Source organism: Aegilops tauschii, chromosome 7 (assembly GCF_002575655.3).
Source record: "Aegilops tauschii subsp. strangulata cultivar AL8/78 chromosome 7, Aet v6.0, whole genome shotgun sequence".
Classification (NCBI taxonomy): domain Eukaryota; kingdom Viridiplantae; phylum Streptophyta; class Magnoliopsida; order Poales; family Poaceae; genus Aegilops; species Aegilops tauschii.
In genome coordinates, this window is record NC_053041.3 from 253,008,434 (window position 1) to 253,068,067 (window position 59,634).

General features: G+C 46.9%; 1 protein-coding gene and 2 long non-coding RNA genes across 3 annotated transcripts; all 3 read right to left on the reverse strand.

Moving 5' to 3' along the window:
* Positions 1 to 29,494: 29,494 nt before the first annotated feature.
* Positions 29,495 to 30,545, reverse strand: LOC120968055 (uncharacterized). Its single transcript, XR_005762126.3, has 2 exons — positions 30,479 to 30,545; positions 29,495 to 30,301 (listed from the first exon to the last, which is right to left on the reverse strand). It is a non-coding gene; the product is annotated as an uncharacterized lncRNA (long non-coding RNA).
* Positions 30,546 to 43,741: 13,196 nt separating this feature from the next.
* On the reverse strand, positions 43,742 to 45,961 carry LOC109774345 (basic helix-loop-helix protein 80). The gene is made up of 8 exons (XM_020333063.3): positions 45,525 to 45,961; positions 45,288 to 45,425; positions 45,137 to 45,202; positions 44,961 to 45,029; positions 44,745 to 44,828; positions 44,494 to 44,646; positions 44,245 to 44,376; positions 43,742 to 44,061 (listed from the first exon to the last, which is right to left on the reverse strand). Exons 1-7 carry the CDS (start codon positions 45,810 to 45,812, stop codon positions 44,284 to 44,286), a joined length of 891 nt encoding a protein of 296 aa, XP_020188652.1. The 5' UTR covers positions 45,813 to 45,961; the 3' UTR covers positions 43,742 to 44,061; positions 44,245 to 44,283.
* A 1,247-nt stretch (positions 45,962 to 47,208) lies between these two features.
* LOC141027961 (uncharacterized) lies at positions 47,209 to 50,378 on the reverse strand. The gene is made up of 4 exons (XR_012190020.1): positions 50,259 to 50,378; positions 49,924 to 49,990; positions 49,775 to 49,830; positions 47,209 to 49,678 (listed from the first exon to the last, which is right to left on the reverse strand). It is a non-coding gene; the product is annotated as an uncharacterized lncRNA (long non-coding RNA).
* Positions 50,379 to 59,634: the final 9,256 nt, after the last annotated feature.

The following is a 59,634-nucleotide window of genomic DNA, read 5'->3' on the forward strand; positions in this document are numbered from 1 at the left end:
AGATCCATTTAATCTCAATGGCTCGCCGATCATTGGGCAAGTCAATCAAAGTCCATACTTTGTTCTCATACATGGATCTCATCTCAGATTTCATGGCCTTAAGCCATTTTGCCGAATCTGGGCTCATCATCGCTTCCTCATAGTTCGTAGGTTCGTCATGGTCAAGTAACATGACCTCCAGAACAGGAGTACCGTACCACTCTGGTGCGGATCTTACTCTGGTTGACCTACGAGGTTCGGTAATAACTTGATCTGAAGTTCCATGATCATCATCATTAACTTCCTCACTAATTGGTATAGGCGTCACAGAAACTGGTTTCTGCAATGAACTACTTTCCAATAAGGGAGCAGGTACAATTACCTCATCAAGTTCTACTTTCCTTCCACTCACTTCTTTCGAGAGAAACTCCTTCTCTAGAAAGGATCCATACTTAGCAACGAATGTCTTGCCTTCGGATCTGTGATAGAAGGTGTACCCAACTGTTTCCTTTGGGTATCCTATGAAGACACATTTCTCCGATTTGGGTTTGATTCTATCCAGGATGAAACTTTTTCATATAAGCATCGCAACCCCAAACTTTAAGAAACGACAACTTTGGTTTCTTGCCAAACCACAGTTCATAAGATGTCGTCTCAAACGGATTTAGATGGTGCCCTTTTTTCGTGAATGCAGCTGTCTCTAATGCATAACCCCAAAACTATAGTGGTAAATCGGTAAGAAACATCATAGATTGCACTATATCCAATAAAGTACGGTTATGACGTTCGGACACACCATTATGCTGTGGTGTTCCAGGTGGCACGAATTTGTGAAACTATTCCACATTGTCTTAATTGAAGACCAAACTCGTAACTCAAATATTTGTCTCCGCGATCAGATCGTAGAAACCTTATTTTCTTGTCACGATGATTTTCCACTTCACTCTGAAATTCTTTGAACCTTTCAAATGTTTCAGACTTATGTTTCATCAAGTAGATATACCCATATCTTCTCAAATCATCTGTGAAGGTCAGAAAATAATGATACCCGCCGCGAGCCTCAACACTCATCGGATCGCATACATCAGTATGTATTATTTCCGAATAAGTCAGTTGCTCGCTCCATTGTTCCGGAGAACGGAGTCTTAGTCATCTTGCCCATAAGGCATGGTTCGCAAGCATCAAGTGATTCATAATCAAGTGATTCCAAAATCCCATCAGTATGGAGTTTCTTCATGCGCTTTACACCAATATGAAATAAACGGCAGTGCCACAAATAAGTTGCACTATCATTATTAACTTTGCATCTTTTGGCTTCATTATTATGAATATGTGTATCACTACGATCGAGGTCCAACAAACCATTTTATTGGGTGTATGACCATAGAAGGTTTTATTCATGTAAACAGAACAACAATTATTCTCTAATTTAAATGAATAACCGTATTGCAACAAACATGATCAAATCATATTCATGCTCAACGCAAACACCAAATAACACTTATTTAGTTTCAACAATAATCCCAAAAGTATAGGGAGTGTGCGATGATGATCATATCAGTCTTGGAACTACTTCCAACACACATCGTCACCTCGCCTTTTACTAGTCTCTGTTTATTCTGTAACTCCCGTTTCGAGTTACTACTCTTAGCAACTGAACCAGTATCAAATGCTGAGGGGTTGCTATAAACACTAGTAAGTACACATCAATAACATGTATATCCAATATACCTTTGTTCACTTTGCCATCCTTCTTATCCACCAAATACTTGGGGCAGTTCCGCTTCCAGTGACCAGTCCCTTTGCAGTAGAAGCACTTAGTCTCAGGCTTAGGTACAGACTTGGGCTTCTTCACTTGAGTAGAAACTTGCTTGCCGTTCTTCTTGAAGTTCCCCTTCTTCCCTTTGCCCTTTTCTTGAAACTAGTGGTCTCGTCAACCATCAACACTTGATGTTTTTCTTGATTTCTACCTTCGTCAATTTCAGCATCACGAAGAGCTCGGGAATTACTTTCGTCATCCCTTGCATACTGTAGTTCATCACGAAGTTCTACTAACTTGGTGATGGTGACTAGAGAATTCTGTCAATCACTATTTTATCTGGAAGATTAACTCCCACTTGATTCAAGCGATTGTAGTACCCAGACAATCTGAGCACATGCTCACTGCTTGAGCTATTCTCCTCCATCTTTTAGCTATAGAACTTGTTGGAGACTTCATATCTTTCAACTCGGGTATTTGCTTGAAATATTAACTTCAACTCTTGGAACATCTCATATGGTCCATGACGTTCAAAACGTCTTTGAAGTCCTGATTCTAAGCAGTTAAGCATGGTGCACTAAACTATTAAGTAGTCATCATATTGAGCTAGCCAAACGTTCATAACGTCTGCATCTGCTTCTGTAATAGGTCTGTCACCTAGCGGTGCATTAAGGACATAATTCTTCTGTGCAGCAATGAGGATAATCCTCAGATCACGGATCCAATCCGCATCTTTGCTACTAACATCTTTCAACATAATTTTCTCTAGGAACATATCAAAAATAAACACAGGGAAGCAACAACGCGAGCTATTGATCTACAACATAATTTGCAAAAAATATTATCAGGACTAAGTTCATGATAAATTTAAGTTCAATTAATCATATTACTTAAGAACTCCCACTTAGATAGACATCCCTCTAATCATCTAAGTGATTACGTGATCCAAATCAACTAAACCATGTCCGATCATCACGTGAGATGGAGTAGTTTCAATGGTGAACATCACTATGTTGATCATATCTACTATATGATTCACGCTCGACCTTTTGGTCTCCGTGTTCCGAGGCCATATCTGCATATGCTAGGCTCGTCAAGTTTAACCTGAGTATTCCGCGTGTGCAACTGTTTTGCACCCGTTGTATTTGAACGTAGAGCCTGTCACACCCGATCATCACGTGGTGTCTCAGCACGAAGAACTTTCGCAACGGTGCATACTCAGGGAGAACACTTTTATCTTGAAATTTTAGTGAGAGATCATCTTATAATGCTACCGTCAATCAAAGCAAGATAAGATGCATAAAAGATAAACATCACATGCAATCAATATAAGTGATATGATATGGCCATCATCATCTTGTGCTTGTGATCTCCATCTCCGAAGCACCGTCATGATCACCATCGTCACCGGTGCGACACCTTGATCTCCATCGTAGCATCGTTGTCATCTCGCCAACTATTGCTTTTACGACTATCGCTACCGCTTAGTGATAAAGTAAAACAATTACATGGCGATTGCATTTCATACAATAAAGCGACAACCATATGGCTCCTGCCAGTTGCCGATAATTCGGTTACAAAACATGATCATCTCATACAATAAAATATAGCATCATGTCTTGACCATATCACATCACAACATGCCCTGCAAAAACAAGTTAGACGTCCTCTACTTTGTTGTTGCAAGTTTTACGTGGCTGCTACGGGCTTAGCAAGAACCGTTCTTACCTACGCATCAAAACCACAACGATAGTTTGTCAAGTTGGTGCTGTTTTAACCTTCGCAAGGACCGAGCGTAGCCACACTCGGTTCAACTAAAGTGAGAGAGACAGACACCCGCCAGTCACCTTTAAGAAACGAGTGCTCGCAACGGTGAAACCAGTCTCGCGTAAGCGTACGCGTAATGTCGGTCCGGGCCGCTTCATCTCACAATACCGTCGAACCAAAGTATGACATGCTGGTAAGCAGTATGACTTATATTGCCCACAACTCACTTGTGTTCTACTCGTGCATAGCATCAACGCATAAAACCAGGCTCGGATGCCACTGTTGGGGAACGTAGTAATTTCAAAAAAAATCCTACGCACACGCAAGATCATGGTGATGCATAGCAACGAGAGGGGAGAGTGTTGTCCGCGTACCCTCGTAGACCGAAAGCGGAAGCGTTAACACAACACGGTTGATGTAGTCGTACGTCTTCACGATCCGACCGATCAAGTACCAAACGTACGGCACCTCCAAGTTCAGCACACGTTCAGCTCGATGACGTCCCTCGAACTCCGATCCAGCCGAGTGTTGAGGGAGAGTTTCGTCAGCACGACGGCGTGGTGACGATGATGATGTTCTACCGACGCAGGGCTTCGCCTAAGCTCCGCAACGATATTATCGAGGTGTAATATGGTGGAGGGGGCACCGCACACGGCTAAAAGATCGTAGATCAATTGTTGTGTCTATGGGGTGCCCCCTGCCCCCGTATATAAAGGAGCAAGGGGGAGGCGGCCGGCCAAGGGGAGAGGCGCGCCAAGGGGGGAGTCCTACTCCGACCGGGAGTAGGACTCCTCCTTTCCTTGTTGGAGTAGGAAAAGGGAAGGGAGAAGGAGAAGAAGGAAGGGGGCGCCCCCCTCCCTAGTCCAATTCGGACTATGTCCATGGGGAGGGGTGCGGCCTCCCTTTGGGGCCTTTCTCTCCTTTCCCGTATGGCCCATTAAGGCCCAATACGAATTCCGTAACTCTCCGGTACTCCGAAAAATAACCGAATCACTCGGAACCTTTCCGAAGTCCGAATATAGTCGTCCAATATATCGATCTTTACGTCTCGGCCATTTCGAGACTCCTCGTCATGTCCCCGATCTCATCCGGGACTCAGAACTCCTTCGGTACATCAACATTCATAAACTCATAATAAAACTGTCATCATAACGTTAAGCGTGCGGACCCTACGGGTTCGAGAACTATGTAGACATGACCGAGACACCTCTCCGGTCAATAACCAATAGCGGAACCTGGATGCTCATATTGGCTCCCACATATTCTACGAAGATCTTTATCGGTGAAACCGCATAACAACATACGTTGTTCCCTTTGTCATCGGTATGTTACTTGCCCGAGATTCGATCATCGGTATCTCAATACCTAGTTCAATCTCGTTACCGGCAAGTCTCTTTACTCGTTCCGTAATACATCATCCCGCAACTAACTCATTAGTTACAATGCTTGCAAGGCTTATAGTGATGTGCATTACCGAGTGGGCCCAGAGATACCTCTCCGACAATCGGAGTGACAAATCCTAATCTCGAAATACGCTAACCCAACAAGTACCTTCGGAGACACCTGTAGAGCACCTTTATAATCACCCAGTTACGTTGTGACGTTTGGTAGCACACAAAGTGTTCCTCCGGTAAACGGGAGTTGCATAATCTCATAGTCATAGGAACATGTATAAGTCATGAAGAAAGCAATAGCAACATACTAAACGATCGAGTGATAAGCTAACGGAATGGGTCAAGTCAATCACATCATTCTCCTAATGATGTGATCCCGTTAATCAAATGACAACTCATGTCTATGGCTAGGAAACATGACCATCTTTGATCAACGAGCTAGTCAAGTAGAGGCATACTAGTGACACTCTGTTTGTCTATGTATTCACACATGTATCAAGTTTCCGGTTGATACAGTTCTAGCATGAATAATAAACATTTATCATGATATAAGGAAATAAATAATAACTTTATTATTGCCTCTAGGGCATATTTCCTTCACCAAGTGCCCCCAAGGACAAGTTCTTCGAGAAGGTCACCAACCCTTACCTCGCGGAGGTGCTGCGACACCCTCAAACCATTGAGATGCGTGATGGGTTGCTGCACATCCGCGATGTTGAGGGACCGAAGGGGACCGGAAGCGTGGAGACAAGGCTCGAAGCAATGGAGCAACAAGTTTTCAAGTGCCAAGGGATGGTGGAACGTGGACTCAACTCCAACCACATGATGATCGCGGAGTTCACCAACAACCACAAGCTGGATGCCGACAACATCGGGGAGACCATCTTCAAGCTTCACGAGAAGATCGAGCACCTTCAAGCCCAAATCTATGACCTGCAAAACCAAAACTGTGAGTATGAATATAGATTCAAAAGGATGAGTTTGGCTGCAGATTTGAGGATCCCGGAGACTCGATCATCCTTCTATGATGGTGAGCCTATGCCTTGGGAGATGGATGATAAGCCCGCATCATCAACAACACCGCCACCTTCTTCACCAGCAAAGGAGACATAATCACATGGGTATGGGCACTCCCCTTGGCAACTGCCAAGCTTGGGGGAGGTGCACCGGTATCGTATGACCATCACACTCCTATCTTTACCGTTTTTTCTTAGTTTGATCCTATTAGTAGTATCTTGATTTAGTAGAATAAAGTTTATGGCATGATCTAGTTTTGAGTTTTGCTTTATGATCCCTCTTTGTAATCGAGTCCGTGAGCTATATAATAAAGATTAGTGTTGAGTCAAGGGCTTGATTATCTTGCTATGATCTCTAGTGAATAAAAGAAAAGAGAAAAGAATAAAAAGAAACAAAGAGATCATATTGATCTTATTGAGAGTAATGACTTCACATAGAAAGAGTATGATGATTAAAAGTTGTTGGGAGTTGGCAAACATAGCTTTGGTCATTGTTGCAATTAATAGGAAGTAATAAGGAAAGAGAGGTTTCACATGTAAATATACTATCGTAGACATCTTTTATGATTGGGAGCACTCATTAAAATATGACATGCTAAAGAGTTGATGTTGGACAAGGAAGACAACGTAATGGGTTATGTTTTCTTATATCTGAGATAAAGTATATTGTCATGGATCATCCAACATGTTGAGCTTGCCTTTCCCCCTCATGCTAGCCAAATTCTTAGCACCAAGTAGAGATACTACTTGTGCTTCCAAAACCCCTTAAACCAGTTTTGCCATGAGAGTCCACCATACCTACCTATGGATTGAGCAAGATCCTTCAAGTAAGTTGTCATCGGTGCAAGCAATAAAAATTGCTCTCTAAATATGTGTGATTGATTGGTGTGGAGGAAATAATCTTTATACGATCTTGTGATGTGGAAGAAATAAAAGCGACGGACTGCATAATAAAGGTTCATATCACAAGGGGCAATATAAAGTGACGTTCTTTCGCATTAAGATTTTGTGCATCCAACCCTGAAAGCGCATGGCAACCTCTGCTTCCCTCTGCGAAGGGCCTATCTGTTACTATTATCTTCTACCTTATACAAGAGTCATGGTGATCTTCACCTTTCCCTTTTTATATTTTATCCTTTGGCAAGCACAGGGTGTTGGAAAGATCATGATAGATATATCTAATTGGATGTAAGTCAGCATGAGTTATTATTGTTGACATTACCCTTGAGGTAAAAGGTTGGGAGGCGAAACTATAAGCCCCTATCTTTCTCTGTGTCCGATCAAAACTCCGTAACCACAAGTATTGCGTGAGTGTTAGCAATTATGAAAGACTAAATGATAGTTGAGTATGTGGACTTGCTAGAAAGCTCTGACATAGACTCTTTCTGATGTTATGATAAATTGCAATTGCCTCAATGACTGAGATTATAGTTTGTTAGTTCTCAATAAAGTTTCTGATTCGTACTTTTGCATTGTGAATAGATTATTACTTGAGCATAAGAAATCATATGACAATATCCATATATGTTGCTGTTATGAGAATAATCATGATGCCCTCATGTCCGTATTTTATTTTATCGACACCTCTACCTCTAAACATGTGGACATATTTATCGTTATCGGCTTCCGCTTGAGGACAAGCGAGGTCTAAGCTTGGGGGAGTTGATACGTCCATTTTGCATCATGCTTTTATATCAATATTTATTGCATTATGGGCTGTTATTACACGTTATGTCACAATACTTATGTCTATTCTCTCTTATTTTACAAGGTTTACATAAGGGGGGAGAATGCCGGCAGCTGGAATTCTGGGCTGGAAAAGGAGCAAATATTAGAGACCTATTCTGCCCAACTCAAAAAGTCCTGAATCTCCACGAAAGTTATTTTTGGAAATAATAAAAAATATTGAGCGGAAGAAGTACGTCAGAGGGGCCCCCACCTGGCCACGAGGGTGGGGGCGCCCTACCCCCCAGGGCGCGCCCCCTGCCTCGTGGGCCCCCTGTTGGCTCTCCGGTGGCCATCTTCTGCTATATGAAGTCTTTCGTCCAAGGAAAAATCATAAGCAACCTTTCGGGACGAGACTCCGCCGCCACGAGGCGGAACCTTGGCGGAACCAATCTAGGGCTCCGGCAGAGCTGTTCTGCCGGGGACACTTCCCTCCGGGAGGGGGAAATCATCGCCATCGTCATCACCAACACTCCTCTCATCGGGAAAGGGCAATCTCCATCAACATCTTCACCAGCACCATCTCCTCTCAAAACCCTGGTTCATCTCTTGTATCCAATTCTTGTCTCCAAGTCCGGGATTGGTACTAGTAGGTTGCTAGTAGTGTTGATTACTCCTTGTAGTTGATGCTAGTTGGTTTATTTGGTGGAAGATCATATGTTCAGATCCTATATGCATATTAACACTCCTCTGATTATGAACATGAATATGCTTTGTGAGTAGTTACGTTTGTTCCTGAGGACATGGGAGAAGTCTTGCTATTAGTAGTCATGTGAATTTGGTATTCGTTTGATATTTTGATGAGATGTATGTTGTCTAGCCTCTAGTGGTGTTATGTGAACGTCGACTACATAACACTTCACCATTATTTGGGCCTAGAGGAAGGCATTGGGAAGTAATAAGTAGATGATGGGTTGCTAGAGTGACAGAAGCTTAAACCCTAGTTTATGCATTGCTTCGTAAGGGGCTGATTTGGATCCATATGTTTCATGCTATGGTTAGGTTTGCCTTAATACTTTTGTTGTAGTTGCGGATGCTTGCAATAGAGGTTAATCATAAGTGGGATGCTTGTTCAAGTAAGAACAGCACCCAAGCACCGGTCCACCCACATATCAAATTATCAAAGTACCGAACGCGAATCATATGAATGTGATGAAAACTAGCTTGACGATAATTCCCCTGTGTCCTCGGGAGCGCTTTTCTCTATATAAGAGTTTGTCCAGGCTTGTCCTTTGCTACAAAAAGGATTGGGCCACCTTGCTGCACTTTATTTACTTTTGTTACTTGTTGCTTGTTACAAATTATCCTATCACAAAACTATATGTTACCACTTATTTTAGTACTTGCAGAGAATACCTTGCTGAAAACCGCTTATCATTTCCTTCTGCTCCTCGTTGGGTTCGACACTCTTACTTATCGAAAGGACTACGATAGATCCCCTATACTTGTGGGTCATCAATCAGCCGCTTCATCATTCGGCTGGGCAAGAACGCTCTTCTCCTATACCAGCTCATGAAGAAGACCACTCATTTTGAGTGGAAAGACAAGGCGGATGAAGCTTTTCTCCAGCTGAAAAAGATGTTGACCACGCCGCCTGTCATGGCGGCTCCGGCTGCTAAAGAACCTATGTACCTTTACATCACCGCCACCAGCCGGGTGATCAGCACTGTTATGGTGGTAGAGCGCCCGGAAGGCGGCAGAGCACAACCGGTCCAGAGGCCCATGTACTATTTGAGTGATGTATTGTCAACCTCGAAGCAGAACTACCCTCACTACCAGAAGATGTGCTACGACGTGCACTTTGCCGCCAAGAAGCTGAAGCCATACTTTCAAGAGCACCCAATCACAGTTGTCTGCACTGCCCCACTTGCCGAGATCATTGGCAACAGAGATGCATCGGGCCGGGTGGCCAAATGGGCCATTGATTTGGCCCCATACACCATCTTTTACCAGCCACACACCGCCATCAAGTCCCAAGCACTGGCCAACTTCCTTGTTGACTGGGTCGAGACCCAATACCTGCCGCCAGCTCCAGACTCCACTCATTGGCGGATGCACTTCGATGGCTCCAAGATGCGCACCGGCTTGGGAGTCAGCATTGTTCTCACTTCTCCCAAAGGAGACAAGCTCAGATACACATTGCAAATCCATTTCGCCGCCTCCAACAATGTAGCCGAATATGAAGCACTAATACACGGCCTCCGGCTAGCCAAGGAGATCGGCATCCGCCGGATCCTGTGCTACGGCGACTCCGACTTGGTGGTCCAACAGTCGGATCTCATTTTTGCTACCGCTCTCCCTCTTATGAGTCTCTGTCAGCCGTTGTTTAGTAGCTTTCAGCGCGAGTTCAGTCATTCTCTTATATACTGAAAAGTACGAACTGACTTAAAGCACGAACATGAAGGAAAGGCTGAATTCAAAACATCTTGAATCGTATTCTCTCTTCTCAGAGAGCTTGAGAGTGAAATGAGTGGTTCTGGTGACTGAGATGCTAAGGATGCAAACATGGCGAGCTACTATTTCCTCGTCCAGCAACTCAGCGGATATTTTGAAGGGTGTGAGTTCCTTCACGTGCCACGAAACGACAACGAGCAGGCAGATGCCTTGGCACGGATCGGCTCCACCCGTCAAGCAATAACAGCCGGCGTTTCCCTTCAGTGCCTCCGCAAGCCGTCGATCAAGCCTTCTCTAGAATCTGAGTCCATCTTCGTGCCGGCTCCTCCTGAAGCAATCAGATCCGACTCGGGGGCTACAGCAGCCGGCCCGAGGACTTCAGCAGGCGGCGCGGGTACTACAGAAGTCGCACCCGGCCCGGGGACTTCACAACCCGGCCCGGGGGCTGCTGCAGTCGGCCTGGGGACTTCACAACCCGGCCCGGGAGCTACAGCAGTCGGCCCGGGGACTTCAGCAACACAGCAAGCGGCAATCGATTCCAACCCGCCGCCTCCCAACCCAACCACCCTCGTACAAGTGGTCGTAGTGGCAGTAGAAGAAATTCAAGCACCGTCATGGGCAGAGCCCATCCTCAAGTTTCTGGTGAATAGAGAGCTGCCGGCCGATGAGATCTCGGCCCGGCAGGTGCAGCGCCGAGCAGGAGCCTACACGATAGTAAACAGAGAGCTCGTCAGGCGCAGTGTGACTGGAGTCTTCCAGCGCTGCGTAGAATCGGAGAAAGGCCAAGCAATCCTCAAAGATATCCACCAAGGCGAGTGCGGCCACCACACGGCCTCCAGATCCCTTGTTGCCAAGGCTTTCCGCCACGGTTTCTTTTGGCCAACTGCGTTGGAAGACGCCAAGGAATTGGTCAAGCATTGCAAAGGGTGTCAGTAGTTCAGCTCCCAGCAGCATCTACCGGCTTCTGCACTCAAAACCATCCCCCTGGCTTGGCCCTTTGCGGTCTGGGGTTTGGATAAGGTGGGACCATTCAAGACAGCACGCGGCAGCATGACCCATCTGAAGCTCGTTGTCGTGGACAAGTTCACCAAGTGGATTGAAGCAAAGCCAATCAAGAAGTTGAATGGTCCGACTGCTGTGACCTTCATTGTAGACATCACCACCCGGTATGGAGTACCACACAGCATCATCGCCGACAATGGCACAAATTTTGCCAAAGGAGCCTTGGCCCGTTTCTGCGCGATGCAGGGCATCCGATTGGACTTAGCGTCCGTTGCCCATCCGCAGTCAAACGGCCAAGTCGAGCGAGCAAACGGCCTCATCCTCTCCGACATCAAGCCCCGACTGGTCGAGCCTCTAGAGCGGTCGGGCGGCTGCTGGATCGCCGAGCTGCCGACCGTCCTTTGGAGCCTCCGCACCACTCCGAATAAATCAACTGGTTTCACTCCATTCTTTCTCGTGTACGGTGCCGAGGATGTCATCCCAACTGACATTGAGTTTGACTCACCTCGCGTCACCATGTACACGGAGGCGGAGGCGAAAGAGGCACGAGAAGACGGCGTTGATCTGCTGGAAGAAGGTCGGCTGTTGGCACTCAGCCGGTCCGCCATCTACCAGCAGAGTTTACGCTGCTACCACAGCCGGAAAGTCAAGCCAAGATCCTTCCAAGAAGGAGACCTTGTGCTCTGGTTGATCCAGTGAACAGCCGGCCAGCACAAGCTCTCAGACCCTTGGGAAGGCCCCTTCATCATCAGCAAGGCATTGGGCAACGACTCCAACTACCTCATCGACGCGCAGAAGCCCAGAGCACGCAAGAGAGATGATTCGGGCAAGGAATCGGAGCGCCCATGGAACGCAAATCTTCTCCAAAGATTTTACAGTTGATTCAATATGTACCACGCTACCTTTTGTATTAAGTACAAGACATCAGGGCCCTCGAGGAGCACTCGGGGGGCTACCCCTTTTATCTATATGATAAGTTTTATGCCTATGAGTGTGTTATTTCATTATTCTGCCTGGCACCGGGTTCGACCAGTCGGCCCGGGGGCTTGCCGCCTTGTACTATGACAATGCTACCTGCAGTCGGACAAGTAGTGTGCCGGCACCTAAGCCCTCTCTTGCCACAAGCCGCAGCTCGCAGAGCGACTGTCTGGCCGGCAAGAGATAAAGCCAGGAAACGGTGCCCACACGAAAAATGGCTAAGGACTACAGCATCTGCATAGGCCAAGTCGGCTCTTCCCTCCGCCGACCGGCTGCTGAGCAGCCGGCCGGCCGGTTTCTAACTTAATTTTGCTACACTCTACCAAACGGCTAAAGTACTTGCCTTCCCAAAACGGCTAAAGTACTTGCCTTCCCAAAACGGCCAAGTACTTGACCCAGCCACAGACCGCAGAGCGGCTGTCTGGCTGGCAAGGCGGCAGCCAAGGGAAGGCGGCAAAGGAAAAAGCCAAAGGAGTAGAAAAGCAAGACAAGTCGGAAATCGGAAAAAGACAATTTTTTACAGCAAAAGGCCCTTGGCCGGCATTCAACAGAGTTTGAATACACCCCAGCGGGTGGAACAACGCAAGTCTAACCAATTTGTTCGAAGAGATTACAAAACATGAAAGAAAGATAACTTGGCCGCCTAGGCCAGAGGAGCAGCAGCCGGATCAGAAGGGTCGGCGGAGGTCGAGGCTCCGGGTGGTGGAACGGCCATCTGGTTGGTCTCATCTTGGTCGGCATCAGTGGCAGTTGGCTCGCCGGCGTGCCGTCCATTGGCGAAACCTGGTTAGGATGAGGCCAGCTGTCGTCTCCACCGTCTGGCGCATCGTCTTCGCCGTCCTCGTCCTCATCCTCGTCCTCCTCGCCTTCATCACTGGAGGCGATCTCCTCCACCAAGTCCTCACCGCCTTCTGGGTTCAGCCCGAACCAGTTAGGCGGCACCTCGGCGCCCGCTTCGTCCAGCTCGGGGAGGAAGACGCTGGTGTCCGTGTACTCGGCGATCGCCACAGCGTGGTGATAGAGCTGGGGCGCCACCGCCTCTAACTCCTCGCCAGCTTCGGCACGGAGAGTGGCCAGCTGGTCCAAGTTCAGCCCAGGGTACCACCCCTTGACGAACTCCAGGGCTCGCCATGCACCTGCCCGGGCGGAAGAGCCTTTCCACGCCTCGAAGCGGCCAATGGCCACCTCCAACTAGTCGGAGGTCCGGCTGGCGGTGCGCAGAATGGGAGTACCAGGCCAGAGGGCAGAGACCACCTGGGTTCCAGCGCTCCAAAGACAGCGGAGAGCCCGATGCGCCGGCTGGAGACGAGCCTGAATGGCAAGCATCTGCTCGGCAAGAGGCCGAGGGGCGTTGGGCGCGATTGTCGCGCCAGCCAGCCTCCGCTCGTTACAATGAGCCTCGACGGCTTGACTGGCGGCAACGGAGTAGCCAGGGAAATATTCTGCTCAAAGGAAGAAGAAAAAAGTGAGAAGTCAGAGTCCGGCTTGCAGGACAAACCGGCAGGAAGAAGAAGGGAAAAAGCAACTTACCATCGAGCATGTCCTCGACCTTGCCATAGTCGGCCGACAGGGCCTTCTCCTTGTCAACCCAGTTCGAGCGATGAGTCTCGAACTCGGCCTGGAGAGTCTCCTCCATATCTTTGAGCTTCTGCAGCTCCGCCTGGTGCTTGTCCGCCTGGTCAGCCAGCTGCTTGGCCAGGCGGTCTCGCTCCTGCTCCACCTTGAGGTGCTCCTTCTCCTTGGCATGCAGCGTGGTCTGAGCTTCACCCATTTGCTTCCGCAAGGTGGCATTGGCTCCTGCAGAAGACAAGAGAGAGAAGAGGTCAGCAAATCAACAAGGAAAGAAGTAGTTGCCAGAAGATCCGACCCGACTGCTCAACAATCGGCCCGAATCTCGGGGGCTACACCCCGCGGGTGCGCTGGCGCGCCCCTGCGAGACTAAGGATTGAGAAATTCAATGAAAGAAACAAGAAAAGATAGTTGCCGAAAGATCCGACCCGACTGCTTAGCAGTCGGCCCGAATCTCGGGGGCTATACCCCGCGGGTGGGCTGGCGCGCCCCCGCGATAATAAAAAATAGAGTGCTCACTCCGGCTGTCTGTCAGCTCGGCGGTCCGCTTAGCCAGCTCCTAGACTTGAGAGTTGTAGGCGGCCGCTCGAATGTTGTGGTAATCCTGCAACAGGATCAACAGAAGAAAAGAAAGGGTCATCACTCGGAACTTACCTTTAAGTTCCGAGCCGCCTGCTCAGCAGCTGGCCCGAAACTCGGGGGCTACACCCAGTGGGTGTGCTGGCGCCCCCCCACAGAAGATTGCAAAGATTGAAAGAAAAAGCATAAGGAGCATACCCGGACGGCGGCTCGCGACGCCAAGAACTTCTTCGTGTAGTCCTGGAGGGCGTCGCCCTGGGCCTGAAGCAGGGAGTGGACTTCCTATGCAGCCTTGTTCAGGACGCCCGTCCGGCCCCCAGACGTCCATTCCCGCGGGACAGCACTAGTGGCCTCCGCTTCTGGGTCCGACGAGCTCGAGGCTCCGGCTTCCTGAGGCCGCGGCGCCAAAGTCGCCATCGTCACACACCGGCGCATCGGAGTGCGGACGACGGGAGTCGCCCCCACCACCAGCTCACCGCCAACTCGAGGCGCCGACGGCGCGTCAGGCTGACTGCCCTGAGCCTCGGCAGCCGGCGTCTGCTGGGACACCTCCGTTCTCGGGATGACGGCGTCGCCTCCCTCCCTCTCCATGACCGGCTGGTCGTCGCCGGCCCCTCCAGTCGGCGTCGAGATCTCTGTCGCCGGCGGCATGGAGCGCAGCGGAATGACCAGCTGTGTAGTCTGGCCACCCGCGGCTGCTCCTGCCAGCGCCTTGGCGGCCGCGTTCACCTGGGCCTTGATCGCCTCCTCCCGGACCTTGGCCGCCGCGTCCGCCTCCTCCTGCGCCGCCTTGGCCGCATCTCCCTTCGCCTTCGCCTTCTCCGCCCGCTCCTTCTCCTCGCACGCCTCCCATGCGTTCTTCTCTATCGCCACCCGGAGGTCCGTGAGCGGCTCTATGCGGCGGGCGTTGGCGGAACCCTCCGTCCCTCCAATGATGGAGGTGGAGGTCGACCGCTCAAGAGAGAGTAGGGCTCTGATTCAAGCAAGACAAGACAAACTCAGAAGAAGTTTGCAAAAAAGACAAAAGAAAACACAAGGAAGAACAAGCACTTACGCGGACACCGTCTGCGGCTGCTTCGGGGCCTTCTGGAACCGGGCTACCTTCACAGCCTCCTCCTGCCTGGTCGCCGCGGCAGAGCCCTTGGGCTTCTTCGGCCGGCCGCCTTGCAGCTGCGTGCCGGCTCGACGCTTCGGTGCGCCGCCTGGTGCAGGTGGCGCCGCCGAGGAGCTCGCCCCCGCCTTGTTAGCAGTCGGCGGGCGGCGCGGCTTGGCTTCCTCCTCGTTGTCATCCGGCCACGTCTCGAAGCCGCCTCCTCCATCGGAGCTGCCTGCCCCGTCGCCACCGCCTGTGGCATCGTCTTCCAAGGCGGTTGCCCCCAAGTCGGGGTCGTCCGCGTCGCTCACCGGTCGGTCCGGCAGGAATTCCTGGCCTTGCGCCGGGCCGTCGGCTGCCTGCTGGGTCGTGAGGAGCTGCGACACGTCCGACTGATCAGTCGGCAAAGCAGAACTCGGCAGAAGAAGAAAAGACCAAGGAAGGAGAGTCGGGATCTTACGGCAGGAGGCGGATGCGCGCGGGAGTACGGCCGCTTGCCGAACTGCCAGTCCGACTCCGAGAGCTTGCGGTTTGCGATCTCGTTCACCATGCGGGCCACCTCTGTGGCCGGCATCTCCCGGGTGGACAGCTGGCACGGGTCTCGGTGCCCACTCATCTGGCTGATCATGTGAGGCCGGCCTTGGAGGGGGAGAACCCGGTGCACCATGAAGGCGGTCAACATTTCGAACGCCTGGAGGCCCTCCAAGTCCGCCATCTCCTTAAGCCTGGCGACGGCGGCGGTGGAGGCGGGTGTCAGGTGCTTCGGTTTGAAGGTCCAGTTGGTGCGCGGCTCCGCCGGCGGGCCGGCTTCGTAGACTGGCAGGTTGATGAAGTCCAACACCGGGTTGACATTCTTCACGTAGAAGTACGACTTCTGCCACAGCTTGACGGACTGGGTCAAGGTGATGGATGGGAAGCGGTTGCCGGCTCCTGGGCGCCGTACTACGACGAAGGTGCCGCATTGAGCCGCCTCTTCCTTGGCGGAGACGCCAAGTTTGGTGTAGAAGAACTCCCCCCATAGCTCGAGTGTGGGGAGAATGCCGAGGAAGCCTTCGCACAGCGTGACGAAGGCCAACAGCAGCACCACCGTATTCGGTGTGAGGTGGTGCGGCTGGAGATGATAAAATTGGAGAAAGGAGCGGAGGAAGCCGCTCGTCGGCAGGCCGAAGCCCCGGAGGAAATGAGAGCGGAAGATGACATGCTCGCCTTCCTCCGGCACCGGCGAGATCTCTTTCTCCGGCGGGACGCGCGCCTTGACATAGCCCTCGCCGGGCAGCCGCCGCGTGTTGCGGAGGTAGGTGATGTGGTCTTCAATGACATTTGAGCCGTCCCAGTCGCCGGCTCGCGCTCGCGCCATGGAAGCTCGAGGTTGACGGAGCAACGGCGCGGCGGAAGGACCGGGCTTGGTGACGACGGGCCGCGGCGGCACTTCGGCGTGTTGCGGGAGTGCGGCGGCGGCAGAAAGAGAGAAGAGGAAGAGCAGAGCAAAGGGAGAGGAGGGCGCGCGAGCCAGAGCCGCCCCCTCCTCCCCCTACTTATAGCCCTGGGCTGCGAAGCCGAGGGGACGGGGCATGGGGATCGTGGGATTAACTGTGCCCATGACCCCGCATTAACCGCGCAATAACGGCATGGAGTAATCAAGCCACGGAATCCCAACCGTTTGCCTCAGCCACAGCGGATCCACGCGCGTGCCGAGGCCCGGTAGTAGTGGGCCCCGGCCTGCGGTGATGTCCCATCGCGCGCCTGGGCTGGCTGGCGGCCTGGCCGGCTGGTGACACGTGGCGTGCAGTTGATAGGCGGTAAGACTGGCGCCAGGCTGGCGCACCACCGAGCTCCCGCCAAGACATTTCAAAAACCACTAGACGACCTACCTGGACATATCCGACTCCTAGCAATCGGTACGACGGCAGACGGACGGAGCAAGGTCAAATGAAGCACTCGGAGTAGGAAGCTGTCGAGGCTCCTTCCTTTCACCAGCCACAGAGCCTCGTCAGCTTCGGGGACTACTGTCGGAGTAATTGGCCATGGGTAGCCTCATCGGCCCGCCATGGCGCTTCAAGACATCGGGGTCGGCTGCTCCTTCAAGATTCAAAGAGTCAAGCGCCGCCTCCTCGCGGCCGGCTGGTCCAAGCGGCCGGCTGCGGGGAGACGGCAAAGCCCAGCAGGCGGCCACGAGGTGGGCCGGCTCCTAGCAGGTGGCCCTAGGCGTCCTCAAAGTTTGCACCCACATAAATGCGATGAGACAGGGCGTGGCTACAGCACGCCTTGCCACCCCCGAAGCGTGGCCACAGTGCGTCGTACCAGATGGAGATCTCCCGTCCGACGCGGCACTGTTGCCACGCAGCCCATGACATCACCCTTGTCAGAGGGAGCTATGCTCCCACGACGGGCTGTCGGTACGGCCCGCAGGCGGCGGGCCCTACCTGTCCACAAGGAGCCAGAAGGCGGCGAGCCCAGACCAGTCGGCTCGTAGGAAGGCCGGCCTCTGACCAGGCGGCCCTCCTCTCCTTGGAGTTTGTGCGCCATTAACCAGAAGAGACGGGGAATGGCTACAGTGATCGCCCGCCAGGCGGCGGTACTGTAGCCACGCCTCCCCCGACAAAGCACGCATCATTACGAGCATCGCTACAGTGCTGAGCAGCCAGCAAGACCCGCGAGCGGTGCGCGCGGCCTGTCGGCCAAGTACAAGACAGCCGGCGGGGCCCACCAGGTGGCGGGCCCCAGCGGCCGGCGGAGAAGCCGGCGACCGTAGACACTGACAGCCGAGGCCTACACCTGGCTAGATTACCTTTGTACCCCTGGGGGTAGGCCTATATAAACCCCAAGGGCACCCATGCAAAGGGTTCAGACTCTAGTTCATCCATACACCCATATAGAGAGAGGAAGCTAGGGCTAGACTTGTTCTTCTTCCACCTCTAGAGAAAGAGCTCAAGGAGCAAGCTTGTAACCACCATTGTTGCTTGAGTGATCATGGCCTCGGAACATGAGAGACCGAAAGGTCGAACATGAGTCGTATAGTAGATACGATCAACATGGAGATGTTCACCGTTGATGACTAGTCCATCTCACGTGATGATCGGACACGGCCTAGTCGATTCGGATCATGGATCACTTAGATGACTAGAGGGATGTCTGTCTGAGTGGGAGTTCATTAAATAATTTGATTAGATGAACTTAATTATCATGAACTTAGTCTAAAATATCTTCACAATATGTCTTGTAGATCAAATGGCCCACACTAATGTTGCCCTCAACTTCAACGCATTCCTAGAGAAAACCAAGCTGAAAGACGATGGTAGCAACTATACGGACTAGGTCCGTAACTTGAGGATCATCCTCATAGCTGCCAAGAAAGCATATGTCCTTGAAGCACCGCTAGGTGAAGCACCCATTTTCCCAGCAACTCAAGACGTTATGAACGCCTGGCAGTCGCGTAGTGATGATTACTCCCTGGTTCAGTGCGGCATGCTTTACAACTTAGAACCGGGGCTCCAAAAGCGTTTTGAGCAGCACAGAGCATATGAGATGTTCCAAGAGCTGAAAATGGTTTTCCAAGCTCATGCCCGGGTCGAGAGATATGAAGTCTCCGACAAGTTCTACAGTTGTAAGATGGAGGAAAACAGTTCTGTCAGCGAGCATATACTCAAGATGTCTGGGTTGCACAACCGCTTGTCTCAGTTGGGAGTTAATCTTCCAGATGACTGGGTCATTGACAGAATCCTCCAGTCGCTTCCACCTAGCTACAAGAGCTTTGTGATGAACTACAATATGCAAGGGATGCAAAAGACCATTCCTGAGTTATATTCAATGCTGAAATCAGCGGAGGTGGAGATCAAAAAGGAACATCAAGTGTTGATGGTGAATAAGACCACTAGTTTCAAGAAAGGCAAGGGTAAGAAGAACTTCAAGAAGGACGGCAAGGGGGTTGCCACGCCCGATAAATCAGTTGCCGGGATGAAGCCAAGGAATGGACCCAAGCCCGAAACTCGGTGCTTTTATTGCAAGGGAAATTGTCACTGGAAGCGGAACTGCCCCAAGTACTTAGCGGATAAGAAGGACGGCAACGCCAAAGGTATATGTGATATACATGTTATTGATATGTACCTTACTAGCACTCGTAGTGGCTCCTGGGTATTTGATACCGGTGCGGTTGCTCATATTTGTAACTCAAAACAGGAGCTGCGGAATAAGCGGAGACTGGCGAAGGATGAGGTGACGATGCGCGTCGGAATGGTTCCAAGGTCGATGTGATCGCCGTCGGCACGCTACCTCTACATTTACCTACGGGATTAGTTTTAAACCTCAATAATTGTTATTTAGTGCCAGCTTTGAGCATGAACATTGTATCTGGATTTCGTTTAATGCGAGATGGCTAATCATTTAAATCCGAGAATAAGGTTGTTCTATTTATATGAGAGATATGTTTTATGGTCATGCCCCGCTGGTCAATGGTTTATTTTTATTGAATCTCGAACGTGATGTTACACATATTCATAGTGTGAATGCCAAAAGATGTAAGGTTGATAATGATAGTCCCACATACTTGTGGCACTGCCGCCTTGGTCACATTGGTGTCAAACGCATGAAGAAACTCCATGCATATGGACTTTTGAAGTCTCTTGATTATGAATCATTTGACACATGCGAACCATGCCTCATGGGCAAAATGACCAAGACTCTGTTCTCCGGAACAATGGAGCGGGCAACCAACTTATTGGAAATCATACATACTGATGTGTGCGGTCCAATGAGCGTTGAGGCTCGCGGTGGTTATCGTTATGTTCTCACCCTCACTGATGACTTAAGTAGATATGGGTATGTCTACTTAATGAAACACAAGTCTGAGACCTTTGAAAAGTTCAAAGAATTTCAGAGTGAGGTTGAGAATCAACGTGACAGGAAAATAAAGTTCTTACGATTAGATCGTGGAGGGGAATATTTGAGTCACGAGTTTGGCACGCACTTAAGGAAATGTGGAATTGTTTCACAACTCACGCCGCCTGGAACACCTCAATGGTGTGTTCGAATGTCGTAATCGCACTCTATTGGATATGGTGCGATCTATGATGTCTCTTACCGATCTACCGCTATCATTTTGGGGTTATGCTTTAGAGACTGCCGCATTCACATTAAGTAGGGCTTCGTCGAAATCCGTTGAGACGACACCGTATGAATTATGGTTTGGGAAGAAACCTAAGCTGTCATTTCTGAAAGTTTGGGGATGCGATGCTTATGTCAAGAAACTTCAACCTGAAAAGCTCGAACCCAAGTCGGAAAAATGCGTCTTCATAGGATACCTAAGGAAACTATTGGGTACACCTTCTACCTCAGATCCCAAGGTAAGATCTTTGTTGCCAAGAATGGATCCTTTCTAGAGAAAGTGTTTCTCTCGAAAGAAGTAAGTGGGAGGAAAGTAGAACTTGATGAGGTAGTGCCTCTTGAACCGGAAAGTAGCGCAGCTGAGGAAGATGTTTTTGTGGTGCCTCCACCGACTAGAGAGGAAGTTAATGATGATGATCATGAAACTTTGGATCAAGGTACTACTGAACTTCGTAGGTCCACGGGGACACGTTCCGCACCAGAGTGGGATGGTAACCCTGTCCTGGAAATCATGTTGTTAGACAACGGTGAACCTTCGAACTATGAAGAAGCGATGGCGGGCCCGGATTCCAACAAATGGCTTGAAGCCATGAAATCTGAGATAGGATCCATGTATGAAAACAAAGTATGGACTTTGACAGACTTGCCCGATGATCGGCAAGCCATAGAGAATAAATGGACCTTTAAGAAGAAGACTGACGCAGATGGTAATGTGACCATCTATAAAGCTCGGCTTGTCGCTAAGGGTTATCGACAAGTTCAAGGGGTTGACTACGATGAGACCTTCTCACCCGTAGCGAAGCTGAAGTCTGTCCGAATCATGTTAGCAATTGCCGCATTCTACGATTATGAGGTATGGCAAATGGACGTCAAAACGGCATTCCTTAATGGTTTCCTTAAGGAAGAATTGTATATGATGTAGCCGGAAGGTTTTGTCGATCCTAAGAATGCTGACAAGGTATGCAAGCTCCAGCGCTCCATCTATGGGCTGGTGCAAGCATCTCGGAGTTGCAACATTCGCTTTGATAAAATGATCAAAGCGTTTGGGTTTATGCAGACTTATGGAGAAGCCTATGTTTACAAGAAAGTGAGTGGGAGCTCTGTGGCATTTCTCTATATGTGGATGACATACTATTGATGGGAAATGATATAGAACTTTTGGAAAGCATAAAGGCATACTTGAATAAGTGTTTTTCAATGGACCTTGGAGAAGCTGCTTACATATTAGGCATCAAGATCTATAGAGATAGATCGAGACGCCTCATTGGTCTTTCGCAAAGCACATACCTTGTCAAGATATTGAAGAAGTTCAATATGGATCAGTCCAAGAAGGGGTTCTCGCTTGTATTGCAAGGTGTGAGATTGAGCACGGCTCAATGCCCGACCTTGGCAGAAGATAGAGAAAAGATGAGTGTCATCCCCTATGCCTCAGCCATAGGGTCTATTATGTATGCCATGTTGTGTACCAACACAGATCTGGATGACTCCAAATCACAAACCGGATACGTGTACATTTTGAATGGTGGGCAGTCAGCTGGTGCAGTTGCAAGCAAAGCGTCGTGGCGGGATCTACATGTGAAGCGGAGTACATAGCAGCCTCGGAGGCAGCACAGGAAGCAGTCTCGATAAACGAGTTCATTACCGACCTAGGAGTTATTCCCTCTCTTCTGTGACAACATTGGAGCTATTGCCCTTGCCAAGGAGCCCAGGTTTCACAAGAAGACCAGGCATATCAAGCGTCGCTTCAACTCCATTCATGAATATATTCAAGATGGAGACATAGATATTTGTAAAGTGCATACGGATCTGAATGTCTTAGATCCGTTGACTAAACCTCTTCCACGAGGAAAACATGATCAACACCAGAACTCTATGGGTGTTCGATTCATCACAATGTAACTAGATTATTGACTCTAGTGCAAGTGGGAGACTGTTGGAAATATGCCCTAGAGGCAATAATAAATTGGTTATTATTATATTTCCTTGTTCATGATGATTTTCTATTGTTCATGCTATCATTGTATTAACCGGAAACCGTAATACATGTGTGAATACATAGATCGTAATATGTCCCTAGTAAGCCTCTAGTTGACTAGCTCGTTGATCAATAGATGGTCATGGTTTCCTGACCATGGACATTGGATGTCGTTGATAACGGGATCACATCATTAGGAGAATGATGTGATCAACAAGACCCAATCCTAAGCATAGCACAAGATCGTGTAGTTCGTTTTGCTAGAGCTTTTCTAATGTCAAGTATCGTTTCCTTAGACCATGAGATTGTGCATCTCCCGGATACCGTAGGAATGCTTCGGGTGTACCAAACGTCACAACGTAACTGGGTGGCTATAAAGGTACACTATAGGTATCTCTGAAAGTGTCTGTTGGGTTGGCATGAACCGAGACTGGGATTTGTCACTCCGTTTGACGGAGAGGTATCTCTGGGCCCACTCAGTAATGCATCATCATAATGAGCTCAATGTGACTAATGAGTTAGCCACAGGATCATGCATTGCGGAACGAGTAAAGAGACTTGCTGGTAACGAGATTGAACGAGGTATGGGGATACCGACGATCGAATCTCCGGCAAGTGACATACCGATGGACAAAGGGAATTGTATACGGGATTGATTGAATCCCCGACATCGTGGTTCATCCGATGAGATCATCATGGAACATGTAGGAGCCAACATGGGTATCGAGATCCCGCTGTTGGTTATTGGCCGGAGAGATGTCTCAGTCATGTCTGCATGGTTCCCGAACCCGTAGGGTCTACACACTTAAGGTTCGGTGACGCTAGAGTTGTTATGGGAAATAGTATGTGGTTACCGAAGGTTGTTCGGAGTCCCGGATAAGATCCCGGACGTCACGAGGAGTTTCGGAATGGTCCGGAGATGAAGATTTATATATGGGAAGTCCTTATTCGGTCGCCGGAAGTGTTCGGGGGGTTACTGGTATTGTACCGGGACTACCGAAGGGGTTCTGGGGGTCCACCGGGAGGGTCCACCTGCCCCGGAGGGCCCTATGGGCTGAATATGGAGGGGAACCAGCTCCTAGGTGGGCTGGGTGCCAACTCCCCCCTAGGGCCCATGCGCCTAGGGTTGGGGGAAACCCTAGAGGGGGCGCCCCCACCTAGCTTGGGGGGCAAGCCTTCCCCCTTGGCCGCCCTCCCTCCCCCCTCTAGATGCATCTAGGGGGGCCGGCCCCCTCTCCCTTGTCCCTATATATAGTGGGGGGTGGGAGGGCAACCGCACCCTTCCCCTGGCGCAGCCCTCCCCCTCTCCAACACCTCCTCCTCCTCCGTAGAGCTTGGCGGAGCCCTCCCGGAGAACCACGAGCTCCACCACCACCACGCCGTCGTGCTGTCGGAGTTCTCCCTCAACTTCTCCTCTCCCCTTGCTGGATCAAGAAGGAGGAGACGTCCCCGGGCTGTTCGCGTGTTGAACGCGGAGGCGCCGTCCGTTCGGCGCTTGATCGGATCTTCCGTGATTTGAATCGCCGTGAGTACGACTCCATCAACCGCATTCTTGTAACGCTTCCGCTTAGCGATCTTCAAGGGTATGAAGATGCACTCCCTCTCTCGTTGCTAGAATCTCCTAGATTGATCTTGGTGACACATAGGAATTTTTTTGAATTATTACTATGTTCCCCAACAACAACACACAAATCCTTTTGTTTAAATACAAAAACAAAGAAGCCTTCCTATATACAGATATATGTTCCCATTAAATCAAAAAATAATCTCAAATGGTTTGATGCAGTGTATCTACGATCTACTATCATTCTATCATGGGTGATGGTCACATCAGGTCATAGTCCAAAGATTTGCCAATTGCAACACCCCCAAAAGTTGTAGCTAGAGGTTCAGACATACAGACACACCTAGGTTCTAGCTAGCACTAGCTGGTGTGGGATCTAGCATCTCTTTCTCACATTAAATTTCTGAATCTGACCCAGCCTCTCTCTCTGCTTTCTCTCTAGCCTCAAGGTGAGATCAAGGACGAGGCTGATGCCTGATGCCTGATGAACAGTGAATGCATCTGCGCCCTTTCAGTTTACTTTGCCAGTACCGGTGTTTTCAGTAGTGTCCAAAAGGCAGCTCCAGTCTTGGTTCTTGGAGCTGTCGCCGTGCCACTTTACAAGCTATCAATTCGAGCTACTCATCAGCATGCTGGATTTCACGTTATTCGTCTAACTGAGTAATTTCTCAACAATTTATTTAAGGAAAGCAATGGCTGGGCTTAATCATGTGATTGACCCTTCAAGAAATTATGTGATTTGAGGGAGAGGGCGTGCAATTGCCAGAAAGATGAAACTTGGCATTTATTTAAGACGTGTGTGCTACGAAGGGTATCCATCCGGGGAGGAAAAGGTGAAGTGAAGTTTGAGACATGACATGCTAGGTGCAGCTAGTATCTCTCTCTGGACTTGACAGGAGGATTAGTTGGGACGTTGCTACAACAACTTGTTCATTGCAGGAAAAGGAGCAGAGCATGCACATGATTACCAAATGACAATACACATATTCCAACACCTCACATATGCTCTGGAACTTGCTCTGCAGATGCACTAACTCATCATCGATTGGCATCATTGCCATCTTGAATCCGTTGGGGCAGAATTGAAGACGCAATTCATTCATGATGTCGAGGTGGTCATATGACATTAATCAGCAACGCTGCAAGCCTCTTTTATTGTGGAATAAACCAAACCTGCTCTATTTAAGGGGATTAATCAGCGTGATTCCAATTTCTTTTTATTGTGAAATTAATAAGCCTGCCTTAAGGCCACCGGCTAATTAAGGATATTAATCAACAATGTTCCGATCTCATTACTGTGAAATAATACCCGCAGCAGGCCTCCAGCTAACTGCTAATAAGGCTGGCCATAGTGGGAGTAACAACTTAAAACTACGCAAATGACTTATTCACCGAGATGGAGGTAGTAGTATACTTGCGACTTGTGAACATGCTTATATGACATACAATTAAATAAGAGAGAGTTATAATAACATAGATAGATACCGTATATCATAATAAATGTTATACTACTACTCCCTCCTTTCCAAAATAAGTGACTCAACTTTGTACTAACTTTGTACTAAAGTTAGTATAAAGTTGAGTCACTTATTTTGGGAACTCAACTTTGTACTAAGAGGGTGCTTGGATACGTTTTAGTCCCATGACTAAAAGTAGTGGGACTAAAACTTGCTAGCCTCATCCATGCTTGGATCCAAATACTAAAGAGACTAAAATCAAGTTAATGAGCATTTATTATCCTTCAAACCCTCCAATCCAGAACTCGCCTGTGTTAAAGGAGAGGAGTTAAATGAGGAGAAAGAGGACTAATCCACATTTTAATAGGGGTACCCCTGACTAAAATTTTTTAGTCTCAAGACTAGTTTTAGTCTCTCTTTAGTCAGGGGTGCTTGGAACTTTAGCCTCTTAAAGAGACTATTTTTAGTCAGACTAAAATAAGTCCCTTGGATCCAAGCACCCTCTAAAGTTAGTACAAAATTGAATCACTTATTTTGGGACGGAGCGAGTATGTGTCATGCATGGCAATAAATGAGATCATCTATGATAGTAGTATTATGCACTATGAATGTACTCCCTCCGTCCGGGTTTATTAGGCCTAAAAACAACTTCTCTTAGACCAAGACACATAGTAATTTACTCATATTAATTCTTCCATTTCACTCCCAATGCACTCTTTCACATGCATGCAACCAATAAAAAATAGGCATGAAGTGTATTAATTTTCCAGTCATAGGCACCAACAACAATGACTTTCAATGCAACCAATGAAATTGTTGCATACATGCATCTTTCCGAAGCGAGGCCTTATAAAAAGGGACATGCGTGTGATGCTGAGAGAGGCCTAATAAACCCGGACGGAGGGAGTAGTATCATACACTAGTATCATATGTATGATACTAGTATATGATACTCCGTCAGCCTCTCCTATCTCTCTAGTTATTTCCTTTAATTCCATCCATTTGTGCAGTCATTCACTCGCCCATGCTACATCCATTCATGGAGTCTCTTTGGTTATTTGTGCAGGAAGGCAAGGCAAGACACGAGCAGCTAGCCCACCAACACGTGAGCCACACATGAGCAGGCCCGGTTGGAGGGGGAAAGGGACGCCGGAGCTTGATCAGGCATTGAAACAGGATTAAACAGCGAGGAAACACGGGCATAATTGCTGCCCCACCGCTGTTGTTAAGGGGTGGCCGGCCGATTGTGGGTGTGGGTACGTAAACCCCCACTAACCCACACCTTGCAGGCATGGGCACGCCATGGCCCTTGTCCCATGTCGTGCAAGCATGCATGCATGCGGCTAGCCCTTTCCTCTCCTGTCCCGCCACCGCCGGGCCCGGCTCCGGCTCCGGCGACTTGTCGGCTGGCCGGGCGGCCCTACGCTCGCCCGGCTCGATCGGATGTCACCATCGTCACACACACACGTCGCGTCACGGGCAGCCTGTACGCGCGCTCCTCCTTATCCAACAGTGCCCGGGTGCTCGATCGCGGGCGGAGCCAGTGACGAACCACGTCGGGTCGGCGTGTCGGTGACGGGGACTGAGCGAGGCGGCGAACCGATCGGCGGTCGCCTTCGCGTTCCGCCTCGACGTGGACGGAGGCTTTTGCTGCATGCATGATTCGTTCAATGATTGATTGGACGTAGTACGTGTTGAACGAGTCAGCATGGATCGATGGGCCGATCAAGCCACTGGGCCTAGTGGTGGGAGCAGCAAGCATGGGTCGTTTGTCTTGAAAAGAAAAGAAAAAAGCCTAGCATGGTCGTTACCTGTTTAACCTATTTTATATCCGAGACTCCGAGTACGTATAGACGCGTCTTTGATATGATAAACGGATTGGCAAAATGAGCACTGTCAAGATTGGATGAGTCCTCCCCGTGGTGCTGGCCGGCCAGGTACATGAATGGAATGGTCAGGCTCCAGAAGCAACAACAAATATTAGCAAATACTATAATGCACGCTCAATATAGCATGCCATGGTGACCATGGTCGCATGTTACAGCCTCGCTACAGGGAACTAGCTAGCTGGTCGCTTGGAAGGTTGGCAAGCTGAAGGTCGCGCCCCGCTCCTCCCGCGACTAGGGTTCCTCCTCCCGCTCCCCCGCCACCGCCCTCCTCTCCCGCCGCCTCCGGCTGCCGGCCGCGCGCGTCGCGCCCCTCCTCCCCCTCCCCCACCCTCCTCCGCCTCCCTGTCCGCTCGCCCCCCCCCCCCCCCCCCCGCGGGCGTCGGGCGGACCCCTGCATCCTCTTCTCCTCCAGCCCCACCTCCCCGTCCTTCTCCCCCCGCCGCCGTCGGCGAGGTCGGCGGTGGGCCGTTCTTTCCCCGCGCGCGCTTGGGGAGGCGCGGGGGCCTCCTGATGGCGGCGGTGCAGCTCGGCCGGCAGCGGTGCGGCTCGGCGGCGGGCCTCGGGGTCCTCGGTGCGGCGGCGCGGCCGTTGGTCACGGGGCGGCGTGCCAGTGCGAGTGGCCGGCGGCGCCCGGGCGGCCTAGATCTGGGCCCTTTCGGGCTTCATCTGGGCTAGGGCGGGCCGGCGGCTCGGTGCGCGACGACGATGCTCCCTTGTTGGTGGCGAGGAGGCGGTGGTCTCTGGGCGGTGGCGGCTTCGTCAGTCGGCGAGCTGCAGCGTGACGGCAGGGGCTGTCCGGACCCTATTGGGTCCGGCCGGGCCTCGGCGCCTGGCAGGCCCTTTGTCCGTGCATCCGGTCGGCTCCGCGGCAGCGGTGGTGGTTGTCCCCTCACGTTGGCGATGTTGTGGATGCCCCCGAGGCCACTATCTCTTCTCCCGTCCTCCAGGTCTCGTGTCGGTGTCCTTAGGGAGACGACGAAGTTGATTCGGTGACCGTGGTGGCACATGTTGGTGGACGGCGTGATGGGCGGTGCACTATGATTCGTCTAGGGTGGTGGTGGGGGTTTGGGTTGGAGAAATCTCTAGCGGCTCGGCTGGCCCCGACGCGGCGACGCCTGTGGGTGCCGCCGGACCTTCCTGAAGGGCGTCGGGTACACCCTCCCCTCACTGCCCCCCCCCCCCCCCCCCCCCCCCCGCATACCGGAGGAAACCCTAGGACTAGTCCGGGCAATAGCGGCGTCGTCGTCGTCACCTTCTTGAAGGTTTTGCTTGGTATGCGGCGCTTTGGAGTGCTGGGAGCGTGGTGGTACTTCTCCGAAGGGTGCAGCGGTCGCCGATCGTTTTTGTTTTGTTGATCTGCCGTTGTTGGCATTTGTTTCTCTTTCTTTTTTCTTGGTCCAGCACCTATCGTCGGATGTATCAGTGGTTGCTTTGTAATATAAAGCGGGTTTGGGAAACCCTTTTTCTTGAGGGAACTATCTAGCTTGGATCTAGAGGAAACCTAACATCCGTAAAACTTCAGTGTATAGGACCAACACCGAAGATAGTAAAACAGATAGTACGTAGAGTAGTTACGTACGCACCTTTCTTCCTGAAATGTTCACAACTTGATTTCAAGGAGATGAAGCGTATGCGTAACTGTATGTATGTATGTATGTATGTATGTATGTATGTATGTATGCATGCCTGTATGTATGTATCTGAATCCCATTTCAGGGTAGAGTGTAGACATGGTTTGCATGTGGATGGATGGATGTTCTTGATCAAGTACAGTAGTTGCCGATTGGCATGTGCAAACCAATTGCGGTGCATGGTTGGTGCGCTCGCTTTTGCCGGACAGGCAGCTCATTCAATGCCACCAAGCAAGAACCAAACCGATTGGTGGACCAGCATCAGCATGGGATGGGAGGTTTCTGTCTCGATGCATGTCTAGGCGAGCTAGGAGCAAAAGATGTTCCCGGCCGTCGTATTTTCATGCCATTGGTTCTAAAATCTTGACATGTGATGAGACAAACGCATTTTTATCCTCAAATGAAAGCTTTGGATTGTAATATTCTTACTGTGATATTTTGTCAATAGTTTCAGAACTACAACTTACTATATCAAATAGTTTTTGGAAACATATCCGGTAATACAGTGGCGGCGCCAGGAAATGAAGGTTGGGTATTCAACCAATTTTATTTTTTTGCTCTAAAAGTAGTATATGAACCAAACAACACAATAGTAGCAATATATGAACAAAACAACAATAGCATAACGGCAATAGCAATATTTCAATGTATCAGACCATAACCACATGAATACATAAGTACCTGTTGATTGATAAAGTGATGATATCCTTCTTACAATATAACTCTGCGGTCGCCTTTTTGGAACAGATTGATGACATCTTCATCCTTCACTTGATTGAAAAATTCTCTCTCAACGAATGTAACCAAACAATTGTTCAAATAATCATCACCCATTTTGTTCCTTACCTTATTCTTCACATAGCTCATTGAAGAGAATACCCTTTCAACACTAGCAGTAGCTACCGGCAGAATCAGTACCAACTTAAGAAGCTTGTAAACAATACTCCCTCCGTTCCTAAATATAGGGTGTATAGTTTTTGGCACGGAAATTAAATAACGCACGTGGAGGGAAATTTTCACAAATTTTGGGTGTGATTTCACCTGACTAATTGACATGAGAAAATAGAGGAGCTTGCATAATATAAGGAAATGTAATCAAATCTCTAAAAAAATTGTCCAAACGAGTGGTGCAACGCAATACACCTTATATTTTGGACTTTTTCTCAAAAATCTATACACCTTATATCAAGGAACGGAGGAAGTATGATATTGTTCATGCTTGTTTGTCTCAACAAGCATAACTGAAAGCTGACACAGATTTTTCAGGTTTTGAAACCTTTCATCTCTACGCACATTAGTAACATACATGTTTAGTTGCCATGGAAGTCTTGCCAGTTCATCCCTTGTAAAATCAGAAGCATAGAACTTATTTTCCTTGCCTTTGAAGATTTGTCCCACAATTCAAACAAGCTAACATCTTTCTTCTTCATCTACATCACAATCACACAAACAAAGTAGAAATCAGTGGCAGTGGCAATGTGGCATCAAATCCATCATATAAACATCCTTCTTCTTCAAACTCCAATGTCCATTTAGTTCAGTTTCATCAGTTTACAAACAAATCTTCAGGTTTCTTAAAAAAATAGAGGGCAAAAAGCAAAAAGTACCTTGGTGCCGGTGGAGCAGTGGAGCCGTCGAGGGAGCACTAGAGGCCGGCCGGATCTCGGAGGCGGAGGAGACCGGAGGTGGACCACTGGACCAGATGCAGTTTGGGGAGGGGAGGGGCGGAGCGGACTGCCGGAGCCCGAAGGCCGAGGCTGGAGGGGCAGTACTGCCGAGGGGAGGAAAGGAGAGGGTCGGCCGGACCTGAATTCGCCGCCGCCCGCCGCCGCGGCGCCGACCGCTAGCCCGCTAGCGCTAGGTTTGGGAATCGGGGCACGGGGAGGGAGACTGCGCTGGACGGCTGGAGACTGGGAACTGGTTGATAGACCTCGCCCGCGGCCTTGCGTGTACAATCAGACACTGGTCTGATGCGTTGCGTGACGCTCAGTTTGGGCTGGGCCATATTAATATGTATATAGATTTTTTTAGGCCTAAATCTTGGGTATTCCAGGGAATAACCAGGAAGACCCCAGCGCCGCCGATGCGGTAATATCAAGTTTGTTTCACACGTGACATAAGGGCATCTCCAACGCTATCCCCTATAAAGACACTGTATTTGTTCACGGACACGGATGGTGGAGCCGACCATTCAACATTGTCATCTAAATGTCAGCCCCTCCTCTATAAATAAATGCAAATATCCCAGTACAACAATAGTTCAAATGTAAATATTGCATCCGAGATAACAGGTTGTTCAACAAGTTTTTCGAATTCACCACTTCCATATTCAACAACGCTAGAGTCAGAGCCAGCACATGCAGTCTCACATAAAGTTTCCCCTGAGTTTCATCCAAGAACGTATGAGCGTAAATGACATGTCCACGGTCCTCTGATACGACACGGCAGCGCGTTTAGGCTATACAACATGATGATTATCAAGTTGCAACATTGAGTGAATCACTGAATTGACCAACATGTAGAGCAGCAAAAAGCAAAACTTATGATCTCCATGGTTGACGAGCCCGATGGCCACATTGTCTCAACTCATGCAACCGCAATGTAAAACTTCGTGATGGAGTTGGAAATGATGTACCACCGATGCGTTAGCGACTTCACATTGCATTTAATGGATGACACATGTCGTAGAGCACAAAGTTCTTTTCTCATGAGAAAAACATGCATGTTTTTTCCAAAAGGCCGAGCCCTTGTTCGTGCCTACAAAGCCCGTGGATAAGAGCATGGTTAATAATACAGCCAAGTGCTGGCTATAAGATGTTGTAATATCATATATAGCCAACACATATAGTTACTCATACAATAAGGTTAGCTATAAGGTTGGCTATAAGATTAGTACTTCTTCTCATCTTCTCTATATCTCTTTCCTCATATTTATTGCATCTGCCTTGGAGCACGCATATAGCTAGGCTCATGCGTGAGAGCTGATACGTCTCCGTCGTATCTACTTTTCCAAACACTTTTGCCCTTATTTTGGACTCTAACTTGCATGATTTGAATGGAACTAACCCGGACTGACGCTGTTTTCAGCAGAATTGCCATGGTGTTATTTTTGTGCAGAAATAAAAGTTCTCAGAATGACCTGAAACTTCACGGAGAATATTTTTGGAATTAATAAAAAATACTGGTGAAAGAATCAAGGCCAGGGGGCCCACACCCTGTCCACGAGGGTGGGGGCGCGCCTACCCCCCTGGGCGCGCCCCCTGCCTCTTGGCCCCCTGGTGCTCCACCGACCTTAACTCCAACTCTATATATTCATGTTCAGGGAGAAAAAACCGGAGAGAAGGATTCATCACGTTTTACGATACGGAGCCGCCGCCAAGCCCTAATCTCTCTCGGGAGGGCTGATCTGGAGTCCGTTCGGGGCTCCAAAGAGGGGAATCCGTCGCCATCGTCATCATCAACCTTCCTCCATCACCAATTTCATGATGCTCACCGCCGTGCGTGAGTAATTCCATCGTAGGCTTGCTGGACTGTGATGGGTTGGATGAGATTTACCATGTAATCGAGTTAGTTTTGTTAGGGTTTGATCCCTAGTATCCATTATGTTCTGAGATTGATGTTGCTATGACTTTGCTATGCTTAATGCTTGTCACTAGGGCCCGAGTGCCATGATTTCAGATCTGAACCTATTATGTTTTCATGAATATATGTGAGTTCTTGATCCTATCTTGCAAGTCTATAGTCACCTACTATGTATTATGATCCGGCAACCCCGTAGTGACAATAATTGGGAGCACTCCCGGTAATGACCGTAGTTTGAGGAGTTCATGTATTCACTATGTGTTAATGCTTTGGTCCGGTACTCTATTAAAAGGAGGCCTTAATCTCCCTTAGTTTCCATTAGGACCCCGCTACCACGAGAGGGTAGGACAAAAGATGTCATGCAAGTTGTTTTCCATAAGCACGTATGACTATATTCGGAATACATGCCTACGTTACATTGATGAATTGGAGCTAGTTCTGTGTCACCCTATGTTATAACTATTACATGAGGAATCGCATCCGGCGTAATTCTCCATCATCGATCCAATGCCTACGAGCTTTTCACATATTGCTCTTTGCTTAGTTACTTTTCCGTTGCCACTGTTACAATTACTACAAAGCTGCTACTGTTACTTTTGCCATCGTTACCGTTACTTCCATACTACTTTTCTACTAAATACGTTGCTGCAGATATTAAGTTATCCAGGTGCGGTTGAATTGACAACTCAATTGCTAATACTTGAGAATATTCTTTGGCTCCCCTTGTGTCGAATCAATAAATTTGGGTTGAATACTCTACCCTCGAAAACAGTTGCGATCCCCTATACTTGTGGGTTATCAAGACTATTTTCTGGCGCCGTTGCCGGGGAGCATAGCTCTATTCTTTGAGTCACTTAGGATTTATATCTGCTGGTCACTATGAGGAACTTGAAAGATGAAAGAACTAAGATTTTTCCCTCAACTACGAGGGGAGGTAAGGAACTGCCATCTAGCTCTGCACTTGATTCACCTTCTGTTTTGAGTAAGCTTGCGACACCTAAACCTGTTTCTGCTATTAATTCTGATATGTCGCATGTTATTGATGATGCCACTTCTTCTATGCATGATACTTATGATGAAACTACTTCTATGCTTGATACTACTGTGCCACTAGGTGAATTTCTTGATGAACAACTTGCTAGGGCTAGAGAGAATGAAATTATTGAAACTGATAATATTGATGAAAGTGATGATGAAGATTCTCCCCCTAGATATGAATTACCTGTTGTACCTGAGGGTTATGTTATGGATGAAGAGACTGCTAGAGACTTTCTTACTTGCAATGATAGAAATGATCTTAAGAAATTATTAGTTAAGCTGAAAGAAAGATCTTTGAATGCTAGAATGAAGTATGACCCTGCTTCTGCTACTTCACCTATCTGTGTTACCGATAAGGATTATGTCTCTGTTGATCCTGAGATAATTACTTTGGTTGAATTTGATCCTTTTTATGGCTATGAATCTGAAACTGTTGTGACACATCTTACTAAATTGAATGATATAGCCACCCTGTTCACTAATGATGAGAAAACTCGTTACTACTATATCCTTAAATTATTTCCGTTCTCATTAAAGGGTGATGCTAAAACATGGTTTAATTCTCTTGATCCTGGTTGTGTGCGTAGTCCCCAGGATATGATTTATTACTTCTCTGCTAAATATTTCCCCGCTCATAAGAAACAAGCTGCTTTAAGCGAAATATATAATTTTGTGCAAATTGAAGAAGAGAGTCTCCCACAAGCTTGGGGGAGGCTTCTCCAACTACTTAATGCTTTGCCTGATCATCCTCTCAAGAAAAATGAAATACTTGATATCTTTTATAATGGACTAACCGATGCTTCCAGAGACCACCTGAATAGTCGTGCTGGTTGTGTTTTCAGGGAAAGAACAGTTGATCAAGCTGAATTGCTATTGAATAATATGTTGGCTAATGAAAATAATTGGACACTTCCTGAACCAACTCCTAAGCCAACTCCGAAGAAAAGGGGTATTCTATTTCTCAGTCCTGAAGATATGCAAGAGGCAAAGAAATCTATGAAAGAAAAAGGTATTAAAGCTGAAGATGTTAAGAATTTACCTCCTATTAAAGAAATACATGGTCTTAATTTGCCGCCTGTTGAAGAAATACATGGTCTTGACAACCCGACACAGTTAGTAAAGGTAAATTCTCTCTATAGATATGATAAAGCTAAAATTCCGTTTACTAAGTTTGCTAGTCAATGCTTGGATGAGTTTGATGACTTTATGGTTAAACAAGAAAACTTCAATGCTTATGTTGGTAGACAATTGAAACACAATGCTGATATGCTTGAACACTTGAGCGATTATATGACTAGAGTTAAAGGTGAACTTAAACTCATTAGTAAACATGCTTCTATGGTTACCACTCAGTAGAATAAGTGCTTAAAGCTCAAAATGATTTGCTCAATGAATTAAATAATAAGAAAAATGATAATGCTATTAGAGTTATGACTAGAGGGGGTAAAATGACACAGGAACCTTTGTATCCTGAGGGCCACCCTAAGAGAATTGAGCAGGATTCTCAGAGAACTAATGTTGATGCACCTAGTCCTTCTAAAAGGAAGAAAAAGAAAAATGATAGGACTTTGCATGCTTCTAGTGAACCTGTTGTTGACGCACCTGAGAATCCCAATGATATTTCTATTTCTGATGCTGAAACACAATCTGGTGATGAACATGAACCTAGTGATAATGTTAATGATGATGTTCATGTTGATGCTCAACCTAGTAATGACAATGACATAGAGATTGAACCTGCTGTTGATCTTGATAACCCACAATCAAAGAATCAACGTTATAATAAGAGAGACTTCGTCGCTAGGAAGCACGGTAAAGAAAGAGAACCATGGGTTCAGAAACCCATGACTCTTCCTCCTAAACCATCCAAGAAAAAGGATGATGAGGATTTTGAGCGCTTTGCTGAAATGATTAGACCTATCTTTTTGCGTATGCGTTTTACTGATATGCTTAAAATGAATCCTTATGCTAAGTATATGAAGGATATTGTTACAAATAAGAGAAAGATACCGGAAGCTGAAATTTCCACCATGCTTGCTAATTATACTTTTAAGGGTGGAATACCTAAAAAACTAGGAGATCCAGGAGTACCAACTATACCATGCTCCATTAAAAGAAACTATGTTAGAACTGCTTTATCTGATCTTGGAGCCGGTGTTAGTGTTATGCCTCTCTCTTTGTATCATAGACTTGATTTGAATAAGTTGACACCTACTGAAATATCTTTGCAAATGGCTGATAAATCAACTGCTATACCTGTCGGTATTTGTGAGGATGTGCCTGTTGTGGTTGCAAACGTTACTATTTTAACGGACTTTGTTATTCTTGATATTCCCGAGGACGATAGTATGTCGATTATCCTTGGTAAACCTTTTTTCAATACTGCAGGGGCTGTTATTGATTGCAACAAAGGCAATGTCACTTTTCATGTTAATGGTAATGAGCATATGGTACACTTTCCGAGGAAACAACCTCAAGTCCACAGTATCAATTCTATTGGAAAAATTCCATCGATTACTATTGGAGGTTTTGAATTTCCTCTTCCTACTGTCAAAAGGAGATATGATATTCTTATTGTTGGGGATGTGCATATCCCCGTTGAGGTAACATAGTGTTATTCGAAATTTCTGCAGTTCCATGTTACTCGGAATGAGTTTGTTAACAAGACTTGATCAACCTTGTTAGTGGATTCCTTTTGATGAGCATGAGATGGATGAAGTTAGAGGCACAACCTTCTGTACCCTCCTTTTACTTTCTGTAATTTAGATTAAATAAGGCAAAATAAGTATTTTCTGTCAGTTTTCTAATTTATCCGTGCAATAAAAAAATACCCCGAAAATAAAAGTTCTCCAAATGCCCCGAAAATGGAATATGATTTTTTTAGAATATTTGAGAATATCTGGCACTAAGAACACAACAGGGGGAGCAAGCACCTGGCCACGAGGGTGCAGGGCATGCCCCCTGCCTCGTGGGCCCATGGTGGCTCCCCTCCACTTATTCCAGCCACCACACACTCCTTCTTCCTCCCAAAAAAAATCACCAACCAGCTCAAGCACAACTTCTAGCTCATTTTGCTGCGATTTTCAATCTCCTAGCTCAAAGCTCCACTCACAAAACTGCTTTGGGGGATTGTTCTTCGGTATGTGACTCCTCCAATGGTCCAATTAGTTTTTGTTCTAGTGCTTTATTCATTGCAATTTTTTGCTGCCTAGGTGACCCCCTGCTTTTGAGCTTGCATGTCAAATTTATATGGTCCCAAGTAGTTCTAATGCATGATATAGTCTCTAGGCACTTGTGGGAGTAGTTGCTATCAATTTTGTTGAGTTTGGTTCACTTTTATTTTGAGTTACTAAAAATTTCAGAAATTTTCAGAAAATGATGAAGAGATTATTGAGGGGCTCTTCGAGCCGAAGCTCGAGGGATAAGCAAAGTGAAGAGGATAAGAGGCCCAAATATAATCTCCCTCGCACCGCGGAGGTTCGGCCGTGTGAATGGCCTTGTGATGAGTTCTTAACAGCAGCCGGGATTCATGATGATTTCTATTCTTAGGTTGAGAATGCGGGCCTCACCGACTTCCTCCGCGACCAGCGTGAACAGTATCTCTTACTCACTAATATTTTCGTGCAAAATTTTCATTTCCATGCTAGGAGATCACCACCTTCAGTGGAATTTTATTTATATGATGAGCATAAGGAGATGTCCCTTTCTGATTTCTGCCGGGTTTGTAAGATACCCCTTACTGGCAGCATAGAGGAACCACATCGAAATGATGTGGAAGGGTTTATTGATATGATTGCTATAGGGGAAACAAGGAAAGTTTCCGACGCAAGAATTACTAGCATACATTTTCCGGTTCTGCGTTACTTTGCGATATTTGCTAGTAGATGTTAATTGGTCGCGGAAACTGTGGAAACCTTAGTGCCCCTGATATTGTTATTTTGGGCCATGCCTTGTTTCGTGATAACTCTTTTATCCTAGGCGCTATCGTTGCCAAACGGTTAAGTTTAACCGCATGAAGGGTCCCATCTTGGGAGGTATCTTCGCCTCGCGCCTCGCTGCACACTTTAACATACCTATTAGGCATTATGAGAAAGAATAAAAGTTGTTGCCTCCTGTTTTTCTAGACTATAAGAGTATGGTAGCACATGATTTTATCGTTAAGAATAAGGAAAAGATGCTTAAGTACAAACTGATATTTGATAAAAATCGCCCTGAGACTATTACTTTGCCTGCTCCTTCTTTGTTTGACTTATCTACAAGCAAGTACCTTGTTCAGCCGGAGGCATTTCATGCCTACCGGAACCCCACACCAGCTACAGAGCCAGAGCCGGAACCATAATTTGATCCTTCACGACAGTCTGTTTACCAGTGGGATCCGGAGGAGATTGCTAACCAGTGGCAACCCGAGGCTCCTTCTCAGTACGACCCCAACTACAATTTTGATCCATGGGCATAGACCAACTTAGGCCAAAAGCCTAAGCTTGGGGGAGTACGTATTTCTCACCGACATTACATTCATGTTTACACACTCATTCTAGTTGTCAGTGCTCATACTTTTTCACTGTAATATCCATGCTAGTTTATTTTCTTTTTCTCGCTTTCTTCTTGTGTGTTTGATAAACCTTAAGAAAAACAAAAAAATAGTAGTAGCTCTTAGCTAGTTTACTTTCCTTGCTTGTAGTAGTAATAATTAAAAGAAAACCCAAAAAGATTTCTCGTTCTTCTTTTACTTGTTGGGAGCTTTCCCGTGTAAATAGTTTTATTTCTTTTCTTTTCTTTGGGGTCGAGAGGAGAAGACCATAATGAAAATGTTGAAGTGGCTCTTATATGCATTATTGTTGATTTAACAAAGAGCCCATATTATCTTGTCTTCTCCTATATGTCAGATGCCTGCAGATTCCAGCTTAGTCCAATGCACGTGCACTATTATTATTATCCACATCGTTCGGTCGTGCAAGTGAAAGGCAATAATGATGATATATGATGGACTGATTGAGATGAGAAAAGCTGGTATGAACTCGAGCTCTCTTGTTTTTGTAAATATGATTAGTTCATCGTTCCTGATTCAGCCTATTATGAATGAAACATGTTTGCAATGACAATTAGAGATTATAGTTGCTTATTCCATGCTTAACTAGCTAGGAGTTTATAATGGTTTACCTTGCGTGCCAACATGCTAATAAAATGGTTGTGATATGGTATGATAGGGTGGTATCCTCCTTTGAACGATTCGAGTGACTTGACTTGGCACATGTTCACGCATGTAGTTGAAACAAAATCAACATAGCCTCCATGATATTTATGTTCATGGTGGATTATATCCTACTCATGCTTGCACTCAATGTTTATTAATTTTAATGCATGTTCATGACTGTTGTCGCTCTCTAGTTGGTCGCTTCCCAGTCTTTTTCTAGCTTTCACTTGTACTAAGCGGGAATACTGCTTGTGCATCCACTTCCATAAACCCCAAAGTTATTCCATATGAGTCCACCATACCTTCTATATGCGGTATCTACCTGCCGTTTCAAGTAAATTTGTATGTGCCAAACTCTAAACCTTCAAATGAAATTCTGTTTTGCATGCTCGAATAGCTCATGTATCAACTAGGGCTGTCTGCATCTTCCATGCTAGGCGGGTTATTCTCAAGAGGAGTGGACTCCGCTCCTCACTCACGAGAAAATGGTTGGTCACCGGGATGCAGTCCCATGCTCTAAGCAAATTAAATCAAAATAATTGCAAACAAAACTCCCCCGGGACTCTTGTTAGTTGGAGGCACTCATTGTTTCGAGCCAGTTATGGATTGATGCTTGTTGGTGGAGGGGGAGTATAAACTTTACCATTCTGTTTGGGAACCGCCTATAATGTGTGTAGCATGGAAGATATCGAGATCTCTCGGTTGTTATGTTGACAATGAAAGTATGCCGCTCAAAATATTATGCATCTCTATTTCAAAATCGAGCTCTGGCACCTCTACAAATCCCTGCTTCCCTCTGCGAAGGGCCTATCTATTTACTTTTATATTGAGTCATCACCCTCTTATTAAAAAGCACCAGCTGGAGAGCACCGCTGTCATTTGCATCCATTACTATTAATTTTATATTGGGTATGACTATGACTGGATCTCTTTTACCATGAATTACAATGTTTAGTCAGTCCTTGATCTTCAGAGGTGCTCTGCATTTATGTTTTGCGGTCTCAGAAAGGGCTAGCGAGATACCATCTTGTTATATCATATTATGATTGTTTTGAGAAAGTGTTGTCATCCGAGATTTATTATTATTACTCGCTAGTTGATTATGCCATTGATATGAGTAAACATGAGACCTAAGTGTTATTATGAATGTGGTTAGTTCATAATCTTTGCTGAAAACTTGAATGTTGGCTTTACATATTTACAACAACAAGAGCAAACAGAGTTTGTAAAAGTTTTTCTTTATCACTTTCAGTTTATCAACTGAATTGCTTGAGGACAAGCAAAGGTTTAAGCTTGGGGGAGTTGATACATCTCCATTGTATCTACTTTTCCAAACACTTTTGCCCTTATTTTGGACTCTAACTTGCATGATTTGAATGTAACTAACCGGACTGACGTTGTTTTCCGCAGAATTGCCATGGTGTTATTTTTGTGCAGAAATAAAAGTTCCCGGAATGACCTAAAACTTCACGGAGAATATTTTTGGAATTAATAAAAAATACTGGTGAAGGAATCAAGGCCAGGGGCCCCACACCCTGTCCACGAGGGTGGGGGCGCGCCTACCCCCCTGGGCGCGCCCCCTGCCTCTTGGCCCCCCTGGTGCTCCACCAACCTCAACTCCAACTCTATATATTCGTGTTCGGGGAGAAAAAACCAGAGAGAAGGATTCATCGCGTTTTACGATACGGAGCCGCCGCCAAGCCCTAATCTCTCTCGGGAGGGCTGATCTGGAGTCCGTTCGGGGCTCCGGAGAGGGGGAATCCGTCGCCATCGTCATTATCAACGTTCCTCCATCACCAATTTCATGATGCTCACCGCCGTGCGTGAGTAATTCCATCGTAGGCTTGCTGGACGGTGATGGGTTGGATGAGATTTACCATGTAATCGAGTTAGTTTTGTTAGGGTTTGATCCCTAGTATCCATTATGTTCTGAGATTGATGTTGCTATGACTTTGCTATGCTTAATGCTTGTCACTAGGGCCCGAGTGCCATGATTTCAGATCTGAACCTATTATGTTTTCATGAATATATGTGAGTTCTTGATCCTATCTTGCAAGTCTATAGTCACCTACTATGTGTTATGATCCGGCAACCCCGTAGTGACAATAATCGGGAGCACTCCCGGTGATGACCGTAGTTTGAGGAGTTCATGTATTCACTATGTGTTAATGCTTTGGTCCGGTACTCTATTAAAAGGAGGCCTTAATATCCCTTAGTTTCCATTAGGACCCCGCTGCCACGAGAGGGTAGGACAAAAGATGTCATGCAAGTTGTTTTCCATAAGCACGTATGACTATATTCGGAATACATGCCTACATTACATTGATGAATTGGAGGTAGTTCTGTGTCACCCTATGTTATAACTATTACATGAGGAATCGCATCGGCGTAATTCTCCAACACCGATCCAATGTCTACGAGTTTTTCACATATTGCTCTTTACTTAGTTACTTTTCCGTTGCCACTGTTACAATTACTACAAAGTTGCTACTGTTACTTTTGCCACCGTTACCGTTACTTTCATACTACTTTGCTACTAAATACTTTCTTGCAGATATTAAGTTATCCAGGTGTGGTTGAATTGACAACTCAACTGCTAATACTTGAGAATATTCTTTGGCTCCCCTTGTGTCGAATCAATAAATTTGAGTTGAATACTCTACCCTCGAAAACTGTTGCGATCTCCTATACTTGTGGGTTATCAAGAGCCCACTCCCCTTATTTTTTGATGTCTTTCTCCTCCACATAGGCAAAATTGCCATGTAAGCAGGCTAAAAGCCCACTATTGTACTTGCTCTAAGGTAACCGTCATCAAGTGTCGTCGATGAAAAGAACTATAGATTGAAACGATCCAACTTGTAGACTCACGAACGAAAACAAACAAAGACGAACAAGGACGGGATCCATTTGGATCCACCGAAGACTAGCACCAACAGAATCCCGCGAGATCCGCCGGAGACACATCTCCACACGTCCCTCCGACGAAGCTAAACGCATCACCAAAACGGGAACTAGGCGGGGAGAATCTTATTCCATCTTCACCAAGCCGCCACCGCCTTGTCTTCCTAGCCAGGACACAAACCCTAAATGAACTCACAAAAACACCTTAAATGGAGCAAGATCCCTCCCGCCAGCAAGGGTTGGGGTCCATCACGCCTCCATGGCCCTAGGGCCACCGAAGAGGAGGCGGAGCGGCGGCGGCGGGAGGTAGAGAAACCCTAACCTAACAATGGATTATATGTCATGTGCCTCTCACATTCCCATTCCCTACAACTAATTCCCGTGAACCAAACAGGTTGTGATAAATACAGTTCATCATACTTTGGTGGATTTCTTGCAACACATTCATTTTTAACAATGTTTTTCAAAATTTGTGAATATATTTTTTATTTTTCAGAACATTTTAAATATTCTTTATACTTTTTTTGTTTTCCTTGCTCTTTTTTCTCTTCACTTCCCCGAATGGGCCTAGGCCCAATAGGGCGACTGGCCACACAACCAAAGGGAGCATCTTGGGGTGTGCATGTTTGGTCGTGCTTCGACGCCTTGCGCATTGAATAGGAACTCCCGGGAGTGTGGGTTATTTCGCATCCGGGAAAAGGGCAAACTTGTTTTCTGGTTCGTGCATTAGTGAGGGGGTGGCGCTAGCTTGCTGGTTCTGTGCCGGACGATCGGGTCATCGCTTTCTCCATCTTCCCCTTCAGGCTCCTCGAGCGGTGGATGCACGGTGGAAGAGTGGCGTCGTGCTAGCGCTGGGGAGAGCTAAACGGAAAGACCAAGCGCTAGAGACCGAATCTAACATGAGCTCCTGTTGGAGAGCCGTTGTAGCTAGGCCCTGTGACAGATGATCTAACCTAAAGATTAGGAGGCGACTAGGCCGGGAGATTGGAGTTCTTTTGAGGACGAAATCCAGTGTAAGGAAAGTGATTATGATAGGCGAAGACACAAGTGAATTGAACTGGGGGGGGGGGTGCCTACATGTGCTAGCAAAGTGGCGAAGTTGGAGAAAAGGAGGCCCATTTTGGTGGTCAACTCGATTTATGTAGAATGAATACTGGCTATATATTCAAACACAAACAACTAGCGACGAAAACACCAAAGTGAACATTATAAAGCGAATAAATTAGAATATTTTTGGTTCTTCGATTTTCGGTGTAAAAATGCTCACCTCTAATCATAACAGCAAAAAAAAAAAACTCACGACCATGGAATGGGATGGCAAAGCGCGCGTGACCCTCTAGTACTTAGGAACCATGCTTAATTAGACGGCACACGCTACGTGTCAATTTTACTGACCCTGTTGTTATGCTTTAGTGCTGCCCTTTTTTAAAAATGTATGCTACTTTTTGTTTGTCTTATCTTTTTTTATCTAAGAAAGATAGAATAGGATAAGTGTTTGGCTACAACGGGAAAGGGAATGGGAGTTTAGAAGTGGGATTTATTGAAGGATTAGGCTTGGGACGTTGATTTTTAGACCTAAACTAATGTTTGATGTGTCGTGCAATTTATTTATTTTTGCGAGGGCTATGTGTCGTGCAAATTAATAGAGTGAATTAAAGAGGAAGTATTATCCCAATTGAATTAACAGGACGAGGCAGGGAAGAGATACATGGAAATTGGTCTCTTAATTCTCTTTCCCTTCTCATCCCCTTGTCCTCCAACCAAACAATGGATTATATGTCCCGTCCCTCTCAAATTCCCATTCCTATATAACTAATTCCCCGGAACCAAACAGGATGTGAGATAATACAGTTCATCATACTTTTGGTGGATTTCTTGCGACAGATTCAAAGGCCATATCCAACTGGTCAAAGAGAGCTCAAGGACACGAAGTCAATCCACAGGTTGTTCATGGCCTGCCCTGCCCATAACTGATGCAGGAGAGACAGGGAAAATGAACTAATCATCCATTGAAACTGCCATATCTCTTTGCCCTAAAAATTAATTATTTAACTGGAACAGCAGACGATTTCTCATCCTGACACTGAAAAGACAAGCAGATGTTCATTACAAAAGAAAAAAAAAGGAAAATGGTAAGCAGATCTGATACTGATAGTCTGAATGGAACAGCCACTGTGTTTGAACAGTGCAAAGAGCTCCCTTTTATATTAACAACTGATCGCTCAAAAGTCGACTAAAGAATATTTTTATGGTGATGACAGTGAATCCATTGAGGTACAGTAATAAATATCCATAGACAATTCCTAATTGAGGTGCTGCTTGCTACAGCTATTATAACTTTCTGAAATTGTGTAGCATAGCATGCAAACTCTACTTGCTGTAGACTGCCGCATCCAGATAAGGGGATGGATCACTAGATCCAACATCTCAAACTCATCTGCTGCTCCTACCTATCTTGCAGCATTATTCCCGCGCCTGTTCAGGTAACAAATAAAAAAAATTGTTAGGATAAACATAAATGCCTGTCGTCGGTAATCATGGATAATTCTGTGCAATTTTTTGCTTAATTTTTAGTGACAACAGTGGACAAGCCAATGGAAACTCAGTTAACAGACCTACAATATTTAAAAATAATAATAACTTGCTTATGTGCAGTACCTATTGTCAATATGGGTTGCTTCATCTCTTTCTCTTCCCCTACTGGAAGGAGCACATGTTGCTGAACACCAATTGATTGAGCAGTTCCTGTCTTTGCTCTCCCACTGATTGCATCAGGTAACTGCCACTGTCCTGAAAAAAGGATGCACAGAAGTTGGGGTAAAACGGACGCCATGCATTACTAATTTGGGGCTTTGCTTGCACATATGGTCTAGCAAGTGAGAGGAATTGAAGGGCATGCATGCCAACCTGAGACTGGGACTGAGAGAAAGAGATGCCCCCCTGGCCTTGCAGTGAGTAGGATGTGGTGTCCATCATGGCTTGAGATGCAGCTGGGCTAGCTTGGTTCAGAGCTGGGGCAGGCACTGCAAGGGCTTCCTGCTGGAACATGCCTCCAATCTTCTGAAGAAGCAACATTTTGCAAAAAGACATTTTTAAATATCTTGAGATCAATGTACAGATGTATTTAGTCAGTGCAAATTATCTTTATTGCCCCATACTTGTGCCTGGTCATGGAGGCCGTCACTGTCCAGTCCAAATCCATACAACACTGGGCTCATGGAAGCAATCCTCATGGACAGGAACTGCACAACAGGTACAAACAGTGAGCTTCTTGTTACATTAATATGATTTGGTCAGCAATACTCAAAAGGAAAATGTCAGGAGTTTCTTGACATCCTTTTCACTCTTTTGTTTTCCCCATTTGGCTTAATTACCTCGACTTGATTCTGCAGGGACTGCACATAATTGATGATCTCATCCAAAACGAGTGCCTTTCCAGTGACCTGCACAAAAGCAACATTTGTTTCCTCTCAAAGTTAGAGCCCTGCACGCATGCATGCATGCACGAAGGAAGACATGTAAATAACAAGAGAAACAGGCTAATTTTGACCTTGTCACAGCCAGGGACCAGTGTTTGCAGCAACCTCATCCTCTCACTGATCCTCTCCCTCCTCACCTAGAGAAAGAGAAAGGCCACCAAGATCAACAAGATGCCAGGAGAAAGAGAAATGCGTGTGTACGTGTGCGTTTGCTGTGCATACCCTCTCTGCAAGGCTGTGGCTATCTGTTGCCTGCCCTCTCCTTGCCCTCACATGGATGTATCCCTTGGGCGCCTCCTCCTGGTCCTGCTCGGTGCTGCTCTTCTCCCTCTTCCTCCTACTCTTGCCATCCTTGCAGTCCTGGTAATTGCCAAATCAAGGAAATACAATTCTTAATCGCAAAGTTAATTACATACAAAGTGGATGGCAAATGATAGTTAATCACTAATTAGTCAGTACCTTGGAGTGAGCAGAGCTAAGTGTGGTGCTGTCATCTGTGGCTTTCCTCTTCCTGTCCACAGATGCACTGGCCTGTAGAGAGGCATTGTCGAGAACTGCAGAGGAGCTCTCGCGCGAGGCGTCCTCCACCATGGCCGCACATGCATTTGCTGGTGCTGGAGACTGGCCATGGCTGGTTTGGTTGTAAAGCAAGAAGCTCGAGATGTTCGGGGTGGAGGTGTCATTGGTGGTGAAGACCTCAGGCATCTTGAGGAGAGAGTGGTGGTGGGCTGAGGAGAAGTCTGCCATTGTTGGACTAGCTAGGCCCTGTGCCTGAATCTCCCCGATGGGTGTGTGATGGAAAGCTTGGTGGTTTCTTCGCGGGAGAGGAGGAGTACCACCTGTTGCTTGTTGGCAGAGGGTAGAGTGGAGAAGGAAAGTTGGCTTGTTCCCTGCTGAATGCTCATACCGACTTATATAAAAGCTGAGAGGAGGCTGAGACAAGGAGGGAGAAGGGGGTAGAGAGAGAAAGAGAGATGATAAGACCAAATCATTTAATCTCTATTGATGGATAAGTTGGCAGTGGGCAGTGTTAAGAGAGGGTCCCTGTGTCTTGGGCCAGTTTCTTTCCGGTAACAAATTTTCAGTATGCCGACTTTGACCACAATCATTTAGTGGTGGGTAACCATTTCCCATGGCTAACTAACATTCCGAGAAAACAAACTGAATCCTGAACCCCAACTCACCAAAGTCTTTGCCAACTCAATGCTGAAAATGTACCCATTTCTGCATTTTATCTTCATGCGCACAACTTCCTTCAGAAGTAAATATTCACCCTTACAAAACAGTGCAATGTAACAGTAGACGATCTCTACCCGTAGCATGCATGCATTAACTGAACTTCAAGACCAGGAACCAAATTTCTTTGCGGTACCACTGAGAGAAAAATGTCTCTCCTACAGTACATTCCCTCCCTCTCTAGGCTCATTTTATTTCACAGGCAAGTATACCATGTGGGAGCAGCTACCGCTCCCACACCGAATCACTGCACGGTATTACTCTGGAACAATTTCCTCAATGCAATGTTGCGACCAGAGAGGTTAAATGGGAATGAAATAAGAGGGCCCTGCATCCATCATTAACTTCAAATTGATCAAGTCACTACAGTGAATAATCACTGCAGATTAAGCCACTAGCATCCAAATACTAACAAATTTCACGCCAGTGGTCACTGCTTTGGCCAGGCCCTACCATGGCAGCGGCTAGCTAGCAGACATGTCAGCCTTGCGCTCCAGTAGTAGGGCAAAAAGATGACAGGATATGCATGGTTTGGTAACTAGAATCATCCCAGCATTGATTGCGGAAGAAGCGAGCGAGTGTAGATCCTGGGAAGTAATTGCAAGCAGTGGTCATTTGTTAATGGATTGAGAGAACCATACAGATGGAAGGATCCAAGAGCTAGCCATCTAGCTAGCCCTCTGAAGACTGAACTTTTCTGAAACATGCACGCAAATATATACATACATACATATATGTGCAGCGTGTATGCACTTAATTGTGCCCTTGTTTGCAGAATCGGTGCTTCAGGTTAGCAGTCTGAGACGGGTCGTCCAACCACATCTCCAGTGAACTTATTGCAGCAGCCTTAAAGAAGTTTTATGCAGGATTTTAAAGATGCATGGTATATGAATTGTTTTCCAATAATGAATATGTATTGATTTAAAGTTTTTTTTTTAACTAAAAAGGCCGGTGGTAGCACACTAGATGCAGCAAGACTCTGGGACAAGAGCAACTGTACATGTACCAGAGATGTGGTAGGATGGTAGGCAATGTGTGTGCTCACCTAATCAATAACTTCCTCCCACCGAGCCACCAACCAACCATGGAGGCTGGAGCGAGCTATAGCTATAGATAGGATCAAACTATATATGATTAATATCTGTTCAAAATAAGGGATATAAAGGAGGAAGAGATGTGTCTAAATGCTTCCTCCCTTCTAAACTAAACTAGACCGTGATGCGCGTGTTGTCGCGCTCGTCCATTTTTGGGATAGGTTGATAAGAATTTCTGTCAATACAGGAAGGTAAATATGAATGCTAAATCTGTATAAATTAACACATGCATTTTTTAAGTTGACAAACGGGAGAAATTTGACCAGTTTGCCGTATAGTGTGAAAGTGAAGGCTGGGCACACATTTCCATGCCCATCTGTGTTGATGAATGGACGCTAGACATATATGTGAAATGTGGACAAATTAAAGTTAGTCAAAAGTCCAACATCCATTCATGTTTAGATATGAGATTGAAAAAGAAAAATCATAGAAAGTTTGATACATCTGTGTCAGCCAAAAGGTTTAACAACACGTCCACTACATGCCCAAGACGAAGCTGTCAAAGTTTTGGTTTTCTTAATCAATTCACAAGTATGTAGCAACACTAATATCATCCAATCATTGTGGTGAAAACATGTTTTCTACAGGCTAACACTACTTCACTTGGAAGAATTTATAGAAGTTACAGTGTGCAAGAATGTGAACAAACCATCTTCAACAAAGATGTTTGGATTCAGAACTTTTATTCCCTTGACACAGAAAAAACCATGAAGCCGCAAAATTGTAAATTAGATTTTCTGGATACAGTAGATTGACTCTGTAAACTATGATGTTGGTCTTTGCACTCTGTATAGGTGGCAATGAGAAGTTCTGCAAAAAAGAACCAATGAAAACAAAAAAGAGAAGATGATTTATTTTGTAGTATGAGCGTGTATTTAGTTATCTCTTTATTTTTGCTGCCATTGAATTCTCATAAGTTTTCATTGCTCATTATGTGCTCATCTGTCTCGCGTTGGTCGGAAATAGTGCCATATAATCTTTGCATGATGGCAGAGTAGCGAGGAAAGAGCGAGTTTATTTGGCTGACAGAAAAAAAGAAAAATAAAAAACAAGTCATCATCACCCTAAATATGCAAAGAGGATACCAAATGAGGTAGGCACTTAACTGCACATGTTATAGTTGTTTCCAACATCAAGGAAAAGTAAAGACGAAACTAAACTAACAGTTTCATCGTCTGAAGAATGTATTTTTGCCACTTGGCATCTTTCCAATTTCTAAACTTAAACTGCTACTCCCTCCGTCCCATAATATAAGATCGTTTTTTTTTTTGAATTTTCAACGGGGGGAGAGAATCCCCCACCTGAATATATTGATCAAGGTGGGCTAAAATCCCAGATAGTTACAAAGCACCAACTTTACATGAGGAAGGGATGCATGAGGAAGGGATGGACGAGCTTCAGTCAGCCGATCACGCCAGAGGACCGCGTCCTCCCTACAGCAGCAGAGCAGGCGGGCAAGGGACGGCGGCAGGCGTTGAAAAACGACCGCGTTCCGGTGTCTGCCAGCAGCACAGCATGGCGAACTCAACCTCCGACTCGACGCCTTCCGCCACCGCAGCAGCAAGTGCGCCGAGCTTGCAGACCGTAACACCGTCGACAACGACCTGGACATGCCTCCAGAACGCCATCGCGAACGGGCAGGAGAAGAGCATGTGGTCAGCAGTTTCCAGAGCAGCAGAGCAGAGTGGACAGCCGGCGTCTTCTGCATCGACAATGCGTTTCCGAAGCAGGACGTCCCTCGTGTGTATGCGTCGTTACACCAGCAGCCAGCAGAAAAACTTCACCCGAGACGGAGCACGCGCCTCCCAGATCATGGGGGCGAAGCCAGCGGCCACCCCGCCAAACCGCAAGAGCCTGTATGCGGAGCTGGACGACAGGGTGCCTTTGGGTGCAGCGGCGTGAAGAAGCCGTCGCTCATCTCCCCCGGCCCGCGCTGGCAACGCGGCCAGGAGCGCAGCGACCACCGCAAGTTCGCGCTCGCCCACCCTTGTCAGCCGGGGCACCAGGCAGCGAGCGAGGCCGCGCGCGCGCACCTGCCCGACCGTCGCCTCCGCGTCCAGAGCGTGGGAGAAGAGAGCCGGGTACGCCACCGCGACAGGCCCGCAGGGCAGCCAGCGATCCCACCAGAAAGAACATGTGCTCCCCTCCCCGACGTCGACAATGGAGATGGCGCGGTAGAGCGGGAGCAATTTCACGATCGCGGCCCGGTGTTCACCAAGGGCCAGCTCGCCGCGAGCAAGGAGGGAGCGGCCACCAACCCCGCCCCATATCCAGGCTGCCCACCTAGAGTCCGGGGTCGTGTGTAAGATCGTTTTTGACACTAATAGTATCAAAAACGTTTTTATATTATGAAACGGAGGGAGTAACATATTCACGTACCAATCTGTTTAACACGTTAAATGTGTTGGTGCTCTCCTTGGAGCTGCTTGTCTATCCTAAAAAAAAATTCAACCAGGGGCGCAGTCAGTCAGGCAAGCAAATTTGCAAAAGGCTGAAATATAATCGGCAACTTATAGAAGATGCAGTACCATCAGCTAGGTGAATGCCACTGCAACTGAACATTGCTTCGTAGTTCCTGCCAATTTTATTATTATACTGTGAAACATTAGCAATGCGTCAGTTAAATATGGATAAGTTCGGCTAGTCGGCTGTAAGGATACGTGAACTACAACGACGGTAGGTAATAGGGAGCAGGATGCGAGGAGTGGGCGGACGGAGGAGGTGGCTGAGGGTAGCTAGGCAGCAAATGATGTCGCCGGCGAGCGCTAGAGAGAAGCAGAAGTCGCCGTTCTCACCCACCGGCTACCGCCACCCTCACTCCCATCCCCGGCTACCAAGATATTCGCCGCGCCATGCACCTCACCTCGCCCACCGTCGTGAAGCCGTCACCAGCCATCGCCGTCATCTCTCTTCAGCTCCACGCCTCCACCAAGAAACGCCATACGCCGCTGCCGCCAGAGAAAATTGCCCGCGCCGCCGCAGGAGAATCCCCTCTGCTGCCTGTGCGCTGCGAACTGAGGCGTCGTCGCTGCCGCTTCGGTGATGGGCTCACAAACAAGCCGGCCCAACCGCAGCCTTTGGAGCAGCGGCCCAAAAGAGACGATGAGCCTGCAAAGATGGTTACCTCTTGCAAAGATCATTCCCACCTTCTAAAACTCTCACGAATGACACACCACATGTAAACCATTTGTCACAACCTGGATTTTTCTCTAAAAACTTTATTCAAAATGTTTATCTCTTGAACCATGTGTCCAAATCCCAACTTTTTCACCTTTGGGGTTCTCGCACTAAGATCTTCGAAACTACATCATGTTAATAGGTTTTGACAAAAAAAATACGAAAACACGAAAAAATTGGAGTCGGAAGCACAGCTTTGTTCCACTTATTTTCCTCTTTTCGAGAAGCACAGTTGCACTTCTCGTGAAAGCATCTGTTCTTTTTGTGGAAGTGCTTTTTTTTTCTTTTCTGAAAAGCACTCACGGAAGCAAGTATGTGCCTCCACGCAAAGCGAATATGTGCTTCTCGTGAAAGCACTTTTTTCCGTGCAAAAAAAAGGTCAGCAAAAAAATCCAGAGAAAGCACCTAAGAAAAACGGGCGAAAACCGAAAAGCTGAAATAAACCGGAAAAAGACTCATCCAAAACCCGGAAACGCAATAAATCCAGAGAAAGCACCCAACATGCGACATGTGGTGATGGCTAAACGCACCACTTGGCATGCTCCCAGGACACCAAAAGTTACCCCTGGAGGTCCCTTGCAAGAGGTAACCTCCAATAAATTACTCCCCTGCAAAGATGATCATGCTCAGATGCGGGGAAAGATCTACCGCTACGTCTATGTATCGCCCGTACCGAGTTGGCCCAGTTTAACGCCACGGTACCGGGCTGGCCAGTTTCACGCGTTCGCGTGTTTGTTCGCTTGCACGCTGTCGCTGCCTGGAACATTGGGTTCGCTCGACCGGTTTCTCCGTGGGTTTCTATTTTGTTTTCTTTTCTTTTTCCATTGATATTTCATCAGTTCTCTTTACTTTTTTTACTTAGGGTTTCTTTGTTTTTCTCATTGTTTCACCCCATTTTCTTTCTTTGATTTTTTACTTCTGGATTTCTTTGTTTCTTTTGTGGTCTCCTTAGTTTTTATAGTTTAATTTTGTTTCTTTGTCAGCTTTTATCGATTTTCTTTCTTTTGAACACATGTCTACTTTTTATCACTACAAATTTAAAATTTATAGAGAACACATGAAGCATCTTTTTGATATATGTTGGACATTTTTTAAATAAACATGTTCAATTTAAAAAAACATGAGTTTGAACACATTTTTGGATGCATAGTAACACTTTTACAAATACATGCTATACATTTTTTAAATAAAAATAAAATATTTATTAAACTGTGTGAAAAAATTACATTGTATAAATGTTTTTGAAAATTTCACGGAATTTTTCATGAAACACGTGAATATTTCTTGAAATGTCATGAAACATTTTTTTAATGGAAACAAACTTTTATTAACTTACATGGACATTTGTATATAACATTTATCTAATCTTGCAAACATTTTTTTGAAACACTGAATATTTCCGTCAAATGCTGCGTACATTTTTTAATTGGCATGACACGTTTTTTACATTATGCAAACAGTATTTAAATTTTATACATATTTAAATACAATGGTGTATATATTCTCTTTTTTGAATTTCCGCGAACATTTTTAAAAAGTTATCAACATTTTTAAAACTGCACTAACAAATTTTTATACTATGTTAACATTTGTTTTCAAATTTGTGTTTTAAATTTATTTAGTAAATTGAAGTTCTTTTGCAAATATGTATTTAATTTAAAATATAAAAACAAAATTTGGTGACGTCAGCACGGTGAGCTATGTGGGACGGCCCACCACAGGCGCCTTGTAGGTGAGGCAGCCATGCGCCTCACAATTGTCGTGTTCGCGATTACGGAGAACTTCGAGATTTTGTACTTGATCATAAAACAGCATCAACTAATATCTACTAATTAGGTCTTCTAATCTATAATAATTAAAAAACAAGTAGTGTTCCTTTTCCTCCTCGCAAAGACACCTTCGTCCAACTTCCCTCATACGCTGATAACCCCTTTTCCTCCTCGCAGAGACACCTTCGTCCAACTTCCCTCATACGCTGATAACCCCTTCAATCACCAATAATATGACTGTCATGTATAGCGAGGGAGTATTAGAGTTTTCCTTTGCAATAATTGTTTGATTTTTTTTCCTTCGTAAATGCACAATAACTCTGCAGTTACTGTTACGAGATCACCCTCCTAACCAAGGTCGCTAATCAATCTCTAATATATAGTTCATTAATCAGATTTGGTGTGAAACCACCAACATATTTTTACATCCGTATCAACGCACCGACAATTGTGTAATCAGTTAAACTTGCCAACTTAAGTGTGAGTGCCTTGGAGTTTCTTCCTCATGGGTGATGCGAGGGAGAATGCGAGGTAGTTTTATGATGTGGTGGCTAGGATAGATGGCTCATGTACGATCTCTTATCTTATCTCTGATAGGCATAACTTATAGTGTGTCTCTATAGGATGGTAGTGCTTGTTGCTGCTCAATCAACATTCCTCTTCTTTTGAGAATGTTGCATACTTAGTATAGATCTGATGCAAGTCATACGGAACACAATTCTATACTCATTCTTGTTTCTACATAAACTAGTTGCAGTGGACTCTACCGATCACTATGGAGGATACTACGTAGAATTTGTTAAACATGCAACATGTCACGTTATGTGACCGACGCATCTCATAGGAGATAGTTAAGATAGTTAGGTTGTTAGAGTCTTATGTTTATCTCATGTAACCTCTTATCTCTATCTCCTTTCTTGATCTCCAAGATTGTAATCCAAACCGCATGTATGCACTGTTATGGGAGGTGCGCCCCATCTATTTAACACGAACCCGTCGGCCTGAGCAAGGCAAGACGTTCCGCTAGTTCGCACATGGTAATCAGAGCCCCATCTCTTCCCATCTACTAAGATCCCATCTACCCGAGCCTAGCCATGTCTTACTCCTCCTCCTCCGGCGCCTCCCAACCTACCCTCAATGGACAGGTCACCGAGAAGCTAACACGCACGAACTACGTGTTGTGGCGCACGCAGGTCACTCCCCATCTGCATGGCGCCGGTGTCTTCGGCTACGTCGACGGCACCACGCCGGAGCCGGCCAGGCTTCATGTCACCAAGGACAAGGATGGCAAAGAAAGCTCTGCGCCCAACCCTCTCCACCCGATCTGGGTCAAGGAGGACCAGCAGGTGTTGGGCTACTTGCTCAGCACCCTCTCCAAGGAGGTGCTCGTCACGGTGACCACGGTCACCACGTCGCTCGCGCTCTGAACCACGTTGGTAGGTATGTTCTCATCACAGTCCATGAGCCGTGTGAACAATATCAGGACGGCGCTCATCAACGCCCAGAAGGGCAACCAAACGGTCGCCGCCTACTTCGCCTCTCTCCGCGGCCTCGCCGATGAGCTTGCGGCTGCGAGGAAGGCAATCCAAGACGACGAGCTCATCTCCTACATCATCCACGGGCTCGACGTCGACTACCAGCCCCTCATCTCCGCCCTCGACGCCCCCGTCACGCCGGTCTCCCTCGACGAGCTCTACGCCATGCTCAGCAACTTCGATCGGCGCATGGCTCAGTTCAACCACTCGGGCGGCGGTTTTCGCTCCTCTGCCAACGCCGCGGTCCGCGGCCGTGGTGGTGGCTCACGTGGCCGTGGCTCTTCCGGCAACAAGGGGAGGTTTGAAGGCGGTGGTGGCGGCAACAGTGGCGGCGGCAACTCCAACGGCCGCTCCGGTGCATCCCGCGGTCGCCGTGGTGGTGGCCCAAATCGGGCCCGCTCAGAGATGCCCCGCTGCCAAATTTGTGGTAAGCTAGGGCACACCACGAAGGACTGCTGGTATCGTTACGATGAAGATGACGATGACTCCCAAGATGAAGAAAAGGTGGTCGCCGCGGCTGATGGATCCTACGGCGTCGACACAAATTGGTATGTTGATAGTGGTGCCACTAATCACATAACCAATGAGCTTGAGAAGGTCACGATGAAGGAGAAGTACCGTGGCAAAGATCGCATCCACACGGCAAGTGGAGAAGGTATGCAGATTTGTCACATTGGTCTCTTGCATGTCCCTAGTGCCGCTAAAAGTCTTCTCTCTGTTCATAGAATTGCCCTTGATAATCATGTTTTTCTCGAATTTCATCCATACTTCTTTTTGATCAAGGACCAGGCAACGAAGAAGGTTCTCTATCGAGGTAGATGTGTTCGAGGGCTTTACCCGTTGATTCCGGAGCTTAGGAGACTCAATAAACAAGCCAATGGTGTTGTCAAAGTCTCGTCAACACGGTGGCACGATCGATTAGGGCATGCTGCTTTTTCTTTAGTTGAAAGATTACTTAGGAAAAATAAACTCCCATTTGTTGGTGAGCGAAATGTTGAAACTATTTGTGATTCCTGTCAATGTGCCAAAAGTCATCAATTACCATACCCAATATCTACTAGTGTTTCTACCAAACCACTTCAATTAATTTTTTCTGATGTGTGGGGTCCTGCCCCTACTTCTGTTGGTAGACACGAGTATTACGTAAGCTTCATAGATGACTATGGCAAATTTGTATGGATTTACCTCCTCAAAAAGAGATCCGATGTCTTTCAAGTTTTTCAAAACTTCCAAGCCTTGGTTGAACGAAAATTTGCTAGCAAAATTATTGCAGTGCAATCGGACTGGGGGGAGTATGAAAAACTAAACTCCTTCTTCCAAACACTTGGCATATCACACCACGTTTCATGCCCTCATGCTCATCAACAGAATGGCTCTGTTGAACGAAAGCACAGGCACATAGTTGAAGTTGGGCTAGCCCTTGAAGGAAATATGCCCTAGAGGCAATAATAAAGTTATTATTTATTTCCTTATATCATGATAAATGTTTATTATTCATGCTAGAATTGTATTAACCGAAAACATGATACATGTGTGAATACATAGACAAACAGAGTGTCACTAGTATGCCTCTACTTGACTAGCTCGTTGATCAAAGATGGTTATGTTTCCTAGCCATTGACATGAGTTGTCATTTGATTAACGGGATCACATCATTAGGAGAATGATGTGATTGATTTGACCCATTCCATTAGCTTAGCACTCGATCGTTTAGTATGTTGCTATTGCTTTCTTCATGACTTATACGTGTTCCTATGACTATGAGATTATGCAACTCCCGTTTACCTGAGGAACACTTTGTGTGCTACCAAACATCACAACGTAACTGGGTGATTATAAAGGTGCTCTACAGGTGTCTCCGAAGGTACTTGTTGGGTTGGCGTATTTCGAGATTAGGATTTGTCACTCCGATTGTCGGAGAGGTATCTCTAGGCCCACTCGGTAACGCACATCACTATAAGCCTTGCAAGCATTGCAACTAATGAGTTAGTTGCGGGATGATGTATTACCGAATGAGTAAAGAGACTTGTCGGTAACGAGATTGAACTAGGTATTGAGATACCGACGATCAAATCTCGGGCAAGTAACATACCGATGACAAAGGGAACAACGTATGTTGTTATGCGGTCTGACCGATAAAGATCTTCGTAGAATATGTAGGAGCCAATATGGGCATCCAGGTCCCGCTATTGGTTATTGACCAGAGAGGTGTCTCGGTCATGTCTACATAGTTCTCGAACCCGTAGGGTCTGCACGCTTAACGTTCGTTGACGATATAGTACTATGAGTTATGTATGTTGGTGACCGGATGTTGTTCGGAGTTTTGGATGAGATCACGGATATGACGAGGAACTCCGGAATGGTCCGTGTAACACCCCGCATGTAACTTGCCATATTTGTAACTCCGACTCTTGCCATTTCCGGCTATGTGTTTTGTTTTTCCCTCCGTTGTCGGGTTTTTGTCTTTCGTTTTGTATTTTGTCATGTCATGCATTTTCATATCATGTCATCATGTGCATTGCATTCGCATACGTGTTCGTCTCATGCATCCGAGCTTTTCCCCCGTTGTCCGTTTTCCAATCCGGCGCTCCTATCTCCTCCGGTGCACCCTTCTTGTTTTCTTTCGTGTGCGTGTGTCAAACTTTCTCGGAATGGACCGAGGCTTGTCAAGTGGTTTTATTATACCACCCGGAGACTACCGGTCAAGTTTCGTTTCATTCGGAGGTCGTTTGGTACTCCAACGGTTAACCGGGCCTCCGCAATGTCCATTTGAGTATCCAGCAAAAAACCCCTCCAAAACCAGCCCAAAGCCCACCAAACTCTCTTCCATGCTCTAGGTCGTTCGATCACGATCGTGTGGGCGAAAACCGCACCTCATTTGGAGTCTCCTAGCTCCCTCTACCTATAAATGAGTGGGCATCCCGAAAAACGAAATCTCAGACGAAACCCTAACCCTCTCCCTCCGCGCCGCCGGACGCGTCCGTACCCGCCGGACACGTCCGCCGCCGTGCCCCGTCCAGTCCGGAGCCGCCACGTGTCATCGCCAGCGCCGCCGCCGAGGCCCGCCGGCCCGTCCCCGGCCCTCCGGCCCGCCTCCGCGCCTGCCCGCCGCCGCCGCCGCCGCCAGCCCCGCCGCCGGCCGGCCCAGCCGCCTCCGCCGCCGCCCGCCGCCGGCCTCCCCTCCGGCCACCGGCGCCGGCCTCCCCGCCGCCCTCCGGCGCCGCCCGCCGCCGCCCTCCGGGCCCCTCCTCCACCGGCGCCGCCCGCCACCGCCGGCTCCTCTTCTTCCCGCCGGCGGCCCGAGCTCCTCGAGACCCGATCGGATCTGGTAGAAACCCTCCCGTTGACTTTCTCTCGCCCTAATATTTTCTAAGTCCCAGATTTTTCTCAGCATATGCTCCTGTTCCTGATGCGATAACTTTGTGCATGTAGCTCCGATTCGTGCGTATAATATGTCATTTTGTTCGTCTCGTGATGCTCTTCATTTTGTTCAATTGCACCATGTTCATTAGAGGTCATCTTGATGCCCAAATCTTCGTTGGAAGAGGGCTAGTTGCTGTTAATCTCTGGTTCTTATCAGAACTTGGAGATTTGTCATTTTTGTATCATTTATTCTATGTATCTTTTGAGCATGAGCTCTACATATGTTTTGAAGTATGCCATGCCATCTTTCCAGTGGTATAGTCCATGTATTTTTGTGATCTTTTTGGTGACTAGCACAAGCATGCAAAGTAGGCCCCGTAATATTTCTGATTTCAGGGACAGTGATTTCTCTAAGTCCTTGTCTGCTGTAATTTTGTTGCCATGTAAACTTGATGCTAGAGAGAGATCCATGCATATTTTGGAGATGTTCAGTAAGGATGTTTTGTAGCTATAGTTGTAATTGATCCATTCCTGCAATTGTTTGCAATTTTAGAGTACCATAGCATGACTCAATCTTGCTCTACTTTTGCTATAAAATAATTCTGGCAGATTCTTAACATGATTTTCAATCTTGCCAAGCTTATTGTGGTTGACCCATATATGCTATGCAATTGTTCTTACCATGGATAGCTTCATAAACATGCCATCTTGCTGTAGGTATGCTTGGTTTTTCATGAATTGCTCTGTAGTGAGTGCATCAAGCTCACAAAGAGGCCTACATATTAATATTTATGCCATGCTCTGTTTTTCTGCTAAGTCTGAAACCTGATAACGAAACTTGCTATGTTTACATGCTTGCCATCATTTCTTCTGGTCCTTTTGGCTTATGGTCAGTAAGGGACTTTTGTCATGTGCATTTAGTAGAACACTACCATGCCTTGTTTTGCTATGTTAAGTTCCTGTAGCATGTTGATTTCATGCTCTGAACATTGCTACCTGATGCTGATTTCTGCCATGTCCAGTTTTCCACTAAGTCTGTGAACCTGTAATCTTTTGCACTTTTGCCATGCTTGTTTGAGCTTGATATGTTATGAACTAGCAGTAGCTCAGTGTTCATCTTTTGTCAAGAATCTCCTGTAGATTACTGCAATGTGCTTTGTTGCTATGTTGGGGTGCTGTAGCATTGTTGCTTGTTGCATTTTAAGTGCTATCTTGCTGTTTATCGCAGATTATTGTCATTCTTGTTTTGCTTGCCATTTGCAAACCGTGCATCCGATTCCGGTGATCTTTATATCGATTTCGAACGAAATCATCTCATCTTTCCAGTGGCATGCTTGGTTTGTCAAGTTACTGCCATGTTCATCATTTTCCTTCCGGAGCACGCATATGCATCGCATATCATAACTTGCATATCATACATGTCTTGCATCATGTTGCTTGCGCATTTCTCGTTGTTGATTGTGGTTCCGTTTATTTGTGTTCTTGTCTTGGGTAGAGCCGGGAGACGAGTTCGTGAACGAGGAACCTGTCGAGTACACTTACGAGGATCAAGCTTTCGACAACTCTGAGAATCTTGCAGGCAAGATGACCACCCCTCGAAATCACTTCTATCTTTGCTATGCTAGTTGTTCGCTCTATTGCCATGCTCCGCTATCTATCACTTGCTATATCATGTCTCCTATTTTAGCCATGTCAGCCCCTAACCATCCTTTCCTAGCAAACCGTTGTTTGGCTATGTTACCGCTTTTGCTCAGCCCCTCTTATAGCGTTGCTAGTTGCAGGTGAAGTTGAAGTTTGTTCCATGTCGGAACATGGATATGTTGGGATATCACAATACCTCTTATTAAATTAATGCATCTATATATTTTTGGTAAAGGGTGGAAGGCTCGGCCTTATGCCTGGTGTTTTGTTCCACTCTTGCCGCCCTAGTTACTGTTATACCGGGATTATGTTCCTTGAGTTTGCGTTCCTTACACGGTCGGGTGATTTATGGGACCCCCTTGACAGTTCGCCTTGAATAAAACTCCTCCAGCATGGCCCAACTTTGGTTTTACTATTTGCCGCCTAAGCCTTTTCCCCCGGGTTTTCGCGAGCCCGAGGGTCATCTTATTTTAAAAACCCCCCGGGCCAGTGCTCCTTCGAGTGTTGGTCCGAACCGAGCAGCCTGCGGGGCCACCTCGGGGAAACTCGAGGTCTGGTTTTACTCGTAGCTTGACTTATCCGGTGTGCCCTGAGAACGAGATATGTGCAGCTCCGATCGGGATTTGTCGGCACATTCGGGCGGCTTTGCTGGTCTTGTTTTACCATTGTCGAGATGTCTTGTAAACCGGGATTCCGAGACTGATCGGGTCTTCCCGGGAGAAGGTTTATCCTTCGTTGACCGTGAGAGCTTATG

Excerpts from the sequence above, each read along its gene's own strand:
- LOC109774345 (XM_020333063.3), bottom strand. The coding sequence starts at position 45,812 with ATGGCAGACTTCTCCTCAGCCCACCACCACTCTCTCCTCAAGATGCCT. Across the intron at positions 45,203-45,287 it reads GCCACAGCCTTGCAGAGAGG|GTGAGGAGGGAGAGGATCAG; the intron begins GTATGCACAGCA and ends CTCTTTCTCTAG. Across the intron at positions 44,829-44,960 it reads CCCTGCAGAATCAAGTCGAG|TTCCTGTCCATGAGGATTGC; the intron begins GTAATTAAGCCA and ends CCTGTTGTGCAG.